We start from the raw sequence: 60,948 nt of genomic DNA, 5'->3' as shown, positions 1-60,948 counted from the left end.
CGTTCGAAAGGCAGGGCAGGATGGATATAGGTCTGTAACAGTTTGGATCTAGAGTGTCACCCCCTTTGAAGAGGGGGATGACCTCGGCAGCTTTCCAATCTCTGGGGATCTCAGACGTTACAAAAGAGAGGTTGAACAGGCTAATAATAGGGGTTGCGACAATTTCGGCGGCTACTTTTAGAAAGAAAGGTTCCAGATTATCTAGCCCAGATGATTTGTAGGGGTCCAGATTTTGCAGCTCTTTCAGAACATCAGCTGTCTGAATTTGTGTGAAGGAGAAGCTGGGGCAAGTTGCAGCGGAGGGTGCAGAGCTGGTGGCCGGGGTAGTGGTAGCCAGGTGGAAAGCATGGCCAGCCGTAGCAAAATGCTTGTTGAAATTCTTGATTATTGTAGATTTATCAGTGGTGATAGTGTTTCCTAGCCTCAGTGCAGTGGGCAGCTGGGAGTAGGTGCTCTTATTCTCCATGGACTTTACAGTGTCCCAAAACTTTTTGGAGTTAGTGCTACAGGATGCAAATGTCTGTTTGAAAAAGCTAGCCTTTGCTTTCCTAACTGCTTGTGTATATTGGTTCCTAACTTCCCTGAAAAGTTGCATATCGCAGGGGCTATTCGATGCTAATGCAGTACGCCACAGGATGTTTTTGTGCTGGTCAAGGGCAGTCAAGTCTGAGGAGAACCAGGGGCTATATCTGTTCTTAGTTCTGTATTTTTTGAATGGGGCATGTTTATTTAAGATTGAGAGGAAATTACTTTTAAAGAACAACCAGGCATCCTCTACTGACGGAATGAGATCGATATCCATCCAGGATACCTGGGCCAGGTCAATTAGGAAGGCCTGCTCGCTAAAGTGTTTTAGGGAGCGTTTGACAGTGAACTCCATGCCTTGAGAATTTAAATGAACACCAATCGCCGTGACGACAGCCAGGTGTATAGATCGTCATAAAGGAAGTTACAATAGCACAGAACTGGAAGAGACCTTGGCGGTGGCAAACGGTGTGTGTCTATTTACAGCGCATTCAGAAAGTATTCAGATCCCTTGATTTATTCACATTTTGTTACGTTACAGCCTTATTCTAAAATGGATTAAATCTTTTCGTTCCCTCATCAATCTACACGCAATACCCCATAATGACAAAGCAAAAACAGATTTTTAGAAAGTTTTACAAATGTATTAAAATAAAAAACTGAAATATCACATTTACATAAGTATTTAGACCCTTTACTCAGTACTTTGTTGAAGAACCTTTGACAGTGATTACAGCCTCAAGTCTTCTTGGGTAAGACGCTACAAGCTTGGCACACCTGTATTTGGGGAGTTTCTCCCATTCTTCACTGCAGATCCTCTCAAGCTTTGTCAGGTTGGATGGGGAGCATCGCTGCACAGTTATTTTCAGGTCTCTCCAGAGATGTTCGATCGGGTTCAAGACCGGGCTCTGGCTGGGCCACTCAAGGACATTTAGAGACTTGTCCCGAAGCCACTCCTGTGTTGTCTCGGCTGTGTGCTTAGGGTTGTTGTCCTGTTGGAAGGTGAACCTTCGCTCCAGACTGAGGTCCTGAGTGCTCTGGAGCAGGTTTTCATCAAGGATCTCTCTGTACATTGCTCCGTTCATCTTTCCCTCGATCCTGACTAGTCTCCCAGTCCCTGCCGCTGAAAAACATCCCCACAGCATGATGCTGCCACCACCATGGTGTTCGGGTCTGTGGGACCCATTTTCAATGTTTACTAAAAGAAAAATGATACAATTAATTCTTTTTTCAAGCTGAGACTCATTGGCCTTGGCTCATTTTCTGTGAAGAAGATGTAAAAGGGCATATTTTCATTGAGTGCACACTGTGCACCCCCCTACACATTTATATGACATACAGTTGAATTCGGAAGTTTACATACACTTAGGTTGGAGTCATTAAAACTTGTTTTTCAACCACTCCACACATTTCTTGTTAACAAACTATAGTTTTGGCAAGTCGGTTAGGACATCTACTTTGTGCATGACACAAGTAATTTTTCCAACAATTGTTTACAGACAGATTATTTCACTTAAAATTCACTGTATCACAATTCCAGTGGGTCAGAATTTTACATACACTAAGTTGACTGTGCCTTTAAACAGCTTGGAAAATTCCAGAAAATGATGTCATGGCTTTAGAAGCTTCTGATAGGCTAATTGACATCGTTTGAGTCAATTGGAGGTGTACCTGTGGATGTATTTCAAGGCCTACCATCAAACTCAGTGCCTCTTTGCTTGACATCATGGGAAAATCAAAAGAAATCAGCCAAGACCTCAGAAAAGAAATTGTAGACGTCCATTGTAGTCTGGTTCATCCTTGGGAGCAATTTCCAAATGCCTGAAGGTACCACGTTCATCTGTACAAACAATAGTACGCAAGTATAAACACCATGGGACCACGCAGCCATCATACCGCTCAGGAAGGAGACGTGTTCTGTCTCCTAGAGATTAACGTACTTTGGTGCGAAAAGTGCAAATCAATCCCAGAACAACAGCAAAGGACCTTGTGAAGATGCTAGAGGAAACAGGTACAAAAGTATCTATATCCACAGTAAAACGAGTCCTATATCGACATAAGGCCGCTCAGCAAGGAAGAAGCCACTGCTGCAAAACCACCATAAAAAAGCCAGACTACGGTTTGCAACTGCACATGGGGACAAAGATTGTACTTTTTGGAGAAATGTTCTCTGGTCTGATGAAACAAAAATAGAACTGTTTGACCTTAATGACCATCGTTATGTTTTGAGGAAAAAGGTGGTTGCTTGCAAGCCGAAGAACACCATCCCAACCGTGAAGCACAGGGGTTTCAGCATCATGCTGCGAGGGTGCTTTGCTGCAGGAGGGACTGGTGCACAATGGGTCTTCCAAATGGACAATGACCCCAAGCATACTTCCAAAGTTGTGGCAAAATGGCTTAAGGACAACAAAGTCAAGGTATTGGAGTGGCCATCACAAAGCCCTGACCTCAATCCTATAGAAAATGTGTGGGCAGAACTAAAAAAGCGTGTGCGAGCAAGTAGGCCTACAAACCTGACTCAGTTACACCAGCTCTGTCAGGAGGATTGGGCCAAAATTCACCCAACTTATTGTGGGAAGCTTGTGGCAGGCTACCCAAAACGTTTGACCCAAGTTAAACAATTTAAAGGCAATGCTACCAAATACTAATTGAGTGTATGTAAACTTCTGACCCACTGGGAATGTGATGAAAGAAATAAAAGCTGAAATAATTCATTCTCTCTACTATTATTCTGACATTTCACATTCTTAAAATAAAGTGGTGTTCCTAACTGACGTAAAACAGGGAATTTCTACTAGGATTACATGTCAGGAATTGTGAAAAACTGAGTTTAAATGTATTTGGCTAAGGTGTATGTAAACTTCCGACTTCAACTGTACCTAACGTTCGTTACCTACTACATCAAACTTGCCAGTATATTAACTATATGCTATCTAACTAACTACACAATGTTTATTGACTTGATTATTCCCGTCATTCTTAGCTTAGCTAAGTGGTATAGTCGTTTTGGATCCGAGGGTAATAAAAGTGTGTAGTTGAAAACAAGTAAAAATGAAACAATTTTTTTTGTCTTCCTCCTCCCTGGGCCTGCTTTTTCAACATAGCACCAAGAACCTGCCTGTCTCCCGCTTTTCTCGCACTCTTTACCCTTTGTAGTGTGTGAAACTACACAATGTCTTGCGGGAACCTGCACAATGTTATTACAATAAATGTTTTCGATACATTATTTCGATATTTCGATTGTAAAAAATTCAGTGTTTTCCCACACTCTACCCCGGCCAGGTGCAAATTGGGGGAGGGACACAACAAAGAAATAGCTTTGCATGTGTGGCTCCTTACCACAATCAATCAGTATGGCAAAACGAATCTCTGCTCAGAGGGCCTTAGAAATCCTTTTTGCAGAGAGAGAAGCTAGTGTGGAAGGAGCGTCTTCCATTTTGGAAGATGAAGAATTTTCAGAATATGAGGATCATGTCTCTATCAATTCGGAGTCTGACCGTGAGTTGGAAGAAGAGGTTGAGATTGACCCTCAGTAAACCCCAGGACCAGCCCGTCAGCAGCCAGCCCCAGGACCAGCCAGTCAGCAGCCAGCCCCAGGACCAGCCCATCAGCAGCCAGCCCCAGGACCAGCCAGTCAGCAGCCAGCCCCAGGACCAGCCAGTCAGCAGCCAGCCCCAGGACCAGCCCATCAGCAGCCAGCCCCAGGACCAGCCCATCAGCAGCCAGCCCCAGGACCAGCCAGTCAGCAGCCAGCCCCAGGACCAGCCAGTCAGCAGCCAGCCCCAGGACCAGCCAGTCAGCAGCCAGCCCCAGGACCAGCCAGTCAGCAGCCAGCCCCAGGACCAGCCAGTCAGCAATCAGCTCATCAGCATCCAGCAGGAGGAGAAATATGGATGTAAAAAAATGCTGAAATTGAATGGTCTTCTTGCCCAAGGAATGAGACACCCCGCCAATGTGATAAGGATACAACCAGGGCCGACGCGGATGGCGGTTACTCATGTGCAGGATATAAAGTATTCTTTTGAACTGTTAATCCCAGACACCATCCAGAAAATAATTCTGGACTGCACTAATTTGGAGGGAAGGTGTGTTTTTGGAGAGAGATGGAAGGAGATGGACCAAACTCATTTACATGCATACTTTGGGGTTCTTATCCTCGCTGGTGTTTTCAGATCCAATGGGGAATCCACAGAATCCCTGTGGGATGCAGAAACTGGCAGAGACCTTTTCCGTGCAACAATGTCTCTGGAAAGCATCCACATTATGTCTAGGATTATCTGCTTCGATAACCGAGACACCAGACCAGCTCGGTGGCAGAGAGATAAGCTAGCTGCAATCAGGTCAGTGTGGGACAAGAGGATGTACCGCCTTCCCCTGTTTTACAACCCTGGCCCAACGTTACTGTTGATGAGCAGCTTATGCCATTTAGGGGCCACTGCCCCTTCAGGCAGTACATACCGTCTAAACCCGCAAAATATATAATCAAGATCTGGGCTGCCAGTGATGCTGCTTCATCATATGCGTGGAACTTGCAAGTGTATACGGGGAAGACAGATGGAGGAGCCCCTGAGAAGAACCAAGGGATGCGGGTTGTCCTGGACGTGACACAGGGACTCCGTGGCCACAACATTACGTGCTAACTTTTTTTTACTTTGCACAAGCTGGGACAGGAGCTCCTCAAGAGGAAGCTGACGATGGTAGGAACAGTACAAAAAAAACAAGCCAGAGCTCCCACCTCAGCTGTTGAATACAAGGAACAGGCCTATCAATTCCTCTAAGTTTGTGTTCACGGCTGACACATCCCTAGTGTCCTACGTGCCAAAGAAACGCAAAAATGTGGTACTCATGAGTACGCTGCATAGGGATGGGAGAATCTGTAGCCAGGAACATCAAAAAACAGAAATCATAATATTGATTACAATGCCACAAAAGGAGGGGTGGACAATTTAGACAAGCTGGTGACTGGCTACAGCTGCAAAAGGAGAACCCTACGCTGGCCACTTGTGATATTCTTCAACATCTTGGACATCTCGGAGTACAACGCGTTTGTCATTTGAACGGCGTTGAACCCAGATTGGAACAGAGGGAAGCTCCAGAGAAGACGGCTCTTTCTCGAGGAGTTGGGCAAGGCATTGGTAAGACCTCAAATCCAGAGGAGGCAACATATCCCAAGGACCCAAGCTTCTGCAGCCATCGTGAGGAGGATTCAGGAGGAGGATGCTGGTGCCCCATCCGCCCGACCCACAGAACCAACAACTACAATACTGGAAGTAAGTGTGAGTTATGTTGTTGCATGTGTGTGTGTCTGACTCTCCTACCTTGGCCTGCTGTAACTATATATGGGAGTGAGTGAGTGAGTGAGTGAGTGAGATGTTAGTAAAATTCCTGAACTAAGTGTTTTCATCATTCTAGATTGCAGCCGGTAGTAACAAGAAGCGCTGCGATGTGTGTGGACCCATGAAGGACAGGAAGACACAGTACACATGCATCAAGTGCAAGACATACATTTGCAACACACACAGTAAAACTCTGTCCCTCATGTGGTGTGTAGACCGGCCTTAATTTATGTAAAATGTGTCCTTCCAGTTTGTTCAGTTCAAAGCAATAAACATCAATAGTAATGAAAACATTGTGTCATTTATATTTTTTGAAGATTAACATGATTTATTCCACCCATGTCTTGATTATAATTGATTTTTGTTTACAAGCAGAGGTAAATGGCAAATATTAACCATGCATGCTGTCTATATTGCTTGTAGTTGATATAAGTCAACATCTAAGTATTAAGTACTAAGTATTTTTACGTAAATTGTTATGGCTGTACTGTCTTAAAAACCCAATAATGTTGTGGGTCCATCAGACCTGCGAACATTGGGTGAATAACACAAACATGAACACCACACAAGGGTTAAGAATAAGGGAGGCCTCTGTGCTCTTGGGGACCTTCAATGCTTCAGAAATGTTTTGGTACCCTTCTCCAGATCTGTGCCTCGACACATTTTACATTTACATTTACGTCATTTAGCAGACGCTCTTATCCAGAGCGACTTATAAATTGGTGCATTCACCTTATAGCCAGTGGGATAACCACTTTACAATATATATATATATAGATATATATATATATAATTTTTTTTGGTGGGGGGTGGGGTAAGTGGGGGTAGAAGGATTACTTTATCCTATCCCAGGTATTCCTTAAAGAGGTGGGGTTTCAAGTGTCTCCGGAAGGTGGTGAGTGACTCCGCTGTCCTAGCGTCGTGAGGGAGCTTGTTCCACCATTGGGGTGCCAGAGCAGCGAACAGTTTTGACTAGGCTGAGCGGGAACTGTGCTTCCACAGAGGTAGGGGGGCCAGCAGGCCAGATGTGGATGAATGCAATGCCCTCGTTTGGGTGTAGGGACTGATCAGAGCCTGAAGGTACGGAGGTGTCGTTCCCCTCACAGCTCCGTAGGCAAGCACCATGGTCTTGTAGCAGATGCAAGCTTCAACTGGAAGCCAGTGGAGTGTGCGGAGGAGCGGGGTGACGTGAGAGAACTTGGGAAGGTTGAACACCAGACGGGCTGCGGCATTCTGGATGAGTTGTAGGGGTTTAATGGCACAGGCAGGGAGCCCAGCCAACAGCGAGTTGCAGTAATCCAGACGGGAGATGACTGGATTAGGACCTGTGCCGCTTCCTGTGTAAAGCAGGGTCGTACTCTCCGAATGTTGTAGAGCATGAACCTACAGGATCGGGTCACCGCCTTGATGTTAGCGGAGACCGACAGGGTGTTGTCCAGGGTCACGCCAAGGCTCTTCGCACTCTGGGAGGAGGACACAACGGAGTTGTCAACCGTGATGGCGAGATCATGGAACGGGCAGTCCTTCCCCGGGAGGAAGAGCAGCTCCATCTTGCCGAGGTTCAGCTTGAGGTGGTGATCCGTCATCCACACTGATATGTCTGCCAGACATGCAGAGATGCGATTCGCCACCTGGTTATCAGAAGGGGGAAAGGAGAAGATTAGTTGTGTGTCGTCTGCGTAGCAATGATAGGAGAGGCCATGTGAGGATATGACAGAGCCAAGTGACTTGGTGTATAGCGAGAATAGGAGAGGGCCTAGAACTGAGCCCTGGGGGACACCAGTGCTGAGAGCACGTGTCCCCCAGGGACACGATCCTGTCTCGGAGCTCTACAGATAATTCCTTCGACCAGTGCATGCTCTGACATGCACTGTCAACTGTGGGACCTTATATAGACAGGTGTGTGCCTTTCCAAATCATGCCCAGTAAATAGAATTTACCACAGGTGGACTCCAATCAACTTGTAGAAACATCTCAAGGATGATCAGTGGAAACAGGATGCACCTGAGCTCAATTTCAAGTCTCATAGCAAAGGGTCTGAATATTTATGTAAATAAGGTATTTCTGTTTTTTATTTGTAATAGATTTGCAAACATTTCTAAAAACCTGTTTTCGCTTTGTCATTATGGGGTATTGTGTGTGGATTGAAGAGGAACATTTTTTATTTTATCAATTTTAGAATATGGCTGTAATGTAACAAAATGTGGAAAAAGGGAAGGGGTCTGAATACTTTCTAAATTCACTGTTTGTCCTGGTCCAATGTGATGCCATCCAGACTTCATCCCAAATTGCCAAACCAACGGCACGGAATTCCGATCAGCTTCCGATTATTGCTGCAAAGACACAGCAATCATTCCTCACCTTCACTCTCACTCTTAAACCCTTTTATTTCCCTCCATCCCCCCCCTCTCTCTCTCTGTCTCTCTCTCTCTCTCCCTCTCTCTCTCTCTCCCTCTCTCAAGGCTCTTGAACCTGTCCCTATTTCTCTGTGGAATGCTAATACAGCTATAGATTCAAACACATTTCTCCACACACACACACACACACTTGACCTTACAGCAGATATGTGAATGGGAGTAATGCATTCATCAGTGTGTGGGTTTCCTCTATACATAATGTATGTAATTTTTAACCCAGTAGGCTACTTTAGGCTACCCAGCATTTTGCACTTAGCATTTCTTTTTTCTGTCTCATACTTTTCAAAGTTCATGCCTCTTGTGCATTCAATGTATTTCTTCCCAGACTCATTGATTTACTGCACCATATCATTTGTAATTTCTGTTTGCAGGTTTTAATGTATTTCTCAGAAGACATTACATTTCTTCCTTGCATTCCAACAATGTTTTACCTATTTTTCCCAACTAAACACTAGTTAGAATCTACACTGAGTTAAGGATCATTAAGGACACCTTCCTAATATTGAGTTGCACTCCCCCCTTTTGCGCTCAGAACAGCCTCAATTTGTCGGGGCATGGACTCTACAAGGTGTCGAAAGTGTTCCACAGGGATGCTGGCCCTGTTGCTTCCAATGCTTTCCACAGTTGTGTCAAGTTGGCTGGATGTCCTTTGGTTGGTGGACCATTCTTGATACACATGGGAAACTGTTGAGCGTGAAAAACCCAACAGCGATGCAGTTCTTGACCCAAACCATTGCCCCTGGCACCTACTACCATACCCCGTTCAAAGGTACTTAAATCTTTTGTCTTGCCCATTCACCCTCTGAATGGTACACATACACAACCCATGTCTCAATTGTCTCAAGGCTTAAAAATCCTTCATTAACCTGTCTCCTCCCCTTCATCTACACCGATTGGATTTAACAAGTGACATCAATAAGGTATCATAGCTTTCACCTGGATTCACCTGGTCAGTCTATGTCATGGAAAGAGCAGGTGTCCTTAATGTTTTGTACACTCAGTGTGTGAGAGAGAGGAGATGAAGAGAGATAAAGGGGGAGTGAGGGAAGAGAAAGAGGAATCTTGTTTTCATTAAAGGAGAAGATTGGACCAGCAACCTTTGATCCCTGTCCATCAGAGATTCCATTATGGCCAGACAGGGCTGAGTTAACACCCGCAATGGCATTCACACCCACACACACACACATGCACGCATACCCACAATGACATTCACACACACAAACACGCACACATACCCACAATGACATTCACACACACAAACACGCACACATACCCACAATGACATTCACACACACAAACACGCACACATAGCCACAATGATATTCACACACACACACACACACACAGCTCAATTCTGTTATGTCCCTTTCTTTTGGCTATATTTCTCTCATCAATTTCATCTTTTGCTGTGAATTTCTCCTTCTGTGGTAGAGGTGGAGAGTACTGTAGGAAAACAGAAAACAGAAATAGAAATGTGTGCATGTTGCCTGAGACTAAACAAGTCTCAGGTTGAGTGAGATTGAGTCATATTGACCCACGGCAGATGTTTTATTTTAGCTCCAAGGCAGCCAAGAAATACACCATCAAACAGCTCTGTGTGTGTCTGGGCATTTGTGCACCCCTGTGTGTGTGAGTGAGTGTGTGTGTGTTTCTGTGTGATCAAGTTTCAGAGAGGACAAGTCTCTCCAGGGAACAGGAAAAAGGGCAAATCAGAGAGGCAGAGATTTCAAGAGAAAACACACACTCTTAGAAGAGAAAACAGCAAACATTGACGATCAGACTTACAGACTTAAAAAGTTGAAACTCAAGAACACAAACAAAAAAACTCTTATGGGAAATGAAAAACAAATGTGCATGAAAATACCAGTGGTGTAAAGTACTTAAGTAAAACGTTTTTTGTGGTACTTTACTAATTATATTTTTGACTACCTTTACTTTTACTTCACTACATTCCTAAAGAAAATTATGAACTTTTTACTCCATCCATTTTCCCTGACTCCCAAAAGTGAATGCTTAGCAGGACAGGAAAATGTTCTCATTAACACACTTATCAAGAGAACATCCCTGGTCATCCCTACTGCCTCTGATCTGGCAGACTCACTAAACACATGCTTTGTTTGTAAATGATGTCTGAGTGTTGGTGTGCACCTGGCTATCCGTAAATTGAAAAAACAAGAAAATGGTGCTGTCTGGTTTGCTCATTATAAGGAATTTGACATGATTCATACTTTTACTTTCGATATTTCAGTTGAAGTCAGAAGTTTACATACACCTTAGCCAAATTACATTTAAACTCAGTTTTTCACAATTCCTAACATGTATAGTAGAGTGAATGAATTATTTCAGCTTTTATTTCTTTCATCACATTCCCAGTGGGTCAGAAGTTGCAAATGGTATTTGGTAGCATTGGTATTTGGTAGCATTGCCTTTAAATTGTTTAACTTGGGTCAAACGTTTTTGGTAGCCTTCCACAAGATTCCCACAATAAGTGGGGTGAATTTTGGCCCATTCCTCCTGACAGAGCTGGTGTAAAAAAAAATGTATGCACTCACTAACTTTAAGTCGCTCTGGATAAGAGTGTCTGCTAAATGACTAAAATGTAAATGTAACTGAGTCAGGTTTGTAGGCCTCCTTGCTCGCACATGCTTTTTCAGTTCTGCCCACAAATTTTCTATAGGATTGAGGTCAGGGCTTTGTGATGGCCACTCCAATACCTTGACTTTGTTGTCCTTAAGCCATTTTGCCACAACTTTGGAAGTATGCTTGGGGTCATTGTCCATTTGGAAGACCCATTTGCGACCAAGCTTTAACTTCCTGACTGATGTCTTGAGATGTTGCTTCAATATATCCACATCATTTTCCTTCCTCATGATGCCATCTATTTTGTGAAGTGCACCAGTCCCTCCTGCAGCAAAGCACCCCCGCAGCACAATGCTGCCACCCCCGTGCTTCACGGTTGGGATGGTGTTCTTCGGCTTGCAAGCTACCCCCTTCTTCCTCCAAACATAACGATGGTCATTATGGCCAAACAGTTCTATTTTTGTTTCATCAGACCAGAGGATATTTCTCCAAAAAGTACGATCTTTGTCCCCATGTGCAGTTGTAAACCGTAGTCTGGCTTTTTTATGGCGGTTTTGGAGCAGTGGCTTCTTCCTTGCTGAGTGGCCTTTCAGGTTATGTCGATATAGGACTCGTTTTACTGTGGATATAGATACTTTTGTACCTGTTTCCTCTAGCATCTTCACAAGGTCCTTTGCTGTTGTTCTGGGATTGATTTGCACTTTTCGCACCAAAGTACGTTCATCTCTAGGAGACAGAACGCGTCTCCTTCCTGAGCGGTGTGACGGCTGCGTGGTCCCATGGTGTTTATACTTGCGTACTATTGTTTGTACAGATGAACGTGGTACCTTCAGGCGTTTGGAAATTGCTCCCAAGGATGAACCAGAGTACAATGGAGGTCTACAATTTTTTTGGCTGATTTCTTTTGATTTTCCCATGATGTCAAGCAAAGAGGCACTGAGTTTGAAGGTAAGCCTTGAAATACATCCACAGGTACACCTCCAATTGACTCAAATTATGTCAATTAGCCTATCAGAAGCTTCTAAAGCTATGACTGTTTAAAGGCACAGTCAACTTAGTGTATGTAATCTTCTGACCCACTGGAATTGTGATACAGTGAATTATAAGTGAAATAATCTGTCATTAAAAAATTACTTGTGTCATGCACAAAGTAGATGTCCAAACCGACTAGCCAAAACTATAGTTTGTTAACAAGAAATTTGTGGAGTGGTTTAAAAACGAGTTTTAATGACTCCAACCTAAGTGTATGTAAACTTCAGACTTCAACAGTAAGTATATTTTAGCAATTACATTAATTTTTGATACTTAAGCATATTTAAAACCAAATACTTTTAGACTTTTACTCAAGTAGGATTTTACAAGTAGACTTTCACTTTTACTTGAGTCATTTTCTATAAAGGTATCTTTACTTTTACTCAAGTACGACAATTGGGTACTTTTCCCACCATTGGAAATTACTGACATTGAATTTCACAGTAGCGTTACAGTTATGTCAATATGCTAAAGTCTTCTAAGCGGTATAACGCTTCCACCTAGTGGCAAAACCACCCAAACACAGATTTCTATCCAGTTTGCCAGTGAAATGCTCTTGAACTTCTGCAGGTCAGTTCATTACAGTAGCTCTATGGGTCAGATTTGTGAAGTATTTGCACCAGTAGACAAATAAATAAATAGCATCCATTATGTTCCATAGGAAGTTAAACAAAGTCGTTACCAAAATGTGTTTAAATGAGTATTATTAGACAACCCAACAAATTCAATAATTCTTAAACAAGATATTATTTTATTTTTTACACAGTGATAATAAGTTCTAACTCCTTGTCCACATACTTTACACACAAACAGCCAGTGGAGATTTGTCTTCAAGGGGCAATCTGTAATCTGTAAATTCAACTCAACACTTTTCTTGGGACCGATGCAGAAAGTCGTATTCTGTATATAATTGGTCAAACCTTACTAAATAATTTTTCCTTGTGTATTGTTTCAGGTCGATTGTGATTCTTGTCGCAGGGGGAATGAGAAGTTACAGATTGCACCTTTAGAAGGATGGAGATATGATTAAACATCACAGTAATGTTTATAGCCTTTATACCTCCCAGGACTGGAACAACTTTAGAATATTTTTTAACCCTTGGCATTTATATTATTGACAAAGTGCAATATCTTCTTTTCATTTCTAACTCTCTCGCTCACTGTCACCCACTCACACTATTTACAATTCACAAAATATATTATGGATTCAAAAAACATTTGGAGAATGTTAATTTTTAAAGTGCTAAAAATTAACTAAATTATTCAGGTTTTCATGAACATTGTGAAGACTTGAATGTGCCCCGTGAGAACGCAAAACAACGCTACTTTGCGTAGCCCAATCCCAGACCGAAATGTTCACGATTCTCAACACTCCACACATGATTGATTGAGCTGAATGTAAAGCCATCATCATCAGACCGGTGAACACGGTAAAACTTTATAAACAACAATTGAGAAAAAAAGTTGGGCTTCATAAAAAGACAAAACTCTCCAACATTTAACCAGAGGAGTCAAAAACCTGACATTACAATTTAATGCATGATATTCAATTAATGATATTACATGAACACATGGCTTTGACAGAAGCACAAGTAACAAAAGTCAAATATGATTGTTAATAACACAACAAGAACAACTACAGAACTGAACGACAGTCTCTCTGGGACGCCTTAGCTGATGTTTGGAAATGGTTGCACTATGGTTTTATTCACAATCCTCCCATTGATGATTATGCATCCTTTTATGTTTATGAGTTGATTCTGTGGCAAATGAAGCGGTATTGTTGCATACTTTGTTAGGAAACAATGGTGGTGTGTGTGTGTGTGTGTGTGTGTGTGTGTGTGTGTGTGTGTGTGTGTGTGTGTGTGTGTGTGTGTGTGTGTGTGTGTGTGTGTGTGTGTGTGTGTGTGTGTGTGTGTGTGTGTGTGTGTGTGTGTGTGTGTGTGTGTGTGTGTGTGTGTGTGTTGGGGAAAGTGGTGCCAAAGCAGAAACATTTAATTTCAATAAGTCTTCCCACAGAGTACTTCTTCATCCCAGTGGGTAAAACAAGCCTTCACATGCAGCTTGGGCCACAAGGGTTACAGAACGCTGTAGAACATTCATGGGGCTTTGTGAGGCTTCGTAAAGCATCACAGCTTCAGTCTGTAGTCTTCAATCCTCTCAAGTGATTTGCTTGCATTGGATACTTCACACAACTTACTAGTAAAAAATGAAAGAGGGATTTGAGAGAGAGGGAGAGTGAGTTAGGGTATGAGCCAAGTAAACACTTCTCTGTATGGGGTATTAATGAAGTGCACACTTACCATCTGGCTCTCCCCGTCAGAGCCATGTCTGGACTCTGAGCCGTAGTGCAGCGGAGAGTACATCCAGCTCCTGTCCTCCTGATTCTGTTGTTACACCAGCCAATCAGCAGGGGCAGCAGACACACACAGGGCAGCACCCCCACAAGACCAGGAGGAGAGAGAGACAATTACATGTAGGGAGGAAGACATTCTACAAGTCCTAAATAGCTCCATGTAACCATATTGTAGGTGTTAGTTGTTTAGTTTTTTCCATTTTGCTCACACTTGTCCAATCCTTTCAGATCTAGGCTACAAAAGGTGCCTAAGGGGCTAGGTAGGGTAGGGGTTGATTTGAGATGGGCATTACAAGCTCCGAATCTGGAGAAGGAAGCCTACACCAGTCGTCACTACTTTACGTTAGACTACAAATCACTAGGGCTTGTGCAACCAGCAGCCATGACTTACATTGCAGCTCGAGCTTGAGTTGAGCTTCTTACGACCCAGAATTGGGGAGTACACCCAGTATCTCCCATCAGCATACTGATAATACACACACACACATGCAGACACACATACACACATGTAAGGACAGGGGGTAGATGAAGAGTATTTGGATTTGGTATTTTATTAGGATCCCCATTAGCTGTTGCAAACGCAGCTATGGAAAAGGTAAGAGTATGAGAAACAGAGGGAGAATGGCTAGAGAGAGAGAGAGAGAGAGAGAGAGAGAGAGAGAGAGAGAGAGAGAGAGAGAGAGAGAGAGAGAGAGAGAGAGAGAGAGAGAGAGAGAGAGAGAGAGTAGGAGTGAGAGTGAGAGTGAGAGTGAGAGTGAGAGAGACACACAGAGAGAAAGAAAGAGAGAGTGTGAGAGTGAGAGTGAGAGTTAGAGAGAGAGAGAAAGAAAGAGAGAGACAGACAGACAGACACAGAGAAAGAAAGAGAGAGAGAAAGAAAGAGAAAGAGAAAGAGAGAGAGTGAGAATAAGAATGAGAGTGGGAGTGAGAGAGAGAGAGAGAGAGACACACAGAGAAAGAAAGAGAGAGAGAAAGAAAGAAAGAGAAAGTGAGAGAGAGAGACAGATAGAGAGAGAGAGACAGAGAGAGAGAGCCAGAGAGAGAGAGAGAGAGAGAGAGAGAGAGAGAACAGAGAGAGAGAGACAGAGAGAGAGAAACAGAGAGAGAGAGAGAGAGAGACAGAGAGAGAGAGAGAGAGAGAGAGCGAGAGAGAGAGAGAGAGAGAGAGAGAGAGAGAGAGAGAGAGAGAGAGAGAGAGAGAGAGAGAGAGACACACACACAGGGAGAAAGAGATGGACAGAGGGAGTGTGACAGGTGTTGGATGGGACAGCGGAGAGAGAGTAAAAAGAGAGTGAAGATGGTGAACAGAATGGAATAATACATCTCCAAAATGGATGAAGAAAGAACATACTGTATAGTGAGCTCCAACAGTATTTGGACAGTAACCCTGTTTTACTAACCTCTCACCATTACACTCTTAGAAAAAAGGGTTCCAAAAGGGTTCTGTGGCTGTCCCCATAGGTGAACTGTTTTTGGTTCCAGGTAGAACCCTTTTTGGCTCCAGGTTGAACTCTTTTGGGTTTGATGTAGAACTCTCTGTGGAAAGGGTTCCACATGGAACCCAAAAGGGTTCTACTTGGAACCAAAAGGGGTTCTTCAAAGGGTTCTCCTACGGGGACAGCCGAATAAACCTTTTTGGTTCTAGATAGCACCTTTTTTTCTAACAGTGTACAATAATAGAGGAGGTTAGCATGTTTGGGGGGGGGGTATTTTTACATTTTAGTCATTTAGCAGACGCTCTTGTCCAGAGCAACTTACAGTTAGTGAGTGCATACATTATTTTTTTTTCATACTGGTCCCCCGTGGGAATCAAACACACAACCCTGGTGTTGCAAGCACCATGCTCTACCAACTGAGCTACACGGGTATGATACTTATATACCCTCACATTAAAGCTGACAGTCTGTACTTTAACCTCATAGTCAACCTAAGTGTATGTAAACTTCCGATTTCAACTGTAAGTATATTTTAGCAATTACATTATTGTGCTGGAGTACAGAGCCAAAACAATAAAAAATGTGTCACATTTGGAGATCACTGTGGGTTGAATGAACCACCATTATGTTACTGACTACTGTTGACAACATATACAGACATGACTGAGTGATTATGAATGACACGACTGAGTGATTATGAATGACACGACTGAGTGATTATGAATCACACGACTGAGTGATTATGAATGACACGACTGAGTGATTATGAATGACACGACTGAGTGATTATGAATGACACGACTGAGTGATTATGAATGACACGACTGAGTGATTATGAATGACACGACTGAGTGATTATGAATGACACGACTGAGTGATTATGAATGACACGACTGAGTGATTATGAATGACACGACTGAGTGATTATGAATCACACGACTGAGTGATTATGAATCACACGACTGAGTGATTATGAATCACGACTGGATTAATATGGATCGGCCAGGCATGAGCACCATGCATGCAATCCACACAACAGAACACAAAATACACTTTTAGTGCTGTATACTGAAGTCTCTCCTGGTTGCTATTTCAGCAGTATAGTTACAATCCAGCATGTGATGTCTCAGGATTCAATCTAACATCGCAGTGAGAGAACCAACATCGCCACATGCTTTAAAGCCACATTTGTGATTAATGATCAATGATCGATGGCAGCAAACTACACATACCCTCACCCTCATAGATCAACCATGCTGTCCTTACTGTAAATGTAAATGTCCTTACTGTCCGACTGTAAGAAATCCAAACCCCCAGCAAACAAAAAGAGCTCCACGGCTGAAGACTGTCACATTCAACACACACACACACACACACACACACACACACGCAGTCAAGCACACACACACGCACACGCACGACTTACGAAATAGATGTCAGAGACTGGCACCTCCCCCTCCAGTGAGTTGTGGCTGACAGAGGAGGTGACGGACAGATGATTGGACGAATAGCGTTCCGCTGTTACCTGGGGGCTCGGAGGGAGAGAGGAGGGAGGGGTGCTGGGAAGGAGGGAAGAATGGGGAGAGGAGGAGGGATGGGTGGATGCAGGAGTGGTGGAAGAGGGAGAGGTGGAGGCTGGAGGGACTGCAGAGGGTGGAAGGGTGGAGGCGATGTGAGCTGATGACTGAGGGGTGGAGGAAGGACAAGTGAAAGAAGAGGGCAGAGTGGAGTTAGAGTGAGGGGCAGAGGAGGAAGGGACTGAGGGAGGAAGTGAACGAGGGAGAGTGGAAGCTGGTGGGAATGAGGAGGGAGGGGTGGAGGATGAAGAGGCGGAGAAGGGAGGAGGGGTTGAAGGAGGTGTAGAGGAGGTGGGGGCAGCTGTGGTCTGTGTGATGACTTCCTCCTCTATTACTTTAGAGTCCTGTAGGTCCTCTGGAACCACACTGTGACAGAAATAGAAACGCTACTGTCAGATAGGTGTGTGTGTGTGTGTGTGTGTGTGTGTGTGTGTGTGTGTGTGTGTGTGTGTGTGTGTGTGTGTGTGTGTGTGTGTGTGTGTGTGTGTGTGTGTGTACCTGGTTGTAGGTTCCCTCTTCACCTCCACCGCCACAGTGACGGTCTGCTCATGCACCTCCACTACTTCCAGCTGTGATCTGAAACTACATGGAATAGCACAGGAAGTGACATCAGAACTTCAATCACAGGCAGAATGGTCAGATGGAATGAGATGTGTTAGATTGAAGGGTAAGAAATAAGACTGCTTACCTGCCTTCACGGTCCCATGGAGAGTGAGTTGGCCTCCTGAATGGTAGAACAGGGAAAGGTGAGTGTGTATATGTAGGAGTGTGTGTGTCTGTGTGTGTGTGTGTGTGTGTGTGTGTGTGTGTGTGTGTGTGTGTGTGTGTGTGTGTGTGTGTGTGTGTGTGTGTGTGTGTGTGTGTGTGTGTGTGTGTGTGCATGTACCTGAAGCGTGGGTGTTCTGGTGTATCAAACGGTGTGGTAGGGAGAGAGTTGTTGGAGGAGAGAGTGGTCGCAATGGATGCTGTGGTCGCATCCTCAAAAGATGGAGGAGTGTGAGGGTGCTCTCTCTGACCTGAGAGAGAGAGAGCGAGAGAGAGAGAGAGAGAGAGAGCGAGAGAGAGAGAGAGAGAGAGAGAGAGCGAGAGAGACCCATTAAAGCCCCATTTTGAATTACAGTTATATTGACCTCATTAAATTGCTGACATTGACAACACTATTAGAATTATAGTGATAATCAGTATTAGTAATCTACCACTACAGAACATGACACATCACCCAAATAGCTTGTGTTGAAAAGAGCTCGGTCCTCAAACACTTGTCTGCCATTTTCAGGTCACCCTCTGCATGGATGTGGAGTGTGGTAACTGTCTTACCGTCCTCCTCCAGCAGGTGGAAGCCGCGAGCCGCTCTGAGGTGCAAAACCTCGGTCTCCTGGTTCTCCTCTCTCTCTCTGGAGAGCTGTGTTTGGACACTGTTTTGGGGCGCGGGCAGAGCCCCTCCTCGCCCCCTCTTGGAGGGAGAAGACCTCAGGGCTGGAGGGGAGAAGATGAGAGAAGGAGAGGGAAATTAAATCAGTCAGAAGGAAAACTCAATGAATCAATTACTCAATCTCGATATATGGTTTGCGAGCAGAAATATCGGTCCTGCTTTATTTGAAGTGTATCTTATGAAGGCTTCAAAAAGCATTCATATAGGCTTCATAAGCACTACATGAATGGGTCACAAATCATCTATAACCGTATTTCATGATCTATAAAGGATTAATAAACGTGAACAAATAAATGTATGGTTATGTCACACAGCTATGCTACATTATGAATCTTTATAGAGCATGCTATACAGTTATAGATTATTTGTGAAGCATTTATGTAGTGCTTATGAAGCCTATATGAAGGCTTTACGAAGCTTTCATAAGATGCACGAAATATCAAATAAAAACATTTGTAGTATGTAGTGTGTAATGTGTTCCTACTCACAGTAGCTCTTTCTGAAGACAGTGGTGCTGCAGAACTTGTAGAACCTGTCTGCATAGAAACTAGGCCTGTGGACCGACACTGTGTCCTGAGAGAGAGAGAGATAGAGAGAGAGAGCGAGAGAGCGAGAGAGCGAGAGAGCGAGAGAGCGAGAGAGCGAGAGAGCGAGAGAGAGAAGGGGAAACCATCTTAGTAAAAAAATCTACAAACACATCTGCAAAGTCAGGCATAGTGAATTATTGAAATGGGAGAGTTAGTCCATGTCACCTTTTCAAACCTCTAGTTGGTTCTAGAATAATAACCTACTAGCCATTCTCAGTATCAGAGGCATATTCCATCTGTAGGCTACTCCTTAAAGGATATGAAAAATAAAATAAAAAATGTATGCACTCACTAACTGTAAGTCGCTCTGGATAAGAGCGTCTGCTAAATGACTAAAATGTAAATGTAAATGTTAACGACCCTTGAATTGTGCAGCTGTATGTAGAGCAGCTAGTCACCGTGCCTGTGTAGGCCTAGGTAAGGTGCTAGTCACCGTGCCTGTGTAAGCCTAGGTAAGGTGCTAGTCACCGTGCCTGTGTAGGCCTAGGTAAGGTGCTAGTCACCGTGCCTGTGTAAGCCTAGGTAAGGTGCTAGTCACCGTGCCTGTGTAAGCCTAGGTAAGGTGCTAGTCACCGGGCCTGTGTAAGCCTAGGTAAGGTGCTAGTCACCGGGCCTGTGGAAGCCTAGGTAAGGTGCTAGTCACCGGGCCTGTGGAAGCCTAGGTAAGGTGCTAGTCACCGGGCCTGTGGAAGCCTAGGTAAGGTGCTAGTCACCGGGCCTGTGGAAGCCTAGGTAAGGTGCTAGTCACCAGGCCTGTGGAAGCCTAGGTAAGGTGCTACAGTCTGAGGACTGGACTCACCCCGTCACTACTAATCAGAGACTTCCATGAGTGTTCCAGTTTCTTGATGAGCCTACAGGACAGTAAAGAAAACTGGATGAGAAAAATAACTCAGTGATTCATACATTATATTAGTACTGGTGCTATTGATTAGTAGGACATTAGTAACTCAATGAGTGATTTTGTGAAATTGACCTGTAGGACTGCAGGATGTCGATGATTCCAATAAAAAGAAGGAGTCTTTCTCCTTTACCATCCACAGCAGGAATACCACCCATCCTGGCGAGAGAGAGAGAGAGAGAGAGAGAGAGAGAGAGAGAGTGAGAGAGAGTGTGTGAGAGAGAGAGTGAGAGAGAGTGTGAGACAGTGTGTGAGAGAGAGAGAGAGAGAGAGAGAGAGAGAGAGCAGTGTGTGAGAGAGAGAGAGAGAGAGAGAGAGAGAGAGAGAGAGAGAGAGAGAGAGAGAGACAGTGAGACAGTGAGATAGACAGTGTGGAGGAGAGAGACAGTGTGAGAGAGAGAGAGAGAGAGAGAGAATACCTGACCACTGTGACTGACCCAAACTTAAGGAAAGCTTTGATAATGTACAGACTCAGTGAGCATAGCCTTGCTATTGAGAAAGGCCGCCGTAGGCAGACCTGGCTCTCAAGAGAAGACAGGCTATGTGCACACTGCCCACAAAATGAGGTGGAAACTGAGCTGCACTTCCTAACCTCCTGCCAAATGTATGACCATATTAGAGACACAGATTTCCCTCAGATTACAGCGATCCACAAAGAATTCGAAAACAAACCCAATTTTGATAAACTCCCTTATCTACTGGGTGAAAAACCACAGTGTGCCATCACAGCTGCAAGATTTGTGACCTGTTGCCACAAGAAAAGGGCAACCAGTGAAGAACAAACACCATTGTAAATACAACCCATATTTATGTTTATATATTTTCCCATTTGTACTTTAACTATTTGCACATTGTTACAACACTGTATATATACATAATATGACATTTGAAATGTCTTTATTCTTTTGGAACTTCTGAGTGTAATGTTTACTGTTAATATTTATTGTTTATTTCACTTTTGTTTACTATCTACACTGCTCAAAAAAATAAAGGGAACACTAAAATAACACATCCTAGATCTGAATGAATGAAATAATCTTATTAAATACTTTTTTCTTTACATAGTTGAATGTGCTGACAACAAAAACAGAATGTGCTTAAAACAAGTCAAAATGAGGCTCAGTAGTGTGTGTGGCCTCCACGTGCCTGTATGACCTCCCTACAACGCCTGGGCATGCTCCTGATGAGGTGGCGGATGGTCTCCTGAGGGATCTCCTCCCAGACCTGGACTAAAGCATCCGCCAACTCCTGGACAGTCTGTGGTGCAACGTGGCGTTGGTGGATGGAGCGAGACATGATGTCCCAGATGTGCTCAATTGGATTCAGGTCTGGGGAACGGGCGGGCCAGTCCATAGCATCAATGCCTTCCTCTTGCAGGAACTGCTGACACACTCCAGCCACATGAGGTCTAGCATTGTCTTGCATTAGGAGGAACCCAGGGCCAACCGCACCAGATCCTCAAAGAATTCTACAGCTGCACCATTGAGAGCATCCTGACTGGTTGCATCACCGCCTGGTATGGCAACTGCTTGGCCTCCGACCGCAAGGCACTACAGAGGGTAGTGCGTACGGCCCAGTACATCACTGGGGCCAAGCTTCCTGCCATCCAGGACCTCTATACCAGGCGGTGTCAGAGGAAGGCCCTCAAAATTGTCAAAGACTCCAGCCACCCTAGTCATAGACTGTTCTCCCTGCTACCGCACGGCAAGCGGTACCAGAGTGCCAAGTCTAGGTCCAAAAGACTTCTCAACAGCTTCTACCCCCAAGCCATAAGACTCCTGAACAGCTAATCATGGCTACCCGGACTATTTGCACTGCCCCCCCACCCCATCCATTTTACGCTGCTGCTACTCTGTTAATTATTTATGCAGGTCACTTTAACTCTACCTTTATGTACATATTACTTCAACTATCTCAACTAGCCGGTGCCCCCGCACATTGACTCTGCACCGGTACCCCCCTGTATATATAGCCTCCCTACTGTTATTTTATTTTACTTCTGCTCTTTTTTTCTCAACACTTTTTTTGTTGTTGTTTTATTTTTACTTTTTTTGTTAAAAATAAATGCACTGTTGGTTAAGGGCTGTAAGTAAGCATTTCACTGTAATGTCTGCACCTGTTGTATTCGGCGCATGTGACCAATAAAATTTGATTTGATTTGATTTGACCAGCATATGGTCTCATAAGGGGTCTGAGGATCTCATCTCGGTACCTAATGGCAGTCAGGCTACCTCTGGCGAGCACATGGAGGGCTGTGCGGCCCCCCAAAGAAATGCCACCCCACACCATGACTGACCCACCGCCAAACCGGTCATGCTGGAGGATGTTGCAGGCAGCAGAACGTTCTCCATGGCGTCTCCAGACTCTGTCACGTCTGTCACATGTGCTCAGTGTGAACCTGCTTTTATCTGTGAAGAGCACAGGGCGCCAGTGGCGAATTTGCCAATCTTGGTGTTCTCTGGCAAATGCCAAACGTCCTGCACAGTGTTGGGCTGTAAGCACAACCCCCACCTGTGGACGTCAGGCCCTCATACCACCCTCATGGAGTCTGTTTCTGACCGTTTGAGCAGACACATGCACATTTGTGGCCTGCTGGAGGTCATTTTGCAGGGCTCTGGCAGTGCTCCTCCTGCTCCTCCTTGCACAAAGGCGGAGGTAGCGGTCCTGCTGCTGGGTTGTTGCCATCCTACGGCCTCCTCCACGTCTCCTGATGTACTGGCCTGTCTCCTGGTAGCGCCTCCATGCTCTGGACACTACGCTGACAGACACAGCAAACCTTCTTGCCACAGCTCGCATTGATGTGCCATCCTGGATGAGCTGCACTACCTGAGCCACTTGTGTGGGTTGTAGACTCCGTCTCATGCTACCACTAGAGTGAAAGCACCGCCAGCATTCAAAAGTGACCAAAACATCAGCCAGGAAGCATAGGAACTGAGAAGTGGTCTGTGGTCACCACCTGCAGAACCACTTCTTTATTGGGGGTGTCTTGCTAATTGCCTATAATTTCCACCTGTTGTCTATTCCATTTGCACAACAGCATGTGACATTTATTGTCAATCAGTGTTGCTTCCTAAGTGGACAGTTTGATTTCACAGAAGTGTGATTGACTTGGAGTTACATTGTGTTGTTTAAGTGTTCCCTTTATTTTTTTGAGCAGTGTACTTCACTTGCTTTGGCAATGTTAACATACGTTTCCCATGCCAATAAAACCCTTAAATTGAAATTGAAATTGAATTGAATTGAGAGAGAGAGAGAGACAGTGAGAGAGAGAGAGAGAGAGAGAGAGAGAGAGAGAGAGAGAGAGAGAGAGAGAGAGAGAGAGAGAGAGACAGTGAGAGAGAGACAGTGAGAGAGAGAGAGAGAGAGAGAGAGAGAGAGAGAGAGACAGCGTGAGAGTGGGAGAGAGAGAGTGTGAGAGAGAGACAGTGTGTGAGAGAGAGATAGAGATAGAGAGAGTGTGTGAGAGAGTGTGAGAGAGAGCGTGAGAGAGTGAGAGAGAGAGTGTGTGAGAGAGAGTGTGAGAGAGTGTGAGAGAGAGTGTGAAAGAGAGAGAATCTCATGTAGTGGGAGAAGACTTCAAGACACATAGAATCATTGTGTGTGTGTTTGTGTGCACACTTGTGCCTGTGTGTGTTAGCTGGGTAACTCACGTAGCATCGTGGTCTAGTGTGTCTCTACACGCCTTCCCTCCCTGTATAGACTCCATGGCAGTCGAGTAGAGGGCTCTCTGGGCAACAGGCTTCTTCTCATTGCCCCCTGCTGGTGAGCCCTGGGACTCTCTCCCAGCCTGCCCCAGGTTATGGACCCCCAGCAGCAGACTGTAATCCATGATCTTAAAGCTCTCTAGTACCTGGGGTTGCACCCAGACAGAGAATGGAGGTCAGAATGAATGAGCTACTAGACAGCACAGACACATAATGGATCCACCCCTCCTCCTCCTTCCACATCCATTCTCTACTCCCCTCTCTCCCCATCTCTCTGCAGGGTTTGCCCTGTAAGCCCATCCCAAACCACCCTACTCTACTCTACTTCCCCTCTCCTCCTCCCTCCCCTAACCCTCTCCTCCTCCCTCCCCTAACCCTCTCCTCCCTCTCTCTCACCAGACAATCTCTCTGAAGGGTCTTGAGCAGAGCACCATATGTATCCAGATCCAGGGTCAGTCCGTCCGGTACATCTGATATAAAGTCCAGATCTTTAAAGGTGGGATTAGATTTCTCCCTCTCTTTCTTCGACGCACGCCGTTTATACGTGGAGCCCTTCAGGTCAAACTTGAGGTGCATGCGTACGACACGCGGTAACACATTGTTCATGACCACAATACGGATGTTTTTACCACCACACTGGACGCAGTAGAGACCAAAGAATTTAGGAAGCAGGGTTCTCGGGTTCTGATTCAGATTCTAGAGAGAGGAGGAGAGGGTGAGAAAAATATAATTATGTTCCTATTTCAGTGTTCTTTACATGCAACAACATGAAATCCTATTGGCCATCATATTGAGTGGGATATGAAAAATCCAGTGGATTTCAGAGACATGTCAGTTCGACTAGTTCAACATTTCGGTAACACTTTATCTGGATAGTCCCAAGTAAATGGTTTGTAGATAGTTTGTAGATGTTCAATAATTATCATTATACAACGGGTTAGTCTAATCCTGGATGCTGATTGGTTAAAACCGCATTCCAGTGGCTGTCTATTCCACAAGTTACCACCAGCTAAAGCTATGACGTTGAAATGCCTATTTACTCTGTTCCATCTCACTACGCAATCCACTGTCTCATCAGCCCAGCCAAACAATTTATAAACTTGATCTCCACTGTAAAAAGCTTCTAAACATTATCTCCCATTTCTTTTCGACTAGCAATTGGTTTTCAACAGCGGAGATCTGTACACTGCTCAAAAAAATAAAGGGAACACTAAAATAACACATCCTAGATCTGAATGAATGAAATAATCTTATTAAATTCTTTTTTCTTTACATAGTTGAATGTGCTGACAACAAAATCACACAAAAATTATCAATGGAAATCAAATCTATCAACCCATGGAGGTCTGGATTTGGAGTCACCCTCAAAATTAAAGTGGAAAACCACACTACAGGCTGATCCAACTTTGATGTAATGTCCTTAAAACAAGTCAAAATGAGGCTCAGTAGTGTGTGTGGCCTCCACGTGCCTGTATGACCTCCCTACAACGCCTGGGCATGCTCCTGATGAGGTGGCGGATGGTCTCCTGAGGGATCTCCTCCCAGACCTGGACTAAAGAATCCGCCAACTCCTGGACAGTCTGTGGTGCAACGTGGCGTTGGTGGATGGAGCAAGACATGATGTCCCAGATGTGCTCAATTGGATTCAGGTCTGGGGAACGGGCGGGCCAGTCCATAGCATCAATGCCTTCCTCTTGCAGGAACTGCTGACACACTCCAGCCACATGAGGTCTAGCATTGTCTTGCATTAGGAGGAACCCAGGGCCAACCGCACCAGCATATGGTCTCACAAGGGGTCTGAGGATCTCATCTCGGTACCTAATGGCAGTCAGGCTACCTCTGGCAAGCACACGGAGGGCTGTGCGGCCCCCCAATGAAATGCCACCCCACACCATGACTGACCCACCGCCAAACCGGTCATGCTGGAGGATGTTGCAGGCAGCAGAACGTTCTCCATGGCATCTCCAGACTCTGTCACGTCTGTCACGTGCTCAGTGTGAACCTGCTTTCATCTGTGAAGAGCACAGGGCACCAGTGGCGAATATGCCAATCTTGGTGTTCTCTGGCAAATGCCAAACGTCCTGCACGGTGTTGGGCTGTAAGCACAACCCCCACCTGTGGAATTCGGGCCCTCATACCACCCTCATGGAGTCTGTTTCTGACCGTTTGAGCAGACACATGCACATTTGTGGCCTGCTGGAGGTCATTTTGCAGGGCTCTGGCAGTGCTCCTCCTGCTCCTCCTTGCACAAAGGCAGAGGTAGCAGTCCTGCTGCTGGGTTGTTGCCCTCCTACGGCCTCCTCCACGTCTCCTGTTGTACTGGCCTGTCTCCTGGTAGCACCTCCATGCTCTGGACACTACACTGACAGACACAGCAAACCTTCTTGCCACAGCTCGCATTGATGTGCCATCCTGGATGAGCTGCACTACCTGAGCCACTTGTGTGGGTTGTAGACTCCGTCTCATGCTACCACTAGAGTGAAAGCACCGCCAGCATTCAAAAGTGACCAAAACATCAGCCAGGAAGCATAGGAACTGAGAAGTGGTCTGTGGTCACCACCTGCAAAATCAGTCCTTTATTGGGGGTGTCTTGCTAATTGCCTATAATTTCCACCTGTTGTCTATTCTATTTGCACAACAGCATGAGAAATGTATTGTCAATCAGTGTTGCTTCCTAAGTGGACAGTTTGATTTCACAGAAGTGTGATTGACTTGGAGTTACATTGTGTTGTTTAAGTGTTCCCTTTATTTTTTTGAGCAGTGTATAAACCTTGCTGTCTGTCTCTCTGACATTTACAACATTCTTTCAATATTGAAATTTCGATCTCCAGCTACCCCATAGTAATGAACGTGTAGGGGTCGGGAGTCGGGACGAGACAGACAGGCAGGCAGGCAGCTTTTCTCAGCCAGTCTAAATCATGAATCAGCATAATTTTTATGGATATATACAAATTAATGTCAATAGAAAACAGGTCAAACTAAACAAAACAAAACACAGCTATACTGAACAAAAATATAAACGCAACATGTAAAGTGTTGGTCCCATGTTTCATGAGCTGAAATAAAAGATCCCAGAAATGTTCCACACGCACAACAAGCTTATCTATCTCAAATGCTGTGCACAAATTTGTTTACATTCCTGTTAGTGAGCATTTCTCCTTTGCCAAGATAATCCATCCAACTGACAGGTGTGGCATATCAAGAAGCTGATTAAACAGCATAATCATTACACAGGTGCACCTTCTGCTGGGGACAATAAAAGGCAACTCTAAAATGTGCAGTTTTGTCACACAACACAATGCCACAGATGTCTCAAATTGATGGAGTGTGAAATTGGCATGCTGACTGCAGGAATGTCCACCAGAGCTGTTGCCAGATAATTGAATGTTCATTTCTCTACCATAAGCCACCTCCAACATCGTTTCAGAGAATTTGGAAGTAAGTCCAACTGGCTTCACAACCGCAGACCACGTGTAACCACGCCAGCCCAGGACCTCCACATCCGGCTTCTTCACCTGCGGGATTATCTGAGATCAGCCACCCGGACAGCTGATGAAACTGAGGGTTTGCACAAACAGTCAGAAACCGTCTCAGGGAAGCTCATCTGCATGCTCGTCGTCCTCACCAGGATCTTGACCAGACTGCAGTTTGGCGTCATAACCAACTTTACTGGGCAAATGCACACCTTCAATGGCCACTGGCACGCTGGAGAAGTGTGCTCTTCAAGACCGGATCCCGGTTTCAACTGTACCGGGCAGATGGCAGACAGCGTGTATGGCGTCATGTAGGTGAGCGGTTTGCTGATGTCAACGTCGTGAACAGAGTGCCCCATGGTGTCTGTGGGGTTATGGTATGGGCAAGCATAAGCTACAGACAATTAACACAATAGCATTTTATCAATGGCAATTTGAATGCACAGAGATACCACAACGAGATCCTGAGGCCCATTGTCGTGCCATTAATCCGCCTCCATCACCTCATGTTTCAGCATGATAATGTATGGCCCCATGTCGCAAGGATCTGTAAACAATTCCTGGAAGCTGAAAATGTCCCAGTTCTTTATGCGAAGGAGATGTGTCGCGCTGTATGAGGCAAATGGTGGTCACACCAGATATTGACTGGTTTTCTGATCCATGCCCCTACCTTTTCTTAAGGTATCTGTGACTAACAGATGCATATCTGTATTTCCAGTTATGTGAAATCCATAGATTAGGGCCTTATGAATTTATTTAAATTGGCTGATTACCTTTATTGAACTGTTACTCAGTAAAATCTTTGAAATTGTTGCATGTTGCATTTATATTTTTGTTCAGTGTAGTTTGCAGTCTTTTCAGCTTCAGGTTGAAGTGATTGTGTTAGCTGTGTTGTTGGCTAGCTCCTCTAAACAACAGTGTCCTGACGAGAGAGCACATGTTCTATGCCAGGTGAAATTGTGCATCATTAGCTCATTGTTATGGATGTATTCAAATAAATGTCACTAGAAAACAGCTTAAACAAATGCAAATGCAGCTACTTTGCTGTTATTCTGGCTGCACTTTTTGACGTGACTGTAATTTAGCCATAGTTGGCTAGCTAGGAAGTAAGGGATAAGAACGTTGCCAGCCAATAAGACAATAGAACATTTTGAACGAACGACTGGGTACTGAACAAAAATACTTAACGACTGGGTGAGTCTCTGGCAACCGAACTGATAGAACAAACGACCAGCTGGCATGGGTAGCAACCCTCGATTTGTGTTGGGACTATATCTCCTGAAAGGATTAAATAGTGTGAATACAATAACATTTGATAAAAAATTCATGAAATAAAATAGAATCCTCATCAATCTTCACACAATACCCCATAACAGGTTTTTAGAAATTTGCGGGACAAGTCTCTGAATGTCCTTGAGTGGCCCAGCCAGAGCCCGGACTTGAACCCGCACGAACATCTCTGGAGACCTGAAAATAGCTTTGCAGTGACGCTCCCCATCCAACCTGACAGTGCTGGAGATGATCTGCAGAGAAGAATGGGAGAAACTCCCCAAATACAGGTTTGCCGAGCTTGTAGCGTCATTTGGTAAAATGTCTAAAAACCTGTTTTTGCTTTGTCATTATGGGGTATTGTGTGTAAGTTGATTTTTGAATAAGGCTGTAACGTAACAAAATGTGGAAAAAGTCAAAGGGTCTGAATACTTTCCAAATGCACTGTATCCTCCAAACACCATCTTCTCTGGCATTATCACTTAAACAACATATAAACTCCACTAACCCGAACCCGAACCCGAACCCTACAACCTTAACCCCTACCCTTATTTTAACCCTAACCCTAACCTTAGCAAGCATTTGCTCATCAACAGATGCAGTGCCTTCAGAAAGTATTCACACCCCTTTTTTCACAATTTGTTGTATTACAGCCTGAATTTAAAATTGATTACATTTAGATTTTGTGTCACTGGCTTATACACAATACCCCATAATGTCAAAGTGGAATAATGTTTTAAGACATTTTTACAAATTAATAGAAAATGAAAAGCTGAAATGTCTTGAATCAAGACGTATTCAACCCCTTTATGGCAAGCCTAAATAAGAGTACAAATTTGCTTAACAAGTCACATAAGTTGCATATACTCACTCTGTGCGCAATGATAGTGTTTAACATGATTTTTGAATGACTACCTCATCTCTGTACCCCACACATACAATTATTTGTAAGGTCCCTCAGATGAGCAGTGAATTTCAAACACAGATTCAACTACAAAGACCAGGGAGGTTTTCCAATGCCTCCAATGTAAAGATGGGTAAAAAACAACAACACTACTCTGAGTACCACTCTTCATTTTTTCAAGCATGGTGGAATCTGTATCATGTTATGGGTATGCTTGTCATCAGCAAGAAGTAGGGAGTTATTTTATGATAAAAAGAAACTGAATAGAGTTAATCACATGCAAAATCCTAGAGGAAGACCTGGCTCTGTCTGCTTTCCAACAGACACCGGGAGACAAATTCACCTTTAAGCAGGACAGCTGTGTAGCAATGATCAACTACCAACATCGCAGAGCGTGAAGAATTTTAAAAAGAATAATGTGCAAATATTGTAAAATCCAGGTGTGCATAGCTCTTAGAGACTTACCCAGAAAGACTACCAGCTGTAATCGCTGCCAAAGCTGATTCTAACAATGTATTGATTCAGGTATGTGAATACTTATTTGAATGAGATATTTCTGTATTTCATTTTCAATACATTTGCAAAAATGTCTAAAAACATGTTTTACTTTGTCATTATGGGGTATTGTGTGTAGATGTATGAGAAAAAAATATATTTAATCCATTTTGAATTCAGGCTGTAACACAACAAAATGTGGAATAAGTCAAGGGGTATGAATACTTTCTAAATACCTTCTGAAGGCACTGCAGTTTGTTGATAGTAGGACCATCTGTAGATCATCTATTTGGGACTATCCAAATAAAGTGTGACTAACATTTCCCCTTCAAAAAAATTTGAAATAGAAATGTCTGGGAAATGAATGTTCATAAAACCATACATTGATACAAAAACAAGAATACTGTACATAGGTTTTATTGATAAGCTTGCTATACGTTATAAAAACCTTATTATAATAACAATATTAACAAGAAAATGCCCCTGCAGATTATGCCTGGAGTGACCCAGCTCCTGGCCCATATACACCTGACAGACGTGAGTCAGCTGGATTCAAAGCCTCTGGTTGTGTGTGTGCTTTAGGCATGTGTCTTAGTAGTGTGCCTACCCCCATTAGCGTCACAGCTGACCATAGGTTAACCCCAGGGGCCAAAGGTCAAAGTGATCAACACAAACACTTTTATTTATTAGAATGAAGGAGGGGCTTGTGACATACTAACCATGTAGTATCCAGGAAGTAGTTTCTGCAGAAACTCTGCCTCCTTGGCATTGACTGTTTTGATGATGAACTCATCGTCCCTGGTTACATAGAATATGGAGCCGCTGGCCCCCGGGTTGGACAGCTCGATCAGTGGCTCGTTACATAGAGAGTACTGGAGAGAGCATAGATATACACACAGGTTAGATAAGTGTGTCATAGAGATACAGTTGAAGTCGGAAGTTTACATACACCTTAGCCAAATACATTTCAACTCAGTTATTCACAATTCCTTACATTTAATCCTAGTAAAAATTCCCTGTTTTAGGTCAGTTAGGATCACCACTTTATTTTAAGAATGTGAAATGTCAGAATAATAGCAGAGAGAATGATTTATTTCAGCTTTTATTTCTTTCATCACATTCCCAGTGGGTCAGAAGTTTACATACACTCAATTAGTATTTGGTAGCATTGCCTTTAAATTGTTTAACTTGGGTCAAACGTTTCGGGTAGCCTTCCACAAGCTTCCCACAATAAGTTGGGTGAATTTTGTCCCAATCCTCCTGACAGAGCTGGTGTAACTGAGTCAGGTTTGTAGGCCTCCTTGCTCGTACACGCTTTTTCAGTTCTGCCCACAAATTTTCTATAGGATTGAGGTCAGGGCTTTGTGATGGCCACTCCAATACCTTGACTTTGTTGTCCTTAAGCCATTTTGCCACAACTTTGGAAGTATGCTTGGGGTCATTGTCCATTTGGAAGACCCATTTTCGACCAAGCTTTAACTTCCTGACTGATGTCTTGAGATGTTGCTTCAATATATCCACATCATTTTCCTTCCTCATGATGCCATCTATTTTGTGAAGTGCACCAGGCCCTTCTGCAGCCAAGCACCCCCACAGCATGATGCTGCCACCCCCGTGCTTCACGGTTGGGATGGTGTTCTTCGGCTTGCAAGCTACCCCCTTTTTCCTCCAAACATAACGATGGTCATTATGGCCAAACAGTTCTATTTTTGTTTCATCAGACCAGAGGACATTTCTCCAAAAAGTACGATCTTTGTCCCCATGTGCAGTTGCAAACCGTAGTCTGGTTATTTTATGGCGGTTTTGGAGCAGTGGCTTCTTCCTTGCTGAGCGCCCTTTCAGGTTATGTCGATATAGGACTCGTTTTACTGTGGATATAGATACTTTTGTACCTGTTTCCTCTAACATCTTCACAACGTTCTTTGCTGTTGTTCTGGGATTGATTTGCACTTTTCGCACCAAAGCACAATCATCTCAAGGAGACAGAACGCGTCTACTTCCTGAGCGGTATGACAGCTGCGTTGTCCCATGGTGTTTATACTTGCGAACTATTGTTTGTACAGATGAACGTGGTACCTTCAGGCGTTTGGAAATTGCTCCCAAGGATGAACCAGACTTGTGGAGGTCTACACATTTTTTTCTGAGGTCTTGGCTGATTTCTTTTGATTTTCCCATGATGTCAAGCAAAGAGGCACTGAGTTTGATGGTAGGCCTTGAAATACATCCACAGGTACACCTCCAATTAACTCAAATGATGTATATTAGCCTATCAGAAGCCTCTAAAGCCATGACATCATTTTAGGGAATTTTCCAAGCTGTTTAAAGGCACAGTCAACTTAGTGTATGTAAACTTCTGACCCACTGGAATTGTGATACAGTGAATTATAAGTGAAATAATCTGTCTGTAAACAATTGTTGGAAAAATTACTTGTGTCATGCACAAAGTAGATGTCCTAACCGACTAGCCAAAACTATAGTTTGTTAACAAGAAATGTGTGACTCCAACCTAAGTGTATGTAAACTTCCGACACTGGAGAGTTTCAGATAGGGCACTTTACAGGGTGCTTCAGTGGGTCCTTCATTAGGCACTTTGCAGGGTTTTTATTTCTACAGAAACCTGAAGTGGAGTCTGGAAGGCCAGATAAACACAGGGGCTTAACAAGCTTAAGGGGAGAGCTTGAAGATCCTCTCAGTCTCTTCACAAGGATACAGTGGGGGGAAAAAAGTATTTAGTCAGCCACCAATTGTGCAAGTTCTCCCACTTAAAAAGATGAGAGAGGCCTGTAATTTTCATCATAGGTACACGTCAACTATGACAGACAAAATGAGAAAAGAAAATCCAGATAATCACATTGTAGGATTTTTAATGAATTTATTTGCAAATTATGGTGGAAAATAAGTATTTGGTCAATAACAAAGTTTCTCAATACTTTGTTATATACCCTTTGTTGGCAATGACACAGGTCAAACGTTTTCTGTAAGTCTTCACAAGGTTTTCACACACTGTTGCTGGTATTTTGGCCCTTTCCTCCATGCAGATCTCCTCTAGAGCAGTGATGTTTTGGGGCTGTCGCTGGGCAACACAGACTTTCAACTCCCTCCAAAGATTTTCTATGGGGTTGAGATCTGGAGACTGGCTAGGCCACTCCAGGACCTTGAAATGCTTCTTACGAAGCCACTCCTTCGTTGCCGGGGCGGTGTGTTTGGGATCATTGTCATGCTGAAAGACCCAGCCACGTTTCATCTTCAATGCCCTTGCTGATGGAAGGAGGTTTTCACTCAAAATCTCACGATACATGGCCCCATTCATTCTTTCCTTTACACGGATCAGTCGTCCTGGTCCCTTTGCAGAAAAAAACAGCCCCAAAGCATGATGTTTCCACCCCCATGCTTCACAGTAGGTATGGTGTTTTTTGGATGCAACTCAGCATTCTTTGTCCTCCAAACACGACGAGTTGAGTTTTTACCAAAAAGTTCTATTTTGGTTTCATCTGACCATATGACATTCTCACAATCCTCTTCTGGATCATCCAAATGCACTCTAGCAAACTTCAGACGGGCCTGGACATGTACTGGCTTAAGCAGGGGGACACGTCTGGCACTGCAGGATTTGAGTCCCTGGCGGCGTAGTGTGTTACTGATGGTAGGCTTTGTTACTTTGGTCCCAGCTCTCTGCAGGTCATTCACTAGGTCCCCCCGTGTTCTGGGATTTTTGCTAACCGTTCTTGTGATCATTTTGACCCCACAGGGTGAGATCTTGCGTGGAGCCCCAGATCGAGGGAGATTATCAGTGGTCTTGTATGTCTTCCATTTCCTAATAATTGCTCCCACAGTTGATTTCTTCAAACCAAGCTGCTTACCTATTGCAGATTCAGTCTTCCCAGCCTGGTGCAGGTCTACCATTTTGTTTCTGGTGTCCTTTGACAGCTCTTTGGTCTTGGCCATAGTGGAGTTTGGAGTGTGACTGTTTGAGGTTGTGGACAGGTGTCTTTCATACTGATAACAAGTTCAAACAGGTGCCATTAATACAGGTAACGAGTGGAGGACAGAGGAGCCTCTTAAATAAGAAGTTACAGGTCTGTGAGAGCCAGAAATCTTGCTTGTTTGTAGGTGACCAAATACTCATTTTCCACCATAATTTGCAAATAAATTCATTAAAAATCCTACAATGTGATTTTCTTTTCTCAATTTGTCTGTCATCGTTGACATGTACCTATGATGAAAATTACAGGCCTCTCTCATCTTTTTAAGTGGGAGAACTTGCACAGTTGGTGGCTGACTAAATACTTTTTTCCCCCACTGTATGTAACCCTTACTCAGAAAAACTAAAATGTTGTGGTATGGATTCTTCATGCTGGATTAATGCAATGAGACTAAAATATTATTATTTATTGTAAGTGTAAAACCATGCATAGAAACCCATAGACACACATAGAAACAGATACACACAAACGTTGTTTCTGAGTAGGACTATACTGTAACTGAGTGTCTACTGTTGTCATGGAGCTTAATCTGCTAATCTCCATCTGGTGCAGGTAGAGCGTGATTTTATAGTAGTGACTGTGTGTGCACGTGTGTATGTGCACGTATTTACAGTGTGTGTAAGTGTGTGTGTGTGAGTCAATCTATGCATATGTACACTGAGTGTACAAAACATTAGGAACACCTTCCTAATATTGAGTTGCATCCCCTTTTGCCCTCAGAACAGCCTCAATTAGTTGGGGCATGGACTCTACAAGGTGTCGAAAGCGGTCCACAGGGATGCTGGCCCATGTTGACTCCAATGCATCCCACAGTAGTGTCAAGTTGGCTGTTGCGCGTGAAAAACCCAGCAGCGTTGCAGTTGTTGACACACTCAAACCGGTGCACCTGGCACCTACTACCATACCCTGTTCAAAGGTACTTAAATATTTGAATGGCACACATACATAATCCATGTCTCAATTGTCTCAAGGCTTAAAAATCCTTCTTTAACCTGTCTCCGCCCCTTAATCTACACTGATTGAAGTGGATTTAACAAGTGATATCAATAAGGGATCATAGCTTTCACCTGGATAGTCGATGTCATGGAAAGAGCAGGTGTTCCTAATGTTTCGTACACTCAGTGTATTTCTGTGCATTTCTGTGTTTGTGTGTGTGTGTGTATGTATGTGTGTGTGTGTGTGTGTGTGTGTGTGTGTGTGTGGGCCAGAGGAGCAGGAAAGCCAGACTGGATATAACAGAGGGTTATTTTTCCTTGATAAATCCACAGAATGTCATGTTAGTTATGCATTTAATCACCTGATGTAGGACACCATATTTAAAGGTGCAATATGCAGAAATCGCTATGCCATTTCCTGGTTGCTAAAATTCTAATAGTTTGCCTAATTTCAGTTTGTGACAAAACACGTTGTCATTGTGTAGAGAATCATTGTACCATCTAAACCACTGTGAAATATATTTTCCATAAGCAAAAATATGTTATTTTCAGCTGTTTGAAGCTGGTGTACAAAACCATAAGTAAAAGACGCAAAAACAAAACTTAAGAATGGGAAGCATAGAAATAGCACACATAGAACAGATCTACCACTTCTTAGACTTGCTTTCAATGAGAATGACAGATATATAACTCACATTTCTATGTGAATTTGGTTGGGTCGCCCAAAAGGTTACTTATTGCAGCTTTAACCTACATATTAACAAGACTATCTGTAGTGCTATGTTTACTGAGGTTATTATGGTAACTGTCTCTCACCAGGTAGTCATCGGGTCGGATTCCAAACAGTTCTCGGAAGTAACGGAAGGCCACGGGGGCGTAGGTCTTAAACCTGAAGTCTGGGTAGTGATGGGCAGGAGTCAGGTTACTTCCCTCACTGGAGAGATGATGGGAGTGAGGAAGAGAGCCAGAAAGAGAGAAAGACAGGAGCGAGAAAGGGAGAGAAGAGTTATTGTACTAGAGAGCATTTCACATTGTAGGTGTTTTGAGTGACTATATACACACACAAACAAAAACACCCCCTCCCCATTTATAAACATACAAACACATCTGCCATCCACACACACACACAAAGTCAGACACACACCTGGGGAAGAAGATGCTCTCGACCACGTAGAAGTCCTGCATGAGGACATCTCTCTCTGGCTTGGAGCTCAGGTTGCCCACCGTGTAGCCGATGCCCAGCTGGATGGCACCTTTCAGGGCAGAGGACGTGGTCTGGAGGGCACAGTCAGGCAGGTTACAAACCACAAGTCACTAAAACAGATCCATGAAAACAAATATGAGGGAGGAAAAGGATGAGAGGAGGACTGGTAAGAGGAGAAGTCAAAGAAGTACAGAAAGGTCTGGGATGGGGAGAAGAAGGAGGAAGAAAACAGAGAGGTAGGAGAGGACATGGAAGAGAGGGAAGCAGGAGAGAGGTATTGGATGGAGGGAGGAGAGAGAATAGAAGAAGAACATGAAGACGAGAGAGGAAGGAGAGCGAGAGAGAGGGATGCAGAAGAGGAAAGGAGTAGTGTACCTTCTTATAGGTGGTCTCTCCAGAGGCGTCTACTCTCCTGTGGCCGATCTTCTTCTCCTGACCTGGGCCTAGACCCTGAGCTGTGGGGGACGGCATCTGAGAGAGAAGAGGGGAGACTTGCTTTACTTATGTGTTACTTACACTGCATGCTGTACTGCACAAAAACATATGTAATTTTAGGTATGTTTAGTGTGTGTGTGTGTGTGTGTGTGTGTGTGTAACTAGCCCTCACCTCGCTAATTGTTGTAGACCTCCTACGACCAGCGTCTTCTGTTGATGAACAGAGGAGAAAGAGAGAACATCCATGCATACTGTGAGATACATGCATGAACCAGGATTAAAGGCACCAGTATGCACCTGTTATTGCCAGGAGGGTTTAAAAAGACCAAAACCACATACATCTGTGTTACTTTATCTCTACTACTGTTAAAGGTGTATTCCCTCTGGAAAACATCAGCTAGATGGGTGTGGTGAAGAATAACAACGGCCCAACCCAAGTCTACTATCACCAGTGTTGGACACCATACACAACACACACTGACATTACCGACACACACTCACACACACAGAAACACACATCAACCTGACACATGACTTGACTCATGCTACCCTAACCATACAATGCTGGACCCCTGCCCTCGTTGGCAGCCAGGTGCAGGTGGTCATCACTTACCAACCCAACAAGGTGTCACACAAACACGGACCTATCCATCAAATGCATTATATTACGTTTGTATTCTTCACACCTTTTTCTAGGCTTGAAGAGGGTAGTTAACTAATGCTGATGCCCAGAATTCAAATAACAAATCCACAAATTAAATCAAAATACCCACTGGTAGTACATTAGAGCTCATCTTCCTGGATCTGTACAAGCACAGCCAGACTCAACCCAATAAACACTTCTGGTTGTACATACCGTAATACCTTTAACACTTATGAGAGTGCAAACCCTGAGTTTGCGTAAACACATCTACCCTTTAAGAGTTTTGAATGTCTCACTCACCTCTCTGTCACTCAAGTCTGAAGGTAAAATGGTATTCCAGATGCTGCTAACAAAAACACACTAAAAAATACAAAAACACCCCAAAATTCAGACCTGCCGCTAGTTGGTGTCTGCAGTTGACGTAGATAAAATCTATTTCTGGAGCAGATAAGTCCTGGCTCTTTAATCTGAACTCCCTGTTATTGGTTGACACCACCACCGTCTCCCAGGAGACCGGATGCCCTGAGCAGTCAGCAGCCAATCAGAGTGCAGGATTAAGAGGGGTGCCAGCCACTGGAACAACAAGAGGCAGGAAGTTGGCCTGTGACAGAGGTTTAGCGAGAGAGAGAGAGAAAGAAAGCGAGAGCGCAAAAGAGAGAGATAGAGAGAGGACGGACAGACAGACAGACAGACAGACAGACAGACAGAGACACACACGCCAGGGTCGAAACAATGAGACACACAACAGAGCCGACCCAACCTTGTTAGTTATTGACCTACAGGTCTAGCAATGACACTGGGCTAACGGCCTTCTGGGCTAACGGCCTTCAGACTACAGATTAGCTTCTGGAAGGTTGTCTTCCTAGCAGGGTATTTTGTAGGACTTTGCCAGTCATGCAGAATTTTTATTCCTAATTACTGTATATGTGCAGAACACTCAGAAAGACAGATGATTCAGACATACAGAACACTCAACAGACAGATCATTCAGCAGACAGAACATTCAGAAAGATAGAACACCGAGACTCAAACCCAGATGGAACGCTCAGACAGACAGAACAGTCAACAGACGGAACACAGAAAGATAAACGCTCAGACTCAAAACACCTATGAAACACTCAGAAACAGAACACTCAGACAGAACACTTAGACAGACAGAACTCTCAGAACAATCAGACAGACAGAACACTGAGAAAGAGCACACAGAGATTGTATTGGAATTTACAGGCATTAAACTGTTAGGTGTGTGTTATGGTATAAAGAGGGTTAGGCCTCTCACTGGCCGGCTCAGAACATGGCCGCCTGATGCCGAGTGTTTTTGAGACGTAAACAAGAGTTGCGTAAGATATAGCACAACACTGCCGACTAGGGGATAGAGCTGTTATACACACACACCCACACGAGCATGCAAACACAAACGTGCATACACACACTGAACACATCCACATTCTCCACCGTTCAAGCTCATTCAAGTCTAAATCGGACACCTTCAGCCTTCAGTAGTTTTGTGCTGGTGGAAGTCAGAATGCTCAGCTACAGTATGTATAAAAGGGATAAGGCGCTATTTCAAATAGCCTTACACTGAATTTCTGCATTCTGAAACATAGTGCCTCACAAATATGCCCTGAGTGAGTAACTACGGGGTTATATTCACATGAACATCAATGTATCGTATCAGTCACCATGGCAGCCAAGATGCTCAGTGTGTCTGTCCTGCTCCTGTCTTATATAATAATAATACATTATGTTATACATTTACATTTTAGTCATTTAGCAGACGCTCTTATCCAGAGTGACTTACATGAGCAATTAGGGTTAAGTGCCTTGCTCAAGGGCACATCGACAGATTTTTCACCTAGTCGGCTCGGGGATTAGAACCAGCGACCTTTCGGTTACTGGCACAACGCTCTTAACCACTAAGCTACCTGCCGCCCTATATATAATCCAATCCACTCTTTAGGGTTAATAGAGAGAAGAGTAAAGAGGAGAGAAAAGGGAAGAGAGAAAGAAATGAGAAGAGAGTGTAAAGAATATACGAGAGAAAGTGAGAGAGGAAAAGAGGAGAGGAGAGAGAGAGAGGGGGGAAAGAGAGGAGAGAGCGAGGGAGAAAAAAGAGAGAGAGGGGATAAAGGTCTGCTGGATGAGGAGTGGACCAGATGCCAGTCTCTAGCACGGTCACTAATCTAAGTGCTGCTGGTAAACTGATTATCAGGGCTGTTTCTCTCTCTCTGTGTGTGTGTGTGTGTGTGTGTGTGTGTTGGGGGAAATGCTGCTTCTCTACAGATGGAAAACTGTGAAAATGCAACAGTGAAATGACTGCAATGTCAAACGTACAGGTAACTGCCAAAATAAAGGAAACACTTGAGTAAATGAGGGATACAAAGTATATTGAAAGCAGTTGCTTCCACACAGGTGTGAATCCTGAGTTAGTTAAGCAATTAACATCCCATCATGCTTAGGGTCATGTATAAAATATTATTTTGGCTACTATGGCTATGCCCCCATAGGATGACAATGCCCCCATCCACAGGGAATGAGTGGTCACTGAATGGTTTGATGAGCATGAAAACGATGTAACCCATATGCCATGGCCATCTCAGTCACCAGAGCTCAATCCAACTGAACACTTATGGGAGATTCTGGAGCGGCGCCTGAGACAGCATTTTCCACTACCATCAACAAAACACCAAATGATGGAATTTCTCATGGGAGAATGGTGTCGCATCCCTCCAATAGAGTTCCAGACACTTGCAGAATCTACGCCAAGGTGCATTGAAGCTGTTCTGGCTCGTGGTGGCCCAACGCCCTATTAAGACGCTTTATGTTGGTGTTTCCTTTATTTTGGCAGTTACCTGTATGTGTGAACTATGAACACAAATACCCCTTTTGCCCATTACATTTCCATTTACTCCATGTGCAATATGGAATCTGCCATGGCATTCAACTTTTCATGGTTCATTTATTCAAGCACTGGAGCTTGTCTCCTCCCCTTAATCTACACTGATGATTGAAGTGGATTTAACAAGTGACATCAATAAGGGATCATAGCTTTCACCTGGACAGTCTGTCATGGAAAGAGCAGGTGTTCCTAATGTTTCGTACACTCAGTGTATTTCTCTGTGTGTGTGTGTGTGTGTGTGTGTGTGTGTGTGTTCAACTCTGCTTGCATGGCTTTACTGAAAAGAAGCACAGAAGATGGAGTGCAGCTTGATGGTTCAGTTAACATGACATCTAATACACACACACTGCTTCCAGTTCCTCTCTGACTCATCTTCAAATAAAGATTGGTTACATTATAGTGCTGTTATACCAGATGAATGCCACTGGAACCATCTATGTAATAGTCCCTCGTTACAGAAACCAAATTGAGTAGCTGGCCAGCGCACGTGAGAGATTTGGTTCTGTGATTGATGTAATATATATTATCCCTTAACAGACTAGAATGCAACTACTCAGTTTTCTGTTCTTCCATTACAATTGGCTTCCGCTTACATACATATCTGGTACCAGGTGCTTTTCCTATATTTAGGGCTACCTAGGAATATTATAATAGGCTAAACTATTGCGCTGTTGCCTATATACTCTGCCCCCAGGTGCGAGCCGGTTCACCTGGTCGTTCCGTGACACTCAGATAAAGCAGAGGCAGAGGCTTCACCTCCATGCATTGCCTAACAACCTGTGCATTCTGTACATTATAATGAGGTAGATCAGCTTCTGTTCTGCATGCTCAATGTCTGCATTAATTACTTAGGATTTTGGTGGTGGCTGGCATCTAGTCTTGTCCTTGTCATAAATAGCAGAGTGACTATCTTGGTTAGCTATATGCCTATTAACATGAATCATTTATCAGGTGTGGAAACTGACAGATCATTTAGGCTACTGAGACAAACCATAATTGACAGCTGGACCAAAACCTGCATGAACGCTTTTACGCACCATCGAACGGTGCTGGCGCTCTACGGACTCTTGAGCTCATCTGAACGAGCTCTAAATAATGCAAATGTTGGGAGTCAATTCGTCTCATAATAAACCACAGGCATACGAACCCATGTCTGCAGAAGAAAGCTTGAGAGAGAAGCCGACCATGTCTATCTGGTCCGATCTCTCGGCTCCGGATGTGGGCATGCCTCCCCCGGCCTCCCCTGATGTCGCAGTCTCATCCATTTACAATTCCCGGATAAGCGGCGCGCTATATGCCCTTCGTTGATGCAATGGAATGTATAGGACACTCTGACATCACGTTGAATAGGCTACATAGTTGGCCTCATCGCCTTTTCAACGTCGTATCTTCATCGTGGTAATTGTACGAGCATAATGCACACAATACGGTGGATGTCTTGTCGCATAGTACACAGCTGTGGCTCTATCCTACTGTTCATCTCGCGCATTATAAACCCACTCCGTTGCATTCTCACACGGCTGTGGCTGCGTCATTCAAGTAAGAGGGTCTATCATGCATGTCATCGGAGCATCTTCTAGCGGTTGACATGCTCATATACACTGAACAAAGTTACAGTTCATATAAGGAAATCAGTCAATTTAAATAAATAAATTAGGCCCTAATCTATGGATATCACATGACTGGGAATACAGATGTTTGTCACTGATACTGTACCTTTTTTTAAAGGTAGGGGCATTGATCAGAAAACCAGTCAGTATCTGGTGTGACCACCATTTGCCTCATGCAGCCCGACACATCTCCTTCATATAGAGTTGATCAGGCTGTTGATTGTGGCCTGTGGAATGTTGTCAATGGCTTCAATGGCTGTGCGAAGTTTCTGGATATTGGTGGGAACTGGAACACTGTCATACACGTCGATCCAAAGCATCCTAAACATGCTCAATGGGTGACATGTTGGGTGAGTATGCAGGCCATGGATGAACTGGGCCATTTTCAGCTTCCAGAAATTGTGTACAGATCCTTGCGACATGGGGCTGTGCATTATCATGTTTAAACAAAAAGTGATGGTGGCGGATGAATGGCACTACAATGGGCCTCAGGATCTCATCACAGTATCTCTGTGCATTCAATTTTCCTGCCCATATCATAACCCCACCGCCACCATGGGGCACTGTTCACAACATTGACATCAGCAAACAGCTCGCCCACACAAGGCCATACATGCTGTCTGCCATCTGCCCAGTGCAGTTGAAAACTGGATTTTTGAGAGTTTGTGGAGAGATTCTTCAGTTGTACAAACCCACAATTACATCAGATGTCCGGGTGGCTGGTCTCAGACGATCCAGCAGGTGAAGAAGTCAGATGTGGAGGTCCTGGGCTGGCGTGGTTACCCGTGGTCTGCGGTTGTGATGCCGGTTGGACATACTGACAAATTCTCTAAAACGACATCGGAGGAGGCTTATGGTAGAGAAATTAACATTAAATTCTCTGGCAACAGCTCTGGGTGGACATTCCTGCAGTCAGCATGCCAATTACACTCCTGAAAACATTAAAACATCGTGTTGTGTGACAAAACCGCACATTTTAGAGTGGCCTTTTGTCTACAGCACAAGGTGCACCAGTGTAATGATCATGCTGTTTAATCAGCTTCTTGATATGCCACACCTGTCAGGCGGATGGATTATCTTGTCAAAGGAGAAATGCTCACTAACAGGGATGTGCACAAAAGTTTAGCTAAATAGCTTTTTGTGAGTATGGAAAATGTTCAGCTCATGAAACATGTTACGTTTATATTGTTGTTCAGTATAGAATGACAAATCCAGTCTGTGCGAAATCAACTCATAATTGAATTGGACATGTTTGCCCACTAAATGGTGTCAGGTTGGGTAGACTCCTGACAGCACAAATAATTTCCATTCCAAAATGAATAATAAAGATAGCACTCTATAAAATAATATAGCCTCCAATCAGAGTAAAAGATCTTCCAGTACATTATCATAAAATTGCTCTTTCATTATTGCATGCAAGTAATGTAACTGGAGTTATACAATTAGTATGTGTTGAAATGTAGTTTATAATTGCAGACTATAAACAGTTTCAGTAGCTTTGACAGTTTATTCAATCAAATTAAATAAACACCTTCAGATAGTCATACAATAACACTGGTACAGACAAAGTCCACAATTGATAGGAAGCAGGGACAGTTAGACATTCATATCAGTGCTATTGGGATGCAGTAGGTCTCATTTGTTGGGGTGTGTTTTGCTTGGGAGTGCAGTGTGTTAGTAGCTACAGCAGTTGTGTGTATATCTGACAGTCCTCTCCTGTGTTCTAACTGGGTATTAGTGGGTGGTCCTGGGGGTTTTGCACGCTAGGTTTCATCAGGCCTGTCCTCTCCGCAGGCCGGGTTTACAGACAGGCCGTCACTGGTCCAGGACACACCCACTTATACCCACAATCCCAAAGGAGAGGTCAGACAGACGGATGGACAGGGGCTCAGGCATCACAGAGACATCACAGATATTTGGGAAGGTCCTTCTCGATCACCTGTGAGGAAGAGAGATGAATCAGAGCAAGGTTCCTATTACAGGGTTATCCTGGGGTTCTGCGATCTCCCATTACAAATCAGGGACACCACTTTAGGCTTTGAATAATATCAATATGGTTACCCTTTGCGCCAGTCGGCACCACTTTGGTAGCCAAATGTGCTCCATAAACCATATTTTGAACTGGCCACTATAGGGTATCCTCTCTCTACAAATAGTCAAACATGATTTTCTCAGATTACAGACTGATGCATGACTGCTGTCCACTTACAATGGGGTCATCCATTGGCCCGTATCTCTTCACCACCTGCCCTTCTCTGTCTATCAGGAACTGAGAGAGGAAACAAACACAGCATGACATAAAGTACAATAGAACGTCATAGCAAAATGTTTAGTAAGCAACTTAACTCTCAATGTTGAGTCTTAAATCATGTCAGTGTGAGAAAAACAAAGTTACCTTTGTGAAATTCCATTTGAGGTTACTGTGGAGAGAGAAACAGCTGTTACAACCATATAATTAGGAATTAGAACATTACAACAATGTTCTAGGCAACTGGTGCAAACTGGCCCCTGAAGTCAAAATAATCTAATAACATCTGTGAAAAACCAAACAAGTAGGACATGGAGCATAGGCCCGGACCAATAGACCCATCAGGGGGATTGAACTCACTTTCCCAGAGTTCCCTTGCCCTTGGGCTGTTCCTTCATCCACTTAAAGAGAGGGTGGGCATTGTCTCCGTTCACGTCGATCTTGCTGAACATGTCGAACTGAACATCAAATTGTTTGACAAACTCCTTGATTTCCACCTCTGTACCTGGCTCCTGGAGAATGGAAAAGGAGAAGCAGTCAAACCATATAATTAGAATTGGCAGAATGGAAATTCCAATTCAAAACCAGAGTCCGGTGGCCATATTGGTTGTACTCTGGATCTTTAGGATGTCAAACTGCCCTCATGACACAACACACACCATTGTGGATGAATGAAAAGGCTATGCCACAGTAGTGGTTTGAGCCGGTACCATACCTGCCCTCCAAACTGGTTGCAGGGGAAGCCCAGGATGCGTAAACCTTTGTCAGCGTAGGAGGCGTGCATTCCCTCTAGCTGAGTGTAGTTTACCCTGGTCTTACCTCACTTAGAGGCGACATTGGTGATGATGCAGACAAACCCCCTGGGCAGAGGAGAGAGAACACCGTGCGGGGTTAACGTTAGAGAGGAAGTAGTACCCATACCTGGGGTGAGTTTCTACCTTTCTGGGCCTGCTCTCTCACCTGTATTTCTCTAGGGACACATCTTCACCATCTATGTCCTTGGCGCCAAACTCATAGATAGATTTGGCTGTCTTCCAGTCACCCACTTGCGCACACTGAGAAAGAGGGAGGATGTTAGTCTACAGTACAGCAACTGAACCAAAGGGTAATGTTGTACAACCACAGGGAGTATGGCCAGGACAATGGAATGACCACTTAAAAAAAGGTCCAATGCAGCCATTTTTCTATCAATATCAAATCATTTCTGGGTAACAATTAAGTATCTTACTGTAATAGTTTTCCATTAAAATTGACAAAAACAGCTTTTTAGCAAAACACTATTTCTCAAGCAAGAATTTTGCTAGGACTGTCTGGGAGTGGTCTGAGTGAGGATGGGGAAACTGAGAACCTGCTGTTATTGGCAGAGAGGTTAATAACTCTTTGCTGTTGGTCTATTAACTAATTTACCGACTGGTGACGTCACCAGGTTGTATAAAATTGATTTTGAGGTATGTGGCCGCAATGTTTGGGCTGATCAGTATGCACAAAGATTAGGTACCACAAGTAAGCTAAGCTAACATTTCCATAACTGCAACTCTTCTTTCGCAACGTTTAGTATGACTTCAGGGAGGGCAAGACTTTTTCTATCTTCATAAAAAATACTTATGTCCTGAAAATGACTCATTCATTGCTCAATTCTGATAAGGGCCTGCATTATGTGTACTCATTTCCCAAAATTAGAAGATCCTGTGTAGACTGGATTTTCAACCAGCAACTATTAGGACATAACACTGATTTAAAAGTTAGATCAGCTATTGTACAACATGACACAAAAAACAGGATTTTGAAGGCAATGGGCCTTTAAGACTTGAAATCCACCCACTGATGTGTTGGTGTGGACCACTGGACCTTGAGTAAGTCATAAGCAAATAAAATTCACTGCAATAGCCTTCGTGAGAAACCTTACACAACTTCAGAAAGATTAATCTAAGAGAACATAAAACTGAGATTGGAGTTAAGGTGAAAATAGTGATATGGTCGCACACACTGGATGTTATGCTGAAGGGATATGACCCCAAATCTAAACTACCAGAGTAACTTTTCACTTAACAAAAATCTGTGTGTGTAGCTAGAGAAGTGTTGTACAGAATAACTGCCTAGTAAATTAACTGGCTTAGATTGGAGCTAGTCAGCGACAAACAGCCCACTGTTTTATCATTATCAACAGGAGGGATAATCTGCAGATTGTAAACAAATTAAAAACGGGACTTAACTGGACAGGGAGGGCGGGGTTCCTCATGACCTTAACATGCAGCTAGGCCTATAAGAACTAGCCTATGTGAAGAATGAATGGGTACACTGAAGATGCCCCAAGACACTGATCTACGGTCAGTTGAGTTTGTCAGTAATGGAAAGGGAAACTTCAGCTCAATCATAGCGGTGCATCTCAATAGCCTAAACAGGTTTATTTTCCTTGTCTCATTTCCTCCATCCGCAATGATCCTAAATGATAGGTCAGGTGAAACTGATATTAGCAAGGCTCCTGTAGTGATTTGCTGTCACTTATCCAGTTGTATGAAAGATTAAGGAAATTATTTGATGAGATGCCCATCCCTGTAAACACTAATCTAGCTAGCGTCATGATGCTACTGCAGTCTTTTCACGCAACCTGGTCTCAGAGCGTATTATTCTGTACGCAAATCCAACACTCCATTTAGTATGACGTGAAGAATTGCAAAACGTACAATTTGTTACAAATATGTATGATACAAATTCCTATTTGTTGTTGCTAACGCTAACATTAGCTAGCTGGCTAAAGTTAGCTAGGCTAGGAGTTAGGTTAAAGGTTAGGGGAAGGGTTAGCTAACATGCTAAGTAGTTGCAAAGTAGCTAAAAAAGTAGTAAGTCGTTGCCGATTAGCTAAAATGCTAAAGTTGTCCGTGATGAGATTCGAACACGCAACCGTTGGGTTGCTAGACGTTTGCATTATCATTTCGTTTTTGCCTTAAGTAACCCGTCTTATGTAGGGTAAGTGTACCTATTAAGCCCACCAAAATCTACACTGAACAACAACAAAAAAGTACACAAAATGCAACAATTTCTAAGATTTTACTGAGTTACAGTTCATAAGGAAATCAGTCAACTGAAATATTCTTTAGGCCCTAATCTATGGATCTCACATTACTAGGAATACAGATATGCATATAATGGTCACAGAAGGAAAACCATTCAGTATCTGGTGTGACCACTATTTGCCTCAAGCAGTGCGACACATCTCCTTTGCATAGAGTTGATCAGGCCGTTGACTGTTGATTGTGGCCTGTGTAATGTTGTCCCACTCCTCTTTAAGTTGCTGGATATTGGCGGGAACTGGAACGCTCAATGGGTGACATGTCGGGTGAGTAGGCAGGCCATTAATGAACTGGGACATTTTCAGCTTCCAGGAATTGTGTACAGATCCGACATGGGGCCGTGCATTATCATGCTGAACCATGAGATGATGGCGGTGGATAAATGGCAGTACAATGGGCCTCAGGATCTCGTCACAGTATCTCTGTGCAATCAAATTGCCATCGATAAAATGCAAAAGTGTTCGTTGTCCGTAGCTTATGCCTGCCCATACCACAACTCCACCATGGGGCCCTCTGTTCGCAACATTGACGTCAGCAAACCGCTCACCCACACGACGCCATACACGTGGTCTGCTGTTGTGAGGCCGGTTGGACGTACTGACAGATTCTCTAAAATGACATTATGGTGGAGAAATGAACATTAAGTTATCTGGCAACAGCTCTGGTGGACATTCCTGCAGTCAGCATGCCAATTGCACGTTCCTTTAAAACTTCGACATCTGTGGCATTGTGTTGTGTGACAAAACTACACATTTTAGTGGCCTTTTATTGCCCCCAGCACAAGGTGCACCTGTGTAATGATCATGCTATTTAATCAGCTTCTCGATATGCCACACCTGTAAGGTGGATGGATTATCTTGACAAAGGAGAAATACTCACTAACAGGGATGTAAACAAATTTGTGTACAAAATTTGAGATAAATAAGCTTTTTGTGCGTATGGAATATTTCTGGGATCTTTTATTTCAGCTCATGAAACATGGGACCAACACTTTACATGTTGCGTTTATATTTTTGTTCAGTGTAAGTTTAGACATTTCTAACATATAATGCCCTAATTTTTATAAGAAAAGTGACGATAAAATGAAAGATGAATCTCTCATCTGAAGACTTTCCTTACAGCATTTTTTAACAAGACATAACAATATTTGATAAAATATGTGAAAAGTCTAGACTGGGTTTATTGGGTACCAAATGTAACCTTTAAGCCGACAGGTGTTCCAAATAAGCCCACCTCTTCAACAATTCATTTCCAAATGTTCAAAACTTACATTTCTTATGTAAAATGATATTAATATCCCCCAAAGTTATTAAAAGAAACTGATCAATACTAGTCATCATGAACATAGCACTCATTACAGGGGGGTGTCCCATCGTATCCACAGAGATCAATGTGGACTTAGGCTGTTGTTCTTGCCAACCAGTACACACCTGATTCAACTAATCATAGACTCAGGTGTGTTATAGCTTGGTTACAACAAAAACCTGCACCCACACTGGCTTTCTGTTGATAAGAAGCCATGTACAAAGACCATAACGCACACACACAACTTTGAATGAATCATCTGAAAGCTGATTCACATTTGCTGTACTGCCATTCAACTTGTCTTCCTAAAGCCTATCTGAAGACAGTTTTAATCTCCCTCTATTGTTGTATTACAAAGGTACAGGTAGGTGGTGGACCAAAAAATTGAATCACCTGGATGAATGAAGGACAACAATATGACAATGCCCCCACCCAAAAGAGCATGAGTAGTCAAAGTAATCTCCATGTTCCTCATTTGTTTGCATTTTTGTCTACCACTTGTAGGTCTTCTATCCCTGAGCATATTCTTCTCTCTCTGCATCAACGACTACCTATCCACTCCAAACATCTTGGAGAGAGTACAGAGGTTTTGAATTGTTCCAAAATTGTTTCTAATCTTGGTAAAGGAATCATGGCTAGATGCATAACTGTAGTTTGTGTTAATCAACTTAAATCTGAACAAAAAACATTTACGCTCATGTTCATTGACTATTACGAATATCCACACTGTATTCCCCATGTGTTTCAATAATAATAATATGCCATTTACCAGACGCTTTTATCCAAAGCGACTTACAGTCATGCGTGCATACTTTTTTTTTTGTATGGGTGGTCCCGGGGATCGAACCCACTACCTTGGCGTTACAAGCGCCGTGCTCTACCAGCTGAGCTACAGAGGACCACCAATGCAAACTGGGCTTAACAGGAACATACTGGGCTTAATTGGAACAGTGATTTATGGTGAAAAAGACAATAGCAAAGTCTACTCACTATTTGGAACCCAATGGTTTGGGGTCTAAATACACACTATAGATTACAATATTATGCAAAGTTCGTTTTGACCATGTTGAACAATATTTATTGCCATTTACATTCTGTATAGAGGGAATGTTTTTTGTGCTACTGTACCCTTTAAGCCCACCTGAGATAAATGTACAATTTACAAAAAATGGCATCTATGTATAACAAAGCAAGGTTCATTTAACAGTAAAATAAGACCAAATGCATTAAAAACGTAAGCTGTGAATGCCTGAAATCTATTATATGTTTGTAGTTCACCAAGTTGTGACATGCAGGCACGACTACTAGCATGAAAACCCCATATTTTCAAAATGTCAAGAAATAGTAATTAATGCCCATGAAATATGCCATCATGTGCATATATTAGCACATTAATCTCTTAATTTTATATAAAGTATGATCACTTATCGGAAAAGGTACTAAAAATATCGGGGAAATGTGTTTCTGAAGGTCACCTCAACACCAGTGTTTTTTAAGCTTTGAAATTGACCACTATTGGGAACTTACACATAACTGTCAATAAATTAATAAAACATTTGATTGGCTTAGAGTAAAAACTGTTAAGGATAAAGACAGATGAATTGCTTTAAATATTATACAGCAGATTATTATTATTATTTGTTTTCTTTGAATCTAAAGATGGAAGTGGGCTTAATGGGTACGTGGGCTTAATAGGTACGCTTACCCTAACCATACATAACATTCTAATTTGTCTCTCATTTAGTTTACTATGTTACGTCTAGTCTGAGACCAGGCTGCTTCACGTGATCGAGCTGTCTCAGACCTGTATGCCAAGACTGGCTGTCATGCCATCATAATGCCGCGTTCACGTGCTAGTTGGAACTAGGACACTCGATATTTCCGACTTGCTAACTGGTAGAACGCGGCACGTGTATAATAATAACTAGTAAGCAAGCAGGAAATTCCCATGTTTCGACTAGCACGTAAACGCGGTATAAAATGGATTTTGAGGTATGTGGCCGCAATGTTTGGGCTGATCAATAGGCACACGGATTAGGTACCACAAGTAAGCTAAACTAACACTTCTATAACCGCAATGCTGTTCTTTCACAACGTTTAGGATGACTTCAGGGAGGGCGAGACTTTTCCCATCTTCATAGAAAAGCCTGATGGTCTTAAATAACTAATTCATTGCTCAAACCCGCATTACGCGCAGTCATTTCCTATATCAGTATCCATTGTACGTGCATAGCTAGTTTGCATGTTTACAACCATATAAACTACTCATTACTAACTACTTCGTCTGAATGTTCATTTTAGGTTCGTGATTATTATATCGCCATTCTGCTAAAGTTGTTATAAATGGGGCTTAGCAAGCTACTAGTTAGCCAGACAACTGCATTAGTTCACTGGTAAGCTACAGTTAGCTAAACCATAGCATTTAGACCAACAATAGTCAAAACTAATTGAAAAAGCTATAACATTAACTTGAAAACACTGAGACTTGAAACTTTATCAAACAGCGGTCATCATTTGCTGAGATGACCATTAGTTAGTTTGCGGACAGCTGTCGATTTGACGCTACCGTTAGCTGGCGGGCTAGCTAATTTTTCCAAACTGGCTGGCAAATGTTCCACATCGGACAGAGTTTACCGTTGTACCTACCGACGTTGTGTAAAAATAGCAGTCCAGTATTTGACCTACCTTCACTTAACTGACATAACTAAAACACTCATTACACGTTTAATGTCACAAAACAATAACTAGCTAGCATAGAAGTTTAGCACACCAAACATCCTTACCATTGCTCTACTGATTCCTCGGCTGCCCACCAAACCAAACACTAGCGCACGAGTCACGATCCACATCGTTTGACCAAGTAGTTAAAGTAGTGTAGTCCCGCCCAGTGAGGGGAAAAAAAATAATGTAGCCAATCCCGGCGCTGTATAGTAAAGCTAATATAAAACAGTTTGAATGGACATTAACCCTCTTATGACGGTATAAAAGGTCATTCATTTTGGTGAGGGAGTTAGTCAACCATGGTTTGCCAGTACAGTGAAAATATATTGTGTAAAACAATTAATTTGAAGAATGTATCTGCACTGTATGTTAGCTAGCTAGCCAGCCAGTTTTAGTAGTGGTGGAGAGTCGACTCTAAAATAATCGATTCCTCGAATCCTTGACATCGACTCCCATTTCCGCTAGGAATCCACTCCTAAGATTTTGTATTTTTGCAACGTAGTCTATTTAGTTCGAGAACAAACTCGCATCTTTCACATCAAAGAAAGAGCGAGCTAGCGAGGGAGAGAAAGAGATGGGAGGAGCCAGGCATAGGTAGGCATGTCGGCCACCAGATAGACAGTCACAACCGTGCATCTGTAATCAAAAGATGTAGGCTATACGCTATCGCAATGCTGTATTTCGCAATTTCTTGGCTTGCAATGTCTCGCGCAAATTCGCTAAAGCAGGGGCTATCAATGAGTAGTCTGAGCTATTCTACACGCAACAGACCGAAGACCAAACACACACTAGCGTTTTTTTAAATAGCGAACAGAAAGAGCAAGCGAGGGAGAGAGAGGATTGGGGCAGGCAGAGACAGCCAGAAACGTGCGCATATGCTATATTTTGGTAATCTGCATCTAGCAATGCCTCGTAAATTCACCAGAAGTATATTAAAGTATATATTATGCCATCAATGAGTATGGTTAAGCTATTCTTCATAGTTCCAGTACATTGAAGTTGAACATCGCCAAATGCATCAGTATAATTAGTGTTGGTGCTGTCATCTTCAGGACAGGAATACCGGCTTACTTAACGGAGGAATAAACACACATGTTCATCGTTGGTGTTTCAACCAGAACGCGGGAAAATGCCCTTTCTTTATTTTCGCACATGCGCAGTTGTACATCTCTCATAGGGCATAACTGTACCAGTGTAAGAACACAATTTATAGCATATTAGTCTATATGTTAACACTAGGAATCCACTCCTAAGATTTTGTATTTTTGCAACGTAGTCTATTTAGTTCGAGAACAAACTCGCATCTTTCACATCAAAGAAAGAGCGAGCTAGCGAGGGAGAGAAAGAGATGGGAGGAGCCAGGCATAGGTAGGCATGTCGGCCACCAGATAGACAGTCACAACCGTGCATCTGTAATCAAAAGATGTAGGCTATACGCTATCGCAATGCTGTATTTCGCAATTTCTTGGCTTGCAATGTCTCGCGCAAATTCGCTAAAGCAGGGGGCTATCAATGAGTAGTCTGAGCTATTCTACACGCAACAGACCGAAGACCAAACACACACTAGCGTTTTTTTAAATAGCGAACAGAAAGAGCAAGCGAGGGAGAGAGAGGATTGGGGCAGGCAGAGACAGCCAGAAACGTGCGCATATGCTATATTTTGGTAATCTGCATCTAGCAATGCCTCGTAAATTCACCAGAAGTATATTAAAGTATATATTATGCCATCAATGAGTATGGTTAAGCTATTCTTCATAGTTCCAGTACATTGAAGTTGAACATCGCCAAATGCATCAGTATAATTAGTGTTGGTGCTGTCATCTTCAGGACAGGAATACCGGCTTACTTAACGGAGGAATAAACACACATGTTCATCGTTGGTGTTTCAACCAGAACGCGGGAAAATGCCCTTTCTTTATTTTCGCACATGCGCAGTTGTACATCTCTCATAGGGGCATAACTGTACCAGTGTAAGAACACAATTTATAGCATATTAGTCTATATGTTAACACCCCACTTGCTCTTATACTGTACAAGTCGTATTCAACCTAACTATCAACACATTTAGCTTACAGTTATACATCTCACAAATGTCAGTTTACATTCCAAACATATAACCCAAGAATTTTTCATTTTTGAATTTTTCACTTAACATTTCTTTTACACTTGTGAGTGAGTCACTATCACTAGCAGCGATAATTAGATCATCGACCCAAATTATCAAAATGATCCTTTCTGTTGCAGTTTGTTTGTTGTAAACACAGTGATCAGCTGGGTTCTGTGTAAAACCATTTTCACTAAGGTGATCATGCAACATTTTGTTCCAGTTCCTTCCTGACTGTTTCAGGCCGTACAGTGACTTGTTCAGTTTGCAGACTAGTTGCTCACCTGTATCTGACCTGACTTCAAAACCCTCTGGTTGCTCCATGTACACTTCACAGTCAATAGGAGCATGTAGATATGCTGTTTTGACATCCATCTGATGTAACTCTAAGTCATACTGAGCTGCTAGCTGCATCAAACAACGTACTGATGTCATATTTGCAGTTGGAGAAAAAGTCTCCTTATAGTCTATTCCTGCCACTTGACTATATCCCTTTGCAACATATCTTGCCTTGTATGTCTCAGTCTCATCTGAATTGTTTTTGACCGCATAGACCCACCTGCCCCCCACTGCATTTTTACCCTCTGGCAGTGTGGTCAATGTGAATGTATCATTTTCCCTAAGGGAATCCATCTCCTCCTTCATAGCAGTAGCCCAAATCTCTGATTTTGGTGAAATCATTGCTTCTTTGAAGGTTTGTGGTGCATTGCACATTACTCTGTAGCAGTAGTCAACACTAGGTGGTATCTGGTCATCACACTTCACTTTACACTCATAGTCTTTTAAGTACTGTGGCTTCTTCCTCTCTCTGTCTGGATAGCGTGGACTCTGACTATCTGAAGTCTCGATTTGCACATCTTGTGTCTCTTCGGAATTTTGATCTGCCATCTTGGCTTTTGGCATGGGGGATTGAAATCTCTCCCACGAAGATCATCACTCATTTCCAAATCTGTCTGAGTTTGGCGTTCGACTACACCTTTTGTAACGAACTTGACTAATCTGTTTTTAAGAACTTTTCCAGTGTCTGGGTAGTAGACTAGGTATGCTGGACTATTTTTATCATACCCGACAAAAATACCCTTTTCACATCTTGAGTCCAACTTTTTCTTGTTCTGTCTGTATGCATAGCAAACAGATCCAAATTCTTTCATCTTTGAAAGATCAGGCTTTCTCCCAGTAAACATGTAGTGTGGAGTCTGTCCTACACGCTTATTGTAACACCTATTGCGAATTACTGCAGCAGTCATTACAGCATATGTCCACAATTTCTTTGGTAGGTTGCTCTCATGTAGCATGCATCTTGCCATTTCAAACAGTGTTCTCCAATTTCTCTCAGCGGTCCCATTTTGATGGGGTGAGTAAGGGGCTGAAGTTTCATGTCTTATGGCATTCTTACTGAGCAGTGACTGGAACTCTTTGGCTGTGTACTCTGTGCCATTATCTGACCTGACACACTTTATTTTTCCATAAGGGGCCACATCAGCAATAAACTTCTCAGTAGCTTTTACAGTATCACTTTTTGCTTTTAGGAAATACACAAAAACTGCCCCTGAATAATCATCCGTAAATGCTAGAGTATATCTGAACCCATCTTTCGCCTCTGGCTCAATAGGGCCAGCCAAATCAGTGTGCACAAGCTCAAGAGCTGCTTTTGCCTTTTCATCAGGCTCTCTGTTTCTGCTCTGAACAAATTTTCCCTGTGTGCAGATTTCACAGTTGAGGGTAGATTTGTCAATCTTACCTGTGATTTTCATTCCCTCTGTCACATTTTCTAACTTTGACACATCCTCAAAATTACAGTGGCCAAGAATTTTGTGCCATGTGTGAATATCATAGCACCCATGACATCCATCATCATTTTCATCACTTACAGTGTTAAGATAGTAAAGTCTATCGTACTCCTCGATGTCAAAAGTGGTACCGTTCTTGTGGATGAGCTTGTTACACCCTGTCGAAAGTTGACTGAAGCTCCGTTGGCTGTCGCTGCTTTAACAGAGAAAATGTCCTGTGGAAACGACGGCACGTACAGCGCCTTCGTCAGCGTTGCTTTCACCCGACGACCCGTGTTGTCTCTCAGGTAAACCTCCGCTGCACCTCTCCTCTCCGCGACACCATTCGTTCTTGTTCCATCAGCCAGCTCCACGGAATGTTTTTCCGGTTTGAAAGTCTCGTCAAACTCCTTAAACTTCCCCGATGTCCGTGACTATATGTGACGTTGCTCCCGTATCAACCATCAGCCCTTTATGTTTCAGTCCACGAAGCTGACAGTCACTTATTTTGAATGCAAATGTGTGGCCTTCAGCATCTGTTGCTTGTTTCACATTGTCTCTTCTTTTTCGTCTGCAATTTGCGTCAGTATGAGTGGAGCGCTTGCAAAAACTACACCACTGTCTCCGTTCTCTGTGCTCTCCAGTAACGGTACATTCCCGGGCCTTGTGCCCTTTCTGGCCACAGTTGAAGCAGGTTATCTCGGTCCCTTTATCTCTTCCTCTTGGCCAGCTAACTTTATTGTTACTTGCCTTCATCACGTTGTCGTCAGTGGAAATGGCGCTAAACTTCTCGGTGCTTTCATAGCTCCTCAACTTGGTTTTGAACTTGCCATAAGTTGTCGGCTCGTCACTCTGCGTTATGTGGATGGCAAACGGCTTAAATGATTCGGGCAAACCTTTCAGAATCATTGCAATCAACAGCCCGTCACTTAAAGTCTCTTCAGCATTCCTCAGTGCTGTAATAGCCGTCTCAGCACGAATGATATAATCCGTAACACTTTCGTCACTGGCTTTCTGAAGAGAAGTTAGCTCAGTGTAGAGGCTAATCACACGTGGCTTCCCTTTACCTGCATAATGTTCCCTCAATATCTTCAACGCTTTTCTCCCATCATCTGCTGCTTCTCTCATTATCAGGGAAAGACTTTTATCATCCAAAACCTGTATCAATTCGGCGTAGGCTTCTTCATTTTTCTCTCCGTCTTCTTCATCTTCATCCACGCTCAATATGGTGGCCTTTAGCCCTAGCAAACGCAAGTGTCCCAAAAACTTCGTCTCCCATAACTCGTAGTTTTTTTCATCTCCGTCGAAACATAATCTATTCCATCGGCTTCCATGTTCCCTCCTGGGCCCATAACCTGTTGGTGCTGTCATCTTCAGGACAGGAATACCGGCTTACTTAACGGAGGAATAAACACACATGTTCATCGTTGGTGTTTCAACCAGAACGCGGGAAAATGCCCTTTCTTTATTTTCGCACATGCGCAGTTGTACATCTCTCATAGGGCATAACTGTACCAGTGTAAGAACACAATTTATAGCATATTAGTCTATATGTTAACACTAGGAATCCACTCCTAAGATTTTGTATTTTTGCAACGTAGTCTATTTAGTTCGAGAACAAACTCGCATCTTTCACATCAAAGAAAGAGCGAGCTAGCGAGGGAGAGAAAGAGATGGGAGGGGCACAGCCAGGCATAGGTAGGCATGTCGGCCACCAGATAGACAGTCACAACCGTGCATCTGTAATCAAAAGATGTAGGCTATACGCTATCGCAATGCTGTATTTCGCAATTTCTTGGCTTGCAATGTCTCGCGCAAATTCGCTAAAGCAGGGGCTATCAATGAGTAGTCTGAGCTATTCTACACGCAACAGACCGAAGACCAAACACACACTAGCGTTTTTTTAAATAGCGAACAGAAAGAGCAAGCGAGGGAGAGAGAGGATTGGGGCAGGCAGAGACAGCCAGAAACGTGCGCATATGCTATATTTTGGTAATCTGCATCTAGCAATGCCTCGTAAATTCACCAGAAGTATATTAAAGTATATATTATGCCATCAATGAGTATGGTTAAGCTATTCTTCATAGTTCCAGTACATTGAAGTTGAACATCGCCAAATGCATCAGTATAATTAGGTATAAATGTGCAATTAAAAGTATTGCCTATAGTTAATTTAATGAAACCCTGGCTGGCTGTTGATGTCCTAGGTCAGGGCTCTCCAACCCTGTTCCTGGAGAGCTACCTTCCTGTAGGTTTTCGCTCCAACCCCAGTTGTAACTAACCTGATTCCGTTTATCAAGCAGTTAATTGAATCCAATGTGCTAGATAAGGGTTGGACTGAAAACCTACAGGATGGTAACTCTCGACGAAAAGGGTTGGAGAGCCCTGTCCTACGCAATAGATCGCAAAGCAGCATCCCCGCTAAACTTTTTGAAAATGGAAAGTTCACTTTCTCATCCATAAACACAGTGAAGTGCAAATACGCTTCAGCAGCTCAAATCAGCAGGATGTAGGGCATTGTTATTTGAAAGGACGTCTACTTTGGATAGATCACTAAAATAATGATTATGATCACACCTATACATTTAGCAGCCAAGCACGAATTATCAGTGTAGCCTATTATCCTCTAGACATGACGTTGAAATATCTTCACGCCTACAATAAAAACCTCCAGGATTCCGTCATAAGAGTCAATTCCATTTGAGAAATTACAAAACCAACGTCTCTAGTAATACCATCCAAATAGGGCTATGAAATGGAAAATAATAGGCTGCGCCATATCATCCCATATCGTCAAGGCTGCACACAGCAGAAATATCACTTAAATATTGTAGTTGCTAACTTCCTACACATCACCTTCTATATTAAAACAAAATAGGCCTTTTATGGGCAGCATGCTCATGTCAGTCCTCTAGAACGCAAATGTAGTCTTCCTAGTAGGACTCTGCAATAACGAGATGGTGTGTATGTGTGTGCGCATCCGTTTCTGCGTGTTTTGGGAGTCGAGCAAGAGTCGACTCCTTTCGACTCCAACCACAGGATTCGGAGTCGACTCCAAACATCCTTGAGTCGTGCACCACTACGTTTTAGGGGAATGATTCCATAATTCTTTCAAATTAACTGCCATTATAAACTGGGTGGTTCGAGCCCTGAATACTGATTGGCTGAAAGCTGTGGTATATCAGACCATATACCATGGGTTTGACAAAACATTTATTTTTACTGCTCCAGTTACGTTGGTAACCAGTTTATAATAGCAATACGGAACCTCTGGGGTTTGTGATATATGGCCAATATACCACGGCTAAGCGCTGTGTCCTAGCACTCCGCGCTGCGTAGTGTCTAAGAACAGCCCTTAGCCGTGGTATATTGGCCATATACCACACCCCCTTGGGCCTTATTGCTTAATTATACCATGTAATTGTTGAATACTCGTTTCTGATTGGCTTGAAGGGCATTCTTGAGCATGAATTGATTTCCCTTTATAAACTGGGTGGTTCGAGCCCTGAATGCTGATTGGCTGACAGCCGTGGTATATCAGACCATATACCATGGGTATGGCAAAACATTAATTTTTACTGCTCCAGTTACGTTGGTAACCAGTTTATAATAGCAATACGGAACCTCTGGGGTTTGTGATATATGGCCAATATACCACGGCTAAGCGCTGTGTCCTAGCACTCCGCGCTGCGTAGTGTCTAAGAACAGCCCTTAGCCGTGGTATATTGGCCATATACCACACCCCCTTGGGCCTTATTGCTTAATTATACCATGTCATTGTTGAATACTCGTTTCTGATTGGCTTGAAGGGCATTCTTGAGCATGAATTGATTTCCCTTTATAAACTGGGTGGTTCGAGCCCTGAATGCTGATTGGCTGACAGCCGTGGTATATCAGACCATATACCACGGGTATGGCAAAACATTAATTTTTACTGCTCCAGTTACGTTGGTAACCAGTTTATAATAGCAATACGGAACCTCTGGGGTTTGTGATATATGGCCAATATACCACGGCTAAGCACTGTGTCCTAGCACTCCGCGCTGCGTAGTGTCTAAGAACAGCCCTTAGCCGTGGTATATTGGCCATATACCACACCCCCTTGGGCCTTATTGCTTAATTATACCATGTCATTGTTGAATACTCGTTTCTGATTGGCTTGAAGGGCATTCTTGAGCATGAATTGATTTCCCTTTATAAACTGGGTGGTTCGAGCCCTGAATGCTGATTGGCTGACAGCCGTGGTATATCAGACCATATACCACGGGTATGGCAAAATATTAATTTTTACTTCTCTAATTACATTGGTAACCAGTTTATAATAGCAATAAGGCACTTCGGGGGTTTGTGGTATATGGCCAATATACCACGGCTAAGGGTTGAATCCATGCACTCTGTGCTGCGTTGTGCGCAAGAACAGCCCTTATATTGGCCATATACCACACCCCCTTGTGTCTTATTGCTTAAATAACGCACAGTATATTTGCACGGTAGAAATCAATGGCTATAGTTAATTCTTACATGTTCTAAGTTTGAGCTGCTTTTGAAACAAAAAAAGTAGAATTGAAAACATTATTGGCATTGTTGTATTGGATTTTTATAATAGCAACCAAAGGGTGTGTTCGTAAATTCACTCCGGAGTGCCAGAGAGCGCTCAGAGTGTGCTCTGGGTGTTAGTAAATTCTGAGCGTTGTCAGATTGTCCATTCGTAAATTCTGAGCGTTTCACTCTCGGAGCGTTCAAAACGCACACTGGACGCTCTGGCCGAGAAGTAGTTTTGATCCGAGCGTTCTGACCTCACAACGGCAGTCAAGCACCCAAGCTAACTGGCTAAAGTTAGCTAGCTTGCTAGCTACTTCAGACATAAACGAGAGAACACCTCACTCTGACCATTTTTCTCACCCTAGCAGAGCTGGTTAGGCTGTTTTCATGTTATCCAGAGCATTGGTGACTGTAACAATTTAATTACGCTTTTTTGCCGATGTTTACTGACACCGGCCATATTCAACGGGTGTTGAGCGTTAGTAAATTCATCAGTTATTCTGCGCTCTGGCACACTCAGACGAGAGTGAAATCGGAGTAGTGAATTTACGAACGCACCCTAAGACTGATGGTTTGGTTAGCTAAACTACATTTTAGTCATTTAGCAGACGCTCTTATCCAGAGCAACTTACAGTTAGTGAGTGCATACATTATTATTATTTTATTTTTTTCATACCCCCCGTGGGAATCGAACCCACAACCCTGGCGTTGCAAACGCCATGCTCTACCAACTGAGCTACATCCCTGCCGGCCATTCCCTCCCCTATCCTGGACGACGCCACCCCATGGGTCTCCCGGTCGCGGCCGGCTACGACAGAGCCTGGATTCGAACCAGGATCTCTAGTGGCACAGCTAGCACTGCGATGCAGTGCCTTAGACCACTGTGCCACTCGGGAGGCCGCAATGTTGACATCAGCAACTAGCAAATCTGTTTGTTTGGTTACCAAGGCAACTACTGTTGCTATCTAGTAAACTTGCTAGCTACTTCAGTGGATGTTGAACACATTTCTAGAGGCAATGTGTTCAATTATAGCCATGGTATGAAAGGGATAATCAACTCGTGGCTCTATGCGTTCTCTGGAAAATAATGCAACTCTGTGGAAGGTTAGTTCCAGTCTCTTGTTGATTATTCCTTACATATTCCATTCAAACAAGACAGTCAATCTAGTTACAGGTGTACCTTGTGCTGGGGGACAATAAAAGGACACTCTAAAATGTGCAGTTTTGTCACACAACACAATGCCACAGATTACTCATGTTTTGAGGGAGCGTGCAATTGGCATGCTGACTGCAGGAATGTCCACCAGAGCTGTTGCCAAATAATTTAATGTTCATTTCTCTACCATAAGCCGCCTCCAACGTCGTTTTAGAGAATTTGTCAGTACGTCCAACCGGCCTCACAACCGCAGACCACGTGTATAGCGTCGTGTGGGCGAGCAGTTTGCTGATGTCAACATT

General features: G+C 43.4%; 2 protein-coding genes across 5 annotated transcripts; both read right to left on the bottom strand.

Annotated features, from left to right (window-relative positions):
* Positions 1 to 13,801: 13,801 nt before the first annotated feature.
* On the bottom strand, positions 13,802 to 41,617 carry LOC121535671 (phosphatidylinositol 4-phosphate 5-kinase type-1 gamma). Of its 4 annotated transcripts, XM_041842930.1 has the most exons (20): positions 41,268 to 41,356; positions 37,522 to 37,794; positions 36,751 to 36,788; positions 36,519 to 36,614; positions 36,084 to 36,214; positions 35,756 to 35,873; positions 30,741 to 30,893; positions 24,277 to 24,576; positions 23,827 to 24,026; positions 20,252 to 20,335; positions 20,078 to 20,129; positions 19,180 to 19,264; positions 18,577 to 18,735; positions 18,146 to 18,275; positions 17,948 to 17,983; positions 17,758 to 17,841; positions 17,109 to 17,625; positions 14,638 to 14,712; positions 14,194 to 14,277; positions 13,802 to 14,089 (listed from the first exon to the last, which is right to left on the bottom strand). In XM_041842930.1, the coding sequence occupies exons 4-20, from the start codon at positions 36,612 to 36,614 to the stop codon at positions 14,087 to 14,089; spliced, it is 2,307 nt and encodes a 768-aa protein (XP_041698864.1). In that variant the 5' UTR covers positions 36,751 to 36,788; positions 37,522 to 37,794; positions 41,268 to 41,356; the 3' UTR covers positions 13,802 to 14,086. The 4 variants fall into 4 exon arrangements, with proteins under 4 accessions (XP_041698864.1, XP_041698861.1, XP_041698863.1 ...); XM_041842927.1 differs by lacking the exon at positions 37,522 to 37,794 and having other exon boundaries at positions 41,268 to 41,617; XM_041842929.2 differs by lacking the exon at positions 41,268 to 41,356 and having other exon boundaries at positions 37,522 to 38,666.
* A 1,606-nt stretch (positions 41,618 to 43,223) lies between these two features.
* LOC121535669 (phospholipid hydroperoxide glutathione peroxidase-like) lies at positions 43,224 to 51,246 on the bottom strand. The gene is made up of 7 exons (XM_041842926.1): positions 51,138 to 51,246; positions 44,939 to 45,033; positions 44,694 to 44,838; positions 44,339 to 44,490; positions 44,126 to 44,150; positions 43,940 to 43,999; positions 43,224 to 43,669 (listed from the first exon to the last, which is right to left on the bottom strand). The coding sequence occupies exons 1-7, from the start codon at positions 51,201 to 51,203 to the stop codon at positions 43,637 to 43,639; spliced, it is 576 nt and encodes a 191-aa protein (XP_041698860.1). The 5' UTR covers positions 51,204 to 51,246; the 3' UTR covers positions 43,224 to 43,636.
* Positions 51,247 to 60,948: the final 9,702 nt, after the last annotated feature.

The sequence above is a fragment of the Coregonus clupeaformis genome, chromosome 21 (genome assembly GCF_020615455.1).
Source record: "Coregonus clupeaformis isolate EN_2021a chromosome 21, ASM2061545v1, whole genome shotgun sequence".
Classification (NCBI taxonomy): Eukaryota; Metazoa; Chordata; class Actinopteri; order Salmoniformes; family Salmonidae; genus Coregonus; species Coregonus clupeaformis.
This window is presented reverse-complemented; position numbering and strand designations above follow the sequence as displayed.

What these genes read in the sequence shown, in the direction of transcription:
- LOC121535671 (XM_041842927.1), bottom strand. Translation starts at nt 41,385, where the DNA reads ATGGATGAGACTGCGACATCAGGGGAGGCCGGGGGAGGCATGCCCACA. An exon ending in TGTCTTCAGAAAGAGCTACT is followed by an intron (nt 18,736 to 19,179) that starts GTGAGTAGGAAC and finishes TCTCCCCTCCAG; the next exon opens with CCCTGAGGTCTTCTCCCTCC. An exon ending in CCATGGGACCGTGAAGGCAG is followed by an intron (nt 17,842 to 17,947) that starts GTAAGCAGTCTT and finishes TATTCCATGTAG; the next exon opens with TTTCAGATCACAGCTGGAAG.